We start from the raw sequence: 72,089 nt of genomic DNA on the forward strand, positions 1-72,089 counted from the left end.
TCCCCACAAGAGTTTCGAGAAACGTCGACTGTGACTCGGTTTTCGAAGCACGTACTTCAAACGTCCCAGATTAGGGATTCCGAATTAGGGTTCGATTTGAAGCACCCCGTTTCTTCGAAATTCTATTCTAGATCTTCAAGACTAATCATTCCCCACAAGAAATTTGGAAAACGTCGACCGTGACTCGGTTTTCGAAGAACGTACTTCAAACGTCCCAGATTATGGATTACGAATTAAGGTTCGATTTGAAGCACCCCGTTTCTTCGAAATTCTATTCTAGATCTTCAAGACTAATCATTCCCCACAAGAGTTTCGAGAAACGTCGACCGTGACTCGGTTTTCGAAGCACGTACTTCAAACGTCCCAGATTAGGGATTCCGAATTAGGGTTCGATTTGAAGCACCCGGTTTCTTCGAAATTCTATTCTAGATCTTCAAGACTAATCATTACCCACAAGAGTTTCGAGAAACGTCGACCGTGACTCGGTTTTCGAAGCACGTACTTCAAACGTCCCAGATTAGGGATTCCGAATTAGGGTTCGATTTGAAGCACCCCGTTTCTTCGAAATTCTATTCTAGATCTTCAAGACTAATCATTCCCCACAAGAGTTTCGAGAAACGTCGACCGTGACTCGGTTTTCGAAGCACGTACTTCAAACGTCCCAGATTTGGGATTCCGAATTAGGGTTCGATTTGAAGCACCCCGTTTATTCGAAATTCTATTCTAGATCTTCAAGACTAATCATTCCCCACAAGAGTTTCGAGAAACGTCGACTGTGGCTCGGTTTTCGAAGCACGTACTTCAAACGTCCCAGATTAGGGATTCCGAATTAGGGTTCGATTTGAAGCACCCCGTTTCTTCGAAATTCTATTCTAGATCTTCAAGACTAATCATTCCCCACAAGAGTTTCGAGAAACGTCGACCGTGACTCGGTTTTCGAAGCACGTACTTCAAACGTCCCAGATTAGGGATTCCGAATTAGGGTTCGATTTGAAGCACCCGGTTTCTTCGAAATTCTATTCTAGATCTTCAAGACTAATCATTCCCCACAAGAGTTTCGAGAAACGTCGACCGTGACTCGGTTTTCGAAGCACGTACTTCAAACGTCCCAGATTAGGGATTCCGAATTAAGGTTCGATTTGAAGCACCCGGTTTCTTCGAAATTCTATTCTAGATCTTCAAGACTAATAATTACCCACAAGAGTTTCGAGAAACGTCGACCGTGACTCGGTTTTCGAAGCACGTACTTCAAACGTCCCAGATTAGGGATTCCGAATTAGGGTTCGATTTGAAGCACCCCGTTTCTTCGAAATTCTATTCTAGATCTTCAAGACTAATCATTCCCCACAAGAGTTTCGAGAAACGTCGACTGTGACTCGGTTTTCGAAGCACGTACTTCAAACGTCCCAGATTAGGGATTCCGAATTAGGGTTCGATTTGAAGCACCCCGTTTCTTCGAAATTCTATTCTAGATCTTCAAGACTAATCATTCCCCACAAGAGTTTCGAGAAACGTCGACCGTGACTCGGTTTTCGAAGCACGTACTTCAAACGTCCCAGATTAGAGATTCCGAATTAGGGTTCGATTTGAAGCACCCCGTTTCTTCGAAATTCTATTCTAGATCTTCAAGTCTAATCATTCCCCACAAGAGTTTCGAGAAACGTCGACCGTGACTCGGTTTTCGAAGCACGTACTTCAAACGTCCCAGATTAGGGATTCCGAATTAGGGTTCGATTTGAAGCACCCCGTTTATTCGAAATTCTATTCTAGATCTTCAAGACTAATCATTCCCCACAAGAGTTTCGAGAAACGTCGACTGTGACTCGGTTTTCGAAGCACGTACTTCAAACGTCCCAGATTAGGGATTCCGAATTAGGGTTCGATTTGAAGCACCCCGTTTATTCGAAATTCTATTCTAGATCTTCAAGACTAATCATTCCCCACTAGAGTTTCGAGAAACGTCGACTGTGACTCGGTTTTCGAAGCACGTACTTCAAACGTCCCAGATTAGGGATTCCGAATTAGGGTTCGATTTGAAGCACCCGGTTTCTTCGAAATTCTATTCTAGATCTTCAAGACTAATCATTCCCCACAAGAGTTTCGAGAAACGTCGACCGTGACTCGGTTTTCGAAGCACGTACTTCAAACGTCCCAGATTAGGGATTCCGAATTAGGGTTCGATTTGAAGCACCCCGTTTATTCGAAATTCTATTCTAGATCTTCAAGACTAATCATTCCCCACAAGAGTTTCGAGAAACGTCGACTGTGGCTCGGTTTTCGAAGCACGTACTTCAAACGTCCCAGATTAGGGATTCCGAATTAGGGTTCGATTTGAAGCACCCCGTTTCTTCGAAATTCTATTCTAGATCTTCAAGACTAATCATTCCCCACAAGAGTTTCGAGAAACGTCGACCGTGACTCGGTTTTCGAAGCACGTACTTCAAACGTCCCAGATTAGGGATTCCGAATTAGGGTTCGATTTGAAGCACCCGGTTTCTTCGAAATTCTATTCTAGATCTTCAAGACTAATCATTCCCCACAAGAGTTTCGAGAAACGTCGACCGTGACTCGGTTTTCGAAGCACGTACTTCAAACGTCCCAGATTAGGGATTCCGAATTAGGGTTCGATTTGAAGCACCCCGTTTATTCGAAATTCTATTCTAGATCTTCAAGACTAATCATTCCCCACAAGAGTTTCGAGAAACGTCGACTGTGGCTCGGTTTTCGAAGCACGTACTTCAAACGTCCCAGATTAGGGATTCCGAATTAGGGTTCGATTTGAAGCACCCCGTTTCTTCGAAATTCTATTCTAGATCTTCAAGACTAATCATTCCCCACAAGAGTTTCGAGAAACGTCGACCGTGACTCGGTTTTCGAAGCACGTACTTCAAACGTCCCAGATTAGGGATTCCGAATTAGGGTTCGATTTGAAGCACCCGGTTTCTTCGAAATTCTATTCTAGATCTTCAAGACTAATCATTCCCCACAAGAGTTTCGAGAAACGTCGAACGTGACTCGGTTTTCGAAGCACGTACTTCAAACGACCCAGATTAGGGATTCCGAATTAGGGTTCGATTTGAAGCACCCGGTTTCTTCGAAATTCTATTCTAGATCTTTAAGACTAATCATTCCCCACAAGAGTTTCGAGAAACGTCGACCGTGACTCGGTTTTCGAAGCACGTACTTCAAACGTCCCAGATTAGGGATTCCGAATTAGGGTTCGATTTGAAGCACCCGGTTTCTTCGAAATTCTATTCTAGATCTTCAAGACTAATCATTCCCCACAAGAGTTTCGAGAAACGTCGATCGTGACTCGGTTTTCGAAGCACGTACTTCAAACGTCCCAGATTAGGGATTCCGAATTAGGGTTCGATTTGAAGCACCCCGTTTATTCGAAATTCTATTCTAGATCTTCAAGACTAATCATTCCCCACAAGAGTTTCGAGAAACGTCGACTGTGGCTCGGTTTTCGAAGCACGTACTTCAAACGTCCCAGATTAGGGATTCCGAATTAGGGTTCGATTTGAAGCACCCCGTTTCTTCGAAATTCTATTCTAGATCTTCAAGACTAATCATTCCCCACAAGAGTTTCGAGAAACGTCGACTGTGACTCGGTTTTCGAAGCACGTACTTCAAACGTCCCAGATTAGGGATTCCGAATTAGGGTTCGATTTGAAGCACCCCGTTTCTTCGAAATTCTATTCTAGATCTTCTAGACTAATCATTCCCCACAAGAGTTTCGAGAAACGTCGACCGTGACTCGGTTTTCGAAGCACGTACTTCAAACGTCCCAGATTAGGGATTCCGAATTAGGGTTCGATTTGAAGCACCCCGTTTATTCGAAATTCTATTCTAGATCTTCAAGACTAATCATTCCCCACAAGAGTTTCGAGAAACGTCGACTGTGGCTCGGTTTTCGAAGCACGTACTTCAAACGTCCCAGATTAGGGATTCCGAATTAGGGTTCGATTTGAAGCACCCCGTTTCTTCGAAATTCTATTCTAGATCTTCAAGACTAATCATTCCCCACAAGAGTTTCGAGAAACGTCGACCGTGACTCGGTTTTCGAAGCACGTACTTCAAACGTCCCAGATTAGGGATTCCGAATTAGGGTTCGATTTGAAGCACCCGGTTTCTTCGAAATTCTATTCTAGATCTTTAAGACTAATCATTCCCCACAAGAGTTTCGAGAAACGTCGACCGTGACTCGGTTTTCGAAGCACGTACTTCAAACGTCCCAGATTAGGGATTCCGAAATAAGGTTCGATTTGAAGCACCCCGTTTCTTCGAAATTCTATTCTAGATCTTCAAGACTAATCATTACCCACAAGAGTTTCGAGAAACGTCGACCGTGACTCGGTTTTCGAAGCACGTACTTCAAACGTCCCAGATTAGAGATTCCGAATTAGGGTTCGATTTGAAGCACCCCGTTTCTTCGAAATTCTATTCTAGATCTTCAAGTCTAATCATTCCCCACAAGAGTTTCGAGAAACGTCGACCGTGACTCGGTTTTCGAAGCACGTACTTCAAACGTCCCAGATTAGGGATTCCGAATTAGGGTTCGATTTGAAGCACCCCGTTTATTCGAAATTCTATTCTAGATCTTCGAGACTAATCATTCCCCACAAGAGTTTCGAGAAACGTCGACTGTGACTCGGTTTTCGAAGCACGTACTTCAAACGTCCCAGATTAGGGATTCCGAATTAGGGTTCGATTTGAAGCACCCCGTTTCTTCGAAATTCTATTCTAGATCTTCAAGACTAATCATTCCCCACAAGAGTTTCGAGAAACGTCGACCGTGACTCGGTTTTCGAAGCACGTACTTCAAACGTCCCAGATTAGGGATTCCGAATTAGGGTTCGATTTGAAGCACCCGGTTTCTTCGAAATTCTATTCTAGATCTTCAAGACTAATCATTCCCCACAAGAGTTTCGAGAAACGTCGACCGTGACTCGGTTTTCGAAGCACGTACTTCAAACGTCCCAGATTAGGGATTCCGAATTAGGGTTCGATTTGAAGCACCCCGTTTATTCGAAATTCTATTCTAGATCTTCAAGACTAATCATTCCCCACAAGAGTTTCGAGAAACGTCGACTGTGGCTCGGTTTTCGAAGCACGTACTTCAAACGTCCCAGATTAGGGATTCCGAATTAGGGTTCGATTTGAAGCACCCCGTTTCTTCGAAATTCTATTCTAGATCTTCAAGACTAATCATTCCCCACAAGAGTTTCGAGAAACGTCGACCGTGACTCGGTTTTCGAAGCACGTACTTCAAACGTCCCAGATTAGGGATTCCGAATTAGGGTTCGATTTGAAGCACCCGGTTTCTTCGAAATTCTATTCTAGATCTTTAAGACTAATCATTCCCCACAAGAGTTTCGAGAAACGTCGACCGTGACTCGGTTTTCGAAGCACGTACTTCAAACGTCCCAGATTAGGGATTCCGAAATAAGGTTCGATTTGAAGCACCTGGTTTCTTCGAAATTCTATTCTAGATCTTCAAGACTAATCATTACCCACAAGAGTTTCGAGAAACGTCGACCGTGACTCGGTTTTCGAAGCACGTACTTCAAACGTCCCAGATTAGGGATTCCGAATTAGGGTTCGATTTGAAGCACCCCGTTTCTTCGAAATTCTATTCTAGATCTTCAAGACTAATCATTCCCCACAAGAGTTTCGAGAAACGTCGACTGTGACTCGGTTTTCGAAGCACGTACTTCAAACGTCCCAGATTAGGGATTCCGAATTAGGGTTCGATTTGAAGCACCCCGTTTATTCGAAATTCTATTCTAGATCTTCGAGACTAATCATTCCCCACAAGAGTTTCGAGAAACGTCGACCGTGACTCGGTTTTCGAAGCACGTACTTCAAACGTCCCAGATTAGAGATTCCGAATTAGGGTTCGATTTGAAGCACCCCGTTTCTTCGAAATTCTATTCTAGATCTTCAAGACTAATCATTCCCCACAAGAGTTTCGAGAAACGTCGACCGTGACTCGGTTTTCGAAGCACGTACTTCAAACGTCCCAGATTAGGGATTCCGAATTAGGGTTCGATTTGAAGCACCCGGTTTCTTCGAAATTCTATTCTAGATCTTCAAGACTAATCATTCCCCACAAGAGTTTCGAGAAACGTCGACCGTGACTCGGTTTTCGAAGCACGTACTTCAAACGTCCCAGATTAGGGATTCCGAATTAAGGTTCGATTTGAAGCACCCCGTTTCTTCGAAATTCTATTCTAGATCTTCAAGACTAATCATTACCCACAAGAGTTTCGAGAAACGTCGACCGTGACTCGGTTTTCGAAGCACGTACTTCAAACGTCCCAGATTAGGGATTCCGAATTAGGGTTCGATTTGAAGCACCCCGTTTCTTCGAAATTCTATTCTAGATCTTCAAGACTAATCATTCCCCACAAGAGTTTCGAGAAACGTCGACCGTGACTCGGTTTTCGAAGAACGTACTTCAAACGTCCCAGATTAGGGATTCCGAATTAGGGTTCGATTTGAAGCACCCCGTTTCTTCGAAATTCTATTCTAGATCTTCAAGACTAATCATTCCCCACAAGAGTTTCGAGAAACGTCGACCGTGACTCGGTTTTCGAAATACGTACTTCAAACGTCCCAGATTATGGATTCCGAATTAGGGTTCGATTTGAAGCACCCCGTTTATTCGAAATTCTTTTCTAGATCTTCAAGACTAATCATTCCCCACAAGAAATTCGGAAAAAGTCGACCGTTACTCGGTTTTCGAAGCACGTACTTCAAACGTCCCAGATTAGGTATTCCGAATTAAGGTTTGATTTGAAGCACCCCGTTTCTTCGAAATTCTATTTTAGATCTTCAAGACTAATCATTCCCCACAAGAGTTTCGAGAAACGTCGACCGTGACTCGGTTTTCGAAGCACGTACTTCAAACGTCCCAGATTATGGATTCCGAATTAGGGTTCGATTTGAAGCACCCCGTTTCTTCGAAATTCTATTCTAGATCTTCAAGACTAATCATTCCCCACAAGAGTTTCGAGAAACGTCGACCGTGACTCGGTTTTCGAAGCACGTACTTCAAACGTCCCAGATTAGGGATTCCGAATTAGGGTTCTATTTGAAGCACCCCGTTTCTTCGAAATTCTATTCTAGATCTTCAAGACTAATCATTCCCCACAAGAGTTTTGAGAAACGTCGACCGTGACTCGGTTTTCGAAGCACGTACTTCAAACGTCCCAGATTAGGGATTCCGAATTAGGGTTCGATTTGAAGCACCCCGTTTCTTTGAAATTCTATTCTAGATCTTCAAGACTAATCATTCCCCACAAGAGTTTCGAGAAACGTCGACCGTGACTCGGTTTTTGAAGCACGTACTTCAAACGTCCCAGATTAGGGATTCCGAATTAGGGTTCGATTTGAAGCACCCCGTTTCTTCGAAATTCTATTCTAGATCTTCAAGACTAATCATTCCCCACAAGAGTTTCGAGAAACGTCGACTGTGACTCAGTTTTCGAAGCACGTACTTCAAACGTCCCAGATTAGGGATTCCGAATTAGGGTTCGATTTCAAGCACCCCGTTTCTTCGAAATTCTATTCTAGATCTTCGAGACTAATCATTCCCCACAAGAGTTTCTAGAAACGTCGACCGTGACTCGGTTTTCGAAGCACGTACTTCAAACGTCCCAGATTAGGGATTCCGAATTAGGGTTCGATTTGAAGCACCCCGTTTCTTCGAAATTCTATTCTAGATCTTCAAGACTAATCATTCCCCACAAGAGTTTCGAGAAACGTCGACCGTGACTCGGTTTTCGAAGCACGTACTTCAAACGTCCCAGATTAGGGATTCCGAATTAGGGTTCTATTTGAAGCACCACGTTTCTTCGAAATTCTATTCTAGATCTTCAAGACTAATCATTCCCCACAAGAGTTTCGAGAAACGTCGACCGTGACTCGGTTTTCGAAGCACGTACTTCAAACGTCCCAGATTAGGGATTCCGAATTAGGGTTCGATTTCAAGCACCCCGTTTCTTCGAAATTCTATTCTAGATCTTCAAGACTAATCATTCCGCACAAGAGTTTCGAGAAACGTCGACCGTGACTCGGTTTTCGAAATACGTACTTCAAACGTCCCAGATTATGGATTCCTAATTAGGGTTCGATTTCAAGCACCCCGTTTATTCGAAATTCTACTCTAGATCTTCAAGACTAATCATTCCCCCCAAGAGTTTCGAGAAACGTCGACCGTGACTCGGTTTTCGAAGCACGTACTTCAAACGTCCCAGATTAGGGATTCCGAATTAGGGTTCGATTTGAAGCACCCCGTTTCTTCGAAATTCTATTCTAGATCTTCAAGACTAATCATTCCCCACAAGAGTTTCGAGAAACATCGACTGTGACTCGGTTTTCGAAGCACGTACTTCAAACGTCCCAGATTAGGGATTCCGAATTAGGGTTCGATTTGAAGCACCCCGTTTCTTCGAAATTCTATTCTAGATCTTCAAGACTAATCATTCCCCACAAGAAATTCGGAAAACGTCGACCGTGACTCGGTTTTCGAAGCACGTACTTCAAACGTCACAGATTAGGGATTCCGAATTAAGGTTCGATTTGAAGCACCCCGTTTCTTCGAAATTCTATTCTAGATCTTCAAGACTAATCATTCCCCATAAGAGTTTCGAGAAACATCGACCGTGACTCGGTTTTCGAAGCACGTACTTCAAACGTCCCAGATTAGGGATTCCGAATTAGGGTTCGATTTGAAGCACCCCGTTTCTTCAAAATTCTATTCTAGATCTTCAAGACTAATCATTCCCCACAAGTGTTTCGAGAAACGTCGACCGTGACACGGTTTTCGAAGCACGTACTTCAAACGTCCCAGATTAGGGATTCCGAATTAGGGTTCGATTTGAAGCACCCGGTTTGTTCGAAATTCTATTCTAGATCTTCAAGACTAATCATTCCCCACAAGAGTTTCGAGAAACGTCGACCGTGACTCGGTTTTCGAAGCACGTACTTCAAACGTCCCAGATTAGGGATTCCGAATTAGGGTTCGATTTGAAGCACCACGTTTCTTCGAAATTCTATTATAGATCTTCAAGACTAATCATTCCCCCAAGAGTTTCGAGAAACGTCGACCGTGACTCGGTTTTCGAAGCACGTACTTCAAACGTCCCAGATTAGGGATTCCGAATTAGGGTTCGATTTGAAGCACCCCGTTTCTTCGAAATTCTATTCTAGATCTTCAAGACTAATCATTCCCCACAAGAGTTTCGAGAAACGTCGACCGTGACTCGGTTTTCGAAGCACGTACTTCAAACGTCCCAGATTAGGGATTCCGAATTAAGGTTCGATTTGAAGCACCCCGTTTCTTCGAAATTCTATTCTAGATCTTCAAGACTAATCATTCCCCACAAGAGTTTAGAGAAACGTCGACTGTGACTCAGTTTTCGAAGCACGTACTTCAAACGTCCCAGATTAGGGATTCCGAATTAGGGTTCGATTTCAAGCACCCCGTTTCTTCGAAATTCTATTCTAGATCTTCTAGACTAATCATTCCCCACAAGAGTTTCGAGAAACGTCGACCGTGACTCGGTTTTCGAAGCACGTACTTCAAACGTCCCAGATTATGGATTCCGAATTAGGGTTCGATTTGAAGCACCCCGTTTGTTCGAAATTCTATTCTAGATCTTCTAGACTAATCATTCCCCACAAGAGTTTCGAGAAACGTCGACCGTGACTCGATTTTCGAAGAACGTACTTCAAACGTCCCAGATTAGGGATTCCGAATTAGGGTTCGATTTCACGCACCCCGTTTCTTCGAAATTCTATTCTAGATCTTCAAGACTAATCATTCCCCACAAGAGTTTCGAGAAACATCGACCGTGACTCGGTTTTCGAAGCACGTACTTCAAACGTCCCAGATTAGGGATTCCGAATTAGGGTTCGATTTCAAGCACCCCGTTTCTTCGAAATTCTATTCTAGATCTTCGAGACTAAACATTCCCCACAAGAGTTTCTAGAAACGTCGACCGTGACTCGGTTTTCGAAGCACGTACTTCAAACGTCCCAGATTAGGGATTCCGAATTAGGGTTCGATTTGAAGCACCCCGTTTCTTCGAAATTCTATTCTAGATCTTCAAGACTAATCATTCCCCACAAGAGTTTCGAGAAACGTCGACCGTGACTCGGTTTTCGAAGCACGTACTTCAAACGTCCCAGATTAGGGATTCCGAATTAAGGTTCGATTTGAAGCACCCGGTTTCTTCGAAATTCTATTGTAGATCTTCAAGACTAATCATTCCCCACAAGAGTTTAGAGAAACGTCGACCGTGACTCGGTTTTCGAAGCACGTACTTCAAACGTCCCAGATTAGGGATTCCGAATTAGGGTTCGATTTGAAGCACCCCGTTTCTTCGAAATTTTATTCTAGATCTTCAAGACTAATCATACCCCACAAGAGTTTCGAGAAACGTCGACCGTGACTCGGTTTTCGAAGCACGTACTTTAAACGTCCCAGATTAGGGATTCCGAATTAAGGTTCGATTTGAAGCACCCGGTTTCTTCGAAATTCTATTCTAGATCTTCAAGACTAATCATTACCCACAAGAGTTTCGAGAAACGTCGACCGTGACTCGGTTTTCGAAGCACGTACTTCAAACGTCCCAGATTAGGGATTCGGAATTAGGGTTCGATTTGAAGCACCCCGTTTCTTCGAAATTCTATTCTAGATCTTCAAGACTAATCATTCCCCACAAGAGTTTCGAGAAACGTCGACTGTGACTCGGTTTTCGAAGCACGTACTTCAAACGTCCCAGATTAGGGATTCCGAATTAGGGTTCGATTTGAAGCACCCCGTTTCTTCGAAATTCTATTCTAGATCTTCAAGACTAATCATTCCCCACAAGAAATTCGGAAAACATCGACCGTGACTCGGTTTTCGAAGCACGTACTTCAAACGTCACAGATTAGGGATTCCGAATTAAGGTTCGATTTGAAGCACCCCGTTTCTTCGAAATTCTATTCTAGATCTTCAAGACTAATCATTCCCCATAAGAGTTTCGAGAAACATCGACCGTGACTCGGTTTTCGAAGCACGTACTTCAAACGTCCCAGATTAGGGATTCCGAATTAGGGTTCGATTTGAAGCACCCCGTTTCTTCAAAATTCTATTCTAGATCTTCAAGACTAATCATTCCCCACAAGTGTTTCGAGAAACGTCGACCGTGACACGGTTTTCGAAGCACGTACTTCAAACGTCCCAGATTAGGGATTCCGAATTAGGGTTCGATTTGAAGCACCCGGTTTCTTCGAAATTCTATTCTAGATCTTCAAGACTAATCATTCCCCACAAGAGTTTCGAGAAACGTCGACCGTGACTCGGTTTTCGAAGCACGTACTTCAAACGTCCCAGATTAGGGATTCCGAATTAGGGTTCGATTTGAAGCACCACGTTTATTCGAAATTCTATTATAGATCTTCAAGACTAATCATTCCCCCAAGAGTTTCGAGAAACGTCGACCGTGACTCGGTTTTCGAAGCACGTACTTCAAACGTCCCAGATTAGGGATTCCGAATTAGGGTTCGATTTGAAGCACCCCATTTATTCGAAATTCTATTCTAGATCTTCAAGACTAATCATTCCCCACAAGAGTTTCAAGAAACGTCGACCGTGACTCGGTTTTCGAAGCACGTACTTCAAACGTCCCAGATTAGGGATTCCGAATTAAGGTTCGATTTGAAGCACCCGGTTTCTTCGAAATTCTATTGTAGATCTTCAAGACTAATCATTCCCCACAAGAGTTTAGAGAAACGTCGACCGTGACTCGGTTTTCGAAGCACGTACTTCAAACGTCCCAGATTAGGGATTCCGAATTAGGGTTCGATTTGAAGCACCCCGTTTCTTCGAAATTTTATTCTAGATCTTCAAGACTAATCATACCCCACAAGAGTTTCGAGAAACGTCGACCGTGACTCGGTTTTCGAAGCACGTACTTTAAACGTCCCAGATTAGGGATTCCGAATTAAGGTTCGATTTGAAGCACCCGGTTTCTTCGAAATTCTATTCTAGATCTTCAAGACTAATCATTCCCCCCAAGAGTTTCGAGAAACGTCGACCGTGACTCGGTTTTCGAAGCACGTACTTCAAACGTCCCAGATTAGGGATTCCGAATTAGGGTTCGATTTGAAGCACCCCGTTTCTTCGAAATTCTATTCTAGATCTTCAAGACTAATCATTCCCCACAAGAGTTTCGAGAAACGTCGACTGTGACTCGGTTTTCGAAGCACGTACTTCAAACGTCCCAGATTAGGGATTCCGAATTAGGGTTCGATTTGAAGCACCCCGTTTCTTCGAAATTCTATTCTAAATCTTCAAGACTAATCATTCCCCACAAGAAATTCGGAAAACGTCGACCGTGACTCGGTTTTCGAAGCACGTACTTCAAACGTCACAGATTAGGGATTCCGAATTAAGGTTCGATTTGAAGCACCCCGTTTCTTCGAAATTCTATTCTAGATCTTCAAGACTAATCATTCCCCATAAGAGTTTCGAGAAACATCGACCGTGACTCGGTTTTCGAAGCACGTACTTCAAACGTCCCAGATTAGGGATTCCGAATTAGGGTTCGATTTGAAGCACCCCGTTTCTTCAAAATTCTATTCTAGATCTTCAAGACTAATCATTCCCCACAAGTGTTTCGAGAAACGTCGACCGTGACACGGTTTTCGAAGCACGTACTTCAAACGTCCCAGATTAGGGATTCCGAATTAGGGTTCGATTTGAAGCACCCGGTTTCTTCGAAATTCTATTCTAGATCTTCAAGACTAATCATTCCCCACAAGAGTTTCGAGAAACGTCGACCGTGACTCGGTTTTCGAAGCACGTACTTCAAACGTCCCAGATTAGGGATTCCGAATTAGGGTTCGATTTGAAGCACCACGTTTCTTCGAAATTCTATTATAGATCTTCAAGACTAATCATTCCCCCAAGAGTTTCGAGAAACGTCGACCGTGACTCGGTTTTCGAAGCACGTACTTCAAACGTCCCAGATTAGGGATTCCGAATTAGGGTTCGATTTGAAGCACCCCGTTTCTTCGAAATTCTATTCTAGATCTTCAAGACTAATCATTCCCCACAAGAGTTTCGAGAAACGTCGACCGTGACTCGGTTTTCGAAGCACGTACTTCAAACGTCCCAGATTAGGGATTCCGAATTAAGGTTCGATTTGAAGCACCCCGTTTCTTCGAAATTCTATTCTAGATCTTCAAGACTAATCATTCCCCACAAGAGTTTAGAGAAACGTCGACTGTGACTCAGTTTTCGAAGCACGTACTTCAAACGTCCCAGATTAGGGATTCCGAATTAGGGTTCGATTTCAAGCACCCCGTTTCTTCGAAATTCTATTCTAGATCTTCTAGACTAATCATTCCCCACAAGAGTTTCGAGAAACGTCGACCGTGACTCGGTTTTCGAAGCACGTACTTCAAACGTCCCAGATTATGGATTCCGAATTAGGGTTCGATTTGAAGCACCCCGTTTGTTCGAAATTCTATTCTAGATCTTCTAGACTAATCATTCCCCACAAGAGTTTCGAGAAACGTCGACCGTGACTCGATTTTCGAAGAACGTACTTCAAACGTCCCAGATTAGGGATTCCGAATTAGGGTTCGATTTCACGCACCCCGTTTCTTCGAAATTCTATTCTAGATCTTCAAGACTAATCATTCCCCACAAGAGTTTCGAGAAACGTCGACCGTGACTCGGTTTTCGAAGCACGTACTTCAAACGTCCCAGATTAGGGATTCCGAATTAGGGTTCGATTTGAAGCACCCCGTTTCTTCAAAATTCTATTCTAGATCTTCAAGACTAATCATTCCCCACAAGTGTTTCGAGAAACGTCGACCGTGACACGGTTTTCGAAGCACGTACTTCAAACGTCCCAGATTAGGGATTCTGAATTAGGGTTCGATTTGAAGCACCCGGTTTCTTCGAAATTCTATTCTAGATCTTCAAGACTAATCATTCCCCACAAGAGTTTCGAGAAACGTCGACCGTGACTCGGTTTTCGAAGCACGTACTTCAAACGTCCCAGATTAGGGATTCCGAATTAGGGTTCGATTTGAAGCACCCCGTTTCTTCAAAATTCTATTCTAGATCTTCAAGACTAATCATTCCCCACAAGAGTTTCGAGAAACGTCGACCGTGACTCGGTTTTCGAAGCACGTACTTCAAACGTCCCAGATTAGGGATTCCGAATTAAGGTTCGATTTGAAGCACCCCGTTTCTTCGAAATTCTATTCTAGATCTTCAAGACTAATCATTCCCCACAAGAGTTTCGAGAAACGTCGACTGTGACTCAGTTTTCGAAGCACGTACTTCAAACGTCCCAGATTAGGGATTCCGAATTAGGGTTCGATTTCAAGCACCCCGTTTCTTCGAAATTCTATTCTAGATCTTCGAGACTAAACATTCCCCACAAGAGTTTCTAGAAACGTCGACCGTGACTCGGTTTTCGAAGCACGTACTTCAAACGTCCCAGATTAGGGATTCCGAATTAGGGTTCGATTTGAAGCACCCCGTTTCTTCGAAATTCTATTCTAGATCTTCAAGACTAATCATTCCCCACAAGAGTTTCGAGAAACGTCGACCGTGACTCGGTTTTCGAAGCACGTACTTCAAACGTCCCAGATTAGGGATTCCGAATTAAGGTTCGATTTGAAGCACCCGGTTTCTTCGAAATTCTATTGTAGATCTTCAAGACTAATCATTCCCCACAAGAGTTTAGAGAAACGTCGACCGTGACTCGGTTTTCGAAGCACGTACTTCAAACGTCCCAGATTAGGGATTCCGAATTAGGGTTCGATTTGAAGCACCCCGTTTCTTCGAAATTTTATTCTAGATCTTCAAGACTAATCATACCCCACAAGAGTTTCGAGAAACGTCGACCGTGACTCGGTTTTCGAAGCACGTACTTTAAACGTCCCAGATTAGGGATTCCGAATTAAGGTTCGATTTGAAGCACCCGGTTTCTTCGAAATTCTATTCTAGATCTTCAAGACTAATCATTACCCACAAGAGTTTCGAGAAACGTCGACCGTGACTCGGTTTTCGAAGCACGTACTTCAAACGTCCCAGATTAGGGATTCGGAATTAGGGTTCGATTTGAAGCACCCCGTTTCTTCGAAATTCTATTCTAGATCTTCAAGACTAATCATTCCCCACAAGAGTTTCGAGAAACGTCGACTGTGACTCGGTTTTCGAAGCACGTACTTCAAACGTCCCAGATTAGGGATTCCGAATTAGGGTTCGATTTGAAGCACCCCGTTTCTTCGAAATTCTATTCTAGATCTTCAAGACTAATCATTCCCCACAAGAAATTCGGAAAACGTCGACCGTGACTCGGTTTTCGAAGCACGTACTTCAAACGTCACTGATATGAACCAAGAGACATCATTCATATAATATACTTCAATGAAGATGTGAAGAAAATGTTGTCAAAATTATCAAAAGAGGTTGCAATTCATGTCACATTGAAGAGGAATGAAGTTTGATGGTTATAAATTTTGGGTGGGTTGCAATATAGAGTAATTTAGAGTTATTGTATTTTAAGACTTGTTATTTAATTTCGGTTACATTTACATAATGGCTAATTATGGCCATAAAGTAGGAATGTTACAACTCTTGGAATACCTTGAGTAGTTTCATTTTTTAGGCTATATAAAGCCATGTATGTTGTATTTGTAAGGTAGACTTGGAAAATATAGAAAGAAGCATTTGTGCTTTTCTTTAGCCAATGGCTAAGTTTCTTTGCAATTCTATGTAGTTTAGATTGCATGTAGAATCATTCAAGCTCGACATGATCAATCTTGCTTGTGGAGTGATTCGAATCTCAAACAAGTGTTTGAGATATTTGATCAACAAGAATCATTGAAGCTAGACATGATCGATTTTGCTTCTGGAGTGATTCGAATCTCAAACAAAGTGTTCTTGGCTTGAGATATTCGATCAACAAGGTAATCCGAATCTTACTCCCCTTGTAGTGATTCCTTATCTTATCATTTGGTATCAGAGCTTCAGGCTCAAGATCGGATATATGTTTCCTTTGCATTTTTTTTTTCAATTTGATTTTTATTTACTTTCATGTTTTTAGATTTTAGTCGACCCAAAGTTCAAAATTCAATCTTTGCTCTATTCAAAATTTTGGGAGGTGAGATTGAGAGCTTCATTTGTGTAAATGAGTGCAAACAGAGTGGCCTAAAAAAAATCCTTGAGTGTATACACATGAGAGATTGTTGTGAGGGCCTTTGTATTTTCATATCTTATGTTTTGCAGCAAAGTTTCACAAATAGATTCGAGGACGAATCCTCTTGAAGAAGTGGAGAATGATATGAACCAAGAGACATCATTCATATAATATACTTCAATGAAGATGTGAAGAAAATGTTGTCAAAATTATCAAAAGAGGTTGCAATTCATGTCACATTGAAGAGGAATGAAGTTTGATGGTTATAAATTTTGGGTGGGTTGCAATATAGAGTAATTTAGAGTTATTGTATTTTAAGACTTGTTATTTAATTTCGGTTACATTTACATAATGGCTAATTATGGCCATAAAGTAGGAATGTTACAACTCTTGGAATACCTTGAGTAGTTTCATTTTTTAGGCTATATAAAGCCATGTATGTTGTATTTGTAAGGTAGACTTGGAAAATATAGAAAGAAGCATTTGTGCTTTTCTTTAGCCAATGGCTAAGTTTCTTTGCAATTCTATGTAGTTTAGATTGCATGTAGAATCATTCAAGCTCGACATGATCAATCTTGCTTGTGGAGTGATTCGAATCTCAAACAAGTGTTTGAGATATTTGATCAACAAGAATCATTGAAGCTAGACATGATCGATTTTGCTTCTGGAGTGATTCGAATCTCAAACAAAGTGTTCTTGGCTTGAGATATTCGATCAACAAGGTAATCCGAATCTTACTCCCCTTGTAGTGATTCCTTATCTTATCAGTCACAGATTAGGGATTCCGAATTAAGGTTCGATTTGAAGCACCCCGTTTCTTCGAAATTCTATTCTAGATCTTCAAGACTAATCATTCCCCATAAGAGTTTCGAGAAACATCGACCGTGACTCGGTTTTCGAAGCACGTACTTCAAACGTCCCAGATTAGGGATTCCGAATTAGGGTTCGATTTGAAGCACCCCGTTTCTTCAAAATTCTATTCTAGATCTTCAAGACTAATCATTCCCCACAAGTGTTTCGAGAAACGTCGACCGTGACACGGTTTTCGAAGCACGTACTTCAAACGTCCCAGATTAGGGATTCCGAATTAGGGTTCGATTTGAAGCACCCGGTTTCTTCGAAATTCTATTCTAGATCTTCAAGACTAATCATTCCCCACAAGAGTTTCGAGAAACGTCGACCGTGACTCGGTTTTCGAAGCACGTACTTCAAACGTCCCAGATTAGGGATTCCGAATTAGGGTTCGATTTGAAGCACCACGTTTATTCGAAATTCTATTATAGATCTTCAAGACTAATCATTCCCCCAAGAGTTTCGAGAAACGTCGACCGTGACTCGGTTTTCGAAGCACGTACTTCAAACGTCCCAGATTAGGGATTCCGAATTAGGGTTCGATTTGAAGCACCCCGTTTATTCGAAATTCTATTCTAGATCTTCAAGACTAATCATTCCCCACAAGAGTTTCGAGAAACGTCGACCGTGACTCGGTTTTCGAAGCACGTACTTCAAACGTCCCAGATTAGGGATTCCGAATTAAGGTTCGATTTGAAGCACCCCGTTTCTTCGAAATTCTATTCTAGATCTTCAAGACTAATCATTCCCCACAAGAGTTTAGAGAAACGTCGACTGTGACTCAGTTTTCGAAGCACGTACTTCAAACGTCCCAGATTAGGGATTCCGAATTAGGGTTCGATTTCAAGCACCCCGTTTCTTCGAAATTCTATTCTAGATCTTCGAGACTAATCATTCCCCACAAGAGTTTCGAGAAACGTCGACCGTGACTCGGTTTTCGAAGCACGTACTTCAAACGTCCCAGATTATGGATTCCGAATTAGGGTTCGATTTGAAGCACCCCGTTTGTTCGAAATTCTATTCTAGATCTTCTAGACTAATCATTCCCCACAAGAGTTTCGAGAAACGTCGACCGTGACTCGATTTTCGAAGAACGTACTTCAAACGTCCCAGATTAGGGATTCCGAATTAGGGTTCGATTTCACGCACCCCGTTTCTTCGAAATTCTATTCTAGATCTTCAAGACTAATCATTCCCCACAAGAGTTTCGAAAAACATCGACCGTGACTCGGTTTTCGAAGCACGTACTTCAAACGTCCCAGATTAGGGATTCCGAATTAGGGTTCGATTTGAAGCACCCCGTTTCTTCAAAATTCTATTCTAGATCTTCAAGACTAATCATTCCCCACAAGTGTTTCGAGAAACGTCGACCGTGACACGGTTTTCGAAGCACGTACTTCAAACGTCCCAGATTAGGGATTCTGAATTAGGGTTCGATTTGAAGCACCCGGTTTCTTCGAAATTCTATTCTAGATCTTCAAGACTAATCATTCCCCACAAGAGTTTCGAGAAACGTCGACCGTGACTCGGTTTTCGAAGCACGTACTTCAAACGTCCCAGATTAGGGATTCCGAATTAGGGTTCGATTTGAAGCACCCCGTTTCTTCAAAATTCTATTCTAGATCTTCAAGACTAATCATTCCCCACAAGAGTTTCGAGAAACGTCGACCGTGACTCGGTTTTCGAAGCACGTACTTCAAACGTCCCAGATTAGGGATTCCGAATTAAGGTTCGATTTGAAGCACCCCGTTTCTTCGAAATTCTATTCTAGATCTTCAAGACTAATCATTCCCCACAAGAGTTTCGAGAAACGTCGACTGTGACTCAGTTTTCGAAGCACGTACTTCAAACGTCCCAGATTAGGGATTCCGAATTAGGGTTCGATTTCAAGCACCCCGTTTCTTCGAAATTCTATTCTAGATCTTCGAGACTAATCATTCCCCACAAGAGTTTCTAGAAACGTCGACCGTGACTCGGTTTTCGAAGCACGTACTTCAAACGTCCCAGATTAGGGATTCCGAATTAGGGTTCGATTTGAAGCACCCCGTTTCTTCGAAATTCTATTCTAGATCTTCAAGACTAATCATTCCCCACAAGAGTTTCGAGAAACGTCGACCGTGACTCGGTTTTCGAAGCACGTACTTCAAACGTCCCAGATTAGGGATTCCGAATTAAGGTTCGATTTGAAGCACCCGGTTTCTTCGAAATTCTATTGTAGATCTTCAAGACTAATCATTCCCCACAAGAGTTTAGAGAAACGTCGACCGTGACTCGGTTTTCGAAGCACGTACTTCAAACGTCCCAGATTAGGGATTCCGAATTAGGGTTCGATTTGAAGCACCCCGTTTCTTCGAAATTTTATTCTAGATCTTCAAGACTAATCATACCCCACAAGAGTTTCGAGAAACGTCGACCGTGACTCGGTTTTCGAAGCACGTACTTTAAACGTCCCAGATTAGGGATTCCGAATTAAGGTTCGATTTGAAGCACCCGGTTTCTTCGAAATTCTATTCTAGATCTTCAAGACTAATCATTACCCACAAGAGTTTCGAGAAACGTCGACCGTGACTCGGTTTTCGAAGCACGTACTTCAAACGTCCCAGATTAGGGATTCGGAATTAGGGTTCGATTTGAAGCACCCCGTTTCTTCGAAATTCTATTCTAGATCTTCAAGACTAATCATTCCCCACAAGAGTTTCGAGAAACGTCGACTGTGACTCGGTTTTCGAAGCACGTACTTCAAACGTCCCAGATTAGGGATTCCGAATTAGGGTTCGATTTGAAGCACCCCGTTTCTTCGAAATTCTATTCTAGATCTTCAAGACTAATCATTCCCCACAAGAAATTCGGAAAACGTCGACCGTGACTCGGTTTTCGAAGCACGTACTTCAAACGTCCCAGATTAGGGATTCCGAATTAAGGTTCGATTTGAAGCACCCCGTTTCTTCGAAATTCTATTCTAGATCTTCAAGACTAATCATTCCCCACAAGAGTTTCGAGAAACGTCGACTGTGACTCAGTTTTCGAAGCACGTACTTCAAACGTCCCAGATTAGGGATTCCGAATTAGGGTTCGATTTCAAGCACCCCGTTTCTTCGAAATTCTATTCTAGATCTTCGAGACTAATCATTCCCCACAAGAGTTTCTAGAAACGTCGACCGTGACTCGGTTTTCGAAGCACGTACTTCAAACGTCCCAGATTAGGGATTCCGAATTAGGGTTCGATTTGAAGCACCCCGTTTCTTCGAAATTCTATTCTAGATCTTCAAGACTAATCATTCCCCACAAGAGTTTCGAGAAACGTCGACCGTGACTCGGTTTTCGAAGCACGTACTTCAAACGTCCCAGATTAGGGATTTTGAATTAAGGTTCGATTTGAAGCACCCGGTTTCTTCGAAATTCTATTGTAGATCTTCAAGACTAATCATTCCCCACAAGAGTTTAGAGAAACGTCGACCGTGACTCGGTTTTCGAAGCACGTACTTCAAACGTCCCAGATTAGGGATTCCGAATTAGGGTTCGATTTGAAGCACCCCGTTTATTCGAAATTTTATTCTAGATCTTCTAGACTAATCATACCCCACAAGTGTTTCGAGAAACGTCGACCGTGACTCGGTTTTCGAAGCACGTACTTTAAACGTCCCAGATTAGGGATTCCGAATTAAGGTTCGATTTGAAGCACCCGGTTTCTTCGAAATTCTATTCTAGATCTTCAAGACTAATCATTACCCACAAGAGTTTCGAGAAACGTCGACCGTGACTCGGTTTTCGAAGCACGTACTTCAAACGTCCCAGATTAGGGATTCGGAATTAGGGTTCGATTTGAAGCACCCCGTTTCTTCGAAATTCTATTCTAGATCTTCAAGACTAATCATTCCCCACAAGAGTTTCGAGAAACGTCGACTGTGACTCGGTTTTCGAAGCACGTACTTCAAACGTCCCAGATTAGGGATTCCGAATTAGGGTTCGATTTGAAGCACCCGGTTTCTTCGAAATTCTATTCTAGATCTTCAAGACTAATCATTCCCCACAAGAGTTTCGAGAAACGTCGACCGTGACTCGGTTTTCGAAGCACGTACTTCAAACGTCACAGATTAGGGATTCCGAATTAAGGTTCGATTTGAAGCACCCCGTTTCTTCGAAATTCTATTCTAGATCTTCAAGACTAATCATTCCCCATAAGAGTTTCGAGAAACATCGACCGTGACTCGGTTTTCGAAGCACGTACTTCAAACGTCCCAGATTAGGGATTCCGAATTAGGGTTCGATTTGAAGCACCCCGTTTCTTCAAAATTCTATTCTAGATCTTCAAGACTAATCATTCCCCACAAGTGTTTCGAGAAACGTCGACCGTGACACGGTTTTCGAAGCACGTACTTCAAACGTCCCAGATTAGGGATTCCGAATTAGGGTTCGATTTGAAGCACCCGGTTTCTTCGAAATTCTATTCTAGATCTTCAAGACTAATCATTCCCCACAAGAGTTTCGAGAAACGTCGACCGTGACTCGGTTTTCGAAGCACGTACTTCAAACGTCCCAGATTAGGGATTCCGAATTAGGGTTCGATTTGAAGCACCACGTTTATTCGAAATTCTATTATAGATCTTCAAGACTAATCATTCCCCCAAGAGTTTCGAGAAACGTCGACCGTGACTCGGTTTTCGAAGCACGTACTTCAAACGTCCCAGATTAGGGATTCCGAATTAGGGTTCGATTTGAAGCACCCCGTTTATTCGAAATTCTATTCTAGATCTTCAAGACTAATCATTCCCCACAAGAGTTTCGAGAAACGTCGACCGTGACTCGGTTTTCGAAGCACGTACTTCAAACGTCCCAGATTAGGGATTCCGAATTAAGGTTCGATTTGAAGCACCCCGTTTCTTCGAAATTCTATTCTAGATCTTCAAGACTAATCATTCCCCACAAGAGTTTAGAGAAACGTCGACTGTGACTCAGTTTTCGAAGCACGTACTTCAAACGTCCCAGATTAGGGATTCCGAATTAGGGTTCGATTTCAAGCACCCCGTTTCTTCGAAATTCTATTCTAGATCTTCGAGACTAATCATTCCCCACAAGAGTTTCGAGAAACGTCGACCGTGACTCGGTTTTCGAAGCACGTACTTCAAACGTCCCAGATTATGGATTCCGAATTAGGGTTCGATTTGAAGCACCCCGTTTGTTCGAAATTCTATTCTAGATCTTCTAGACTAATCATTCCCCACAAGAGTTTCGAGAAACGTCGACCGTGACTCGATTTTCGAAGAACGTACTTCAAACGTCCCAGATTAGGGATTCCGAATTAGGGTTCGATTTCACGCACCCCGTTTCTTCGAAATTCTATTCTAGATCTTCAAGACTAATCATTCCCCACAAGAGTTTCGAGAAACATCGACCGTGACTCGGTTTTCGAAGCACGTACTTCAAACGTCCCAGATTAGGGATTCCGAATTAGGGTTCGATTTGAAGCACCCCGTTTCTTCAAAATTCTATTCTAGATCTTCAAGACTAATCATTCCCCACAAGTGTTTCGAGAAACGTCGACCGTGACACGGTTTTCGAAGCACGTACTTCAAACGTCCCAGATTAGGGATTCTGAATTAGGGTTCGATTTGAAGCACCCGGTTTCTTCGAAATTCTATTCTAGATCTTCAAGACTAATCATTCCCCACAAGAGTTTCGAGAAACGTCGACCGTGACTCGGTTTTCGAAGCACGTACTTCAAACGTCCCAGATTAGGGATTCCGAATTAGGGTTCGATTTGAAGCACCCCGTTTCTTCAAAATTCTATTCTAGATCTTCAAGACTAATCATTCCCCACAAGAGTTTCGAGAAACGTCGACCGTGACTCGGTTTTCGAAGCACGTACTTCAAACCTCCCAGATTAGGGATTCCGAATTAAGGTTCGATTTGAAGCACCCCGTTTCTTCGAAATTCTATTCTAGATATTCAAGACTAATCATTCCCCACAAGAGTTTCGAGAAACGTCGACTGTGACTCAGTTTTCGAAGCACGTACTTCAAACGTCCCAGATTAGGGATTCCGAATTAGGGTTCGATTTCAAGCACCCCGTTTCTTCGAAATTCTATTCTAGATCTTCGAGACTAATCATTCCCCACAAGAGTTTCTAGAAACGTCGACCGTGACTCGGTTTTCGAAGCACGTACTTCAAACGTCCCAGATTAGGGATTCCGAATTAGGGTTCGATTTGAAGCACCTCGTTTCTTCGAAATTCTATTCTAGATCTTCAAGACTAATCATTCCCCACAAGAGTTTCGAGAAACGTCGACCGTGACTCGGTTTTCGAAGCACGTACTTCAAACGTCCCAGATTAGGGATTCCGAATTAAGGTTCGATTTGAAGCACCCGGTTTCTTCGAAATTCTATTGTAGATCTTCAAGACTAATCATTCCCCACAAGAGTTTAGAGAAACGTCGACCGTGACTCGGTTTTCGAAGCACGTACTTCAAACGTCCCAGATTAGGGATTCCGAATTAGGGTTCGATTTGAAGCACCCCGTTTCTTCGAAATTTTATTCTAGATCTTCAAGACTAATCATACCCCACAAGAGTTTCGAGAAACGTCGACCGTGACTCGGTTTTCGAAGCACGTACTTTAAACGTCCCAGATTAGGGATTCCGAATTAAGGTTCGATTTGAAGCACCCGGTTTCTTCGAAATTCTATTCTAGATCTTCAAGACTAATCATTACCCACAAGAGTTTCGAGAAACGTCGACCGTGACTCGGTTTTCGAAGCACGTACTTCAAACGTCCCAGATTAGGGATTCGGAATTAGGGTTCGATTTGAAGCACCCCGTTTCTTCGAAATTCTATTCTAGATCTTCAAGACTAATCATTCCCCACAAGAGTTTCGAGAAACGTCGACTGTGACTCGGTTTTCGAAGCACGTACTTCAAACGTCCCAGATTAGGGATTCCGAATTAGGGTTCGATTTGAAGCACCCCGTTTCTTCGAAATTCTATTCTAGATCTTCAAGACTAATCATTCCCCACAAGAAATTCGGAAAACGTCGACCGTGACTCGGTTTTCGAAACACGTACTTCAAACGTCCCAGATTAGGGATTCCGAATTAAGGTTCGATTTGAAGCACCCCGTTTCTTCGAAATTCTATTCTAGATCTTCAAGACTAATCATTCCCCACAAGAGTTTCGAGAAACGTCGACTGTGACTCAGTTTTCGAAGCACGTACTTCAAACGTCCCAGATTAGGGATTCCGAATTAGGGTTCGATTTCAAGCACCCCGTTTCTTCGAAATTCTATTCTAGATCTTCGAGACTAATCATTCCCCACAAGAGTTTCTAGAAACGTCGACCGTGACTCGGTTTTCGAAGCACGTACTTCAAACGTCCCAGATTAGGGATTCCGAATTAGGGTTCGATTTGAAGCACCCCGTTTCTTCGAAATTCTATTCTAGATCTTCAAGACTAATCATTCCCCACAAGAGTTTCGAGAAACGTCGACCGTGACTCGGTTTTCGAAGCACGTACTTCAAACGTCCCAGATTAGGGATTTTGAATTAAGGTTCGATTTGAAGCACCCGGTTTCTTCGAAATTCTATTGTAGATCTTCAAGACTAATCATTCCCCACAAGAGTTTAGAGAAACGTCGACCGTGACTCGGTTTTCGAAGCACGTACTTCAAACGTCCCAGATTAGGGATTCCGAATTAGGGTTCGATTTGAAGCACCCCGTTTATTCGAAATTTTATTCTAGATCTTCTAGACTAATCATACCCCACAAGAGTTTCGAGAAACGTCGACCGTGACTCGGTTTTCGAAGCACGTACTTTAAACGTCCCAGATTAGGGATTCCGAATTAAGGTTCGATTTGAAGCACCCGGTTTCTTCGAAATTCTATTCTAGATCTTCAAGACTAATCATTACCCACAAGAGTTTCGAGAAACGTCGACCGTGACTCGGTTTTCGAAGCACGTACTTCAAACGTCCCAGATTAGGGATTCGGAATTAGGGTTCGATTTGAAGCACCCCGTTTCTTCGAAATTCTATTCTAGATCTTCAAGACTAATCATTCCCCACAAGAGTTTCGAGAAACGTCGACTGTGACTCGGTTTTCGAAGCACGTACTTCAAACGTCCCAGATTAGGGATTCCGAATTAGGGTTCGATTTGAAGCACCCCGTTTCTTCGAAATTCTATTCTAGATCTTCAAGACTAATCATTCCCCACAAGAAATTCGGAAAACGTCGACCGTGACTCGGTTTTCGAAGCACGTACTTCAAACGTCCCAGATTAGGGATTCCGAATTAAGGTTCGATTTGAAGCACCCCGTTTCTTCGAAATTCTATTCTAGATCTTCAAGACTAATCATTCCCCACGAGAGTTTCGAGAAACGTCGACTGTGACTCAGTTTTCGAAGCACGTACTTCAAACGTCCCAGATTAGGGATTTCGAATTAGGGTTCTATTTCAAGCACCCCGTTTCTTCGAAATTCTATTCTAGATCTTCGAGACTAATCATTCCCCACAAGAGTTTCTAGAAACGTCGACCGTGACTCGGTTTTCGAAGCACGTACTTCAAACGTCCCAGATTAGGGATTCGGAATTAGAGTTCGATTTGAAGCACCCCGTTTCTTCGAAATTCTATTCTAGATCTTCAAGACTAATCATTCCCCACAAGAGTTTCGAGAAACGTCGACTGTGACTCGGTTTTCGAAGCACGTACTTCAAACGTCCCAGATTAGGGATTCCGAATTAGGGTTCGATTTGAAGCACCCCGTTTCTTCGAAATTCTATTCTAGATCTTCAAGACTAATCATTCCCCACAAGAAATTCGGAAAACGTCGACCGTGACTCGGTTTTCGAAGCACGTACTTCAAACGTCACAGATTAGGGATTCCGAATTAAGGTTCGATTTGAAGCACCCCGTTTCTTCGAAATTCTATTCTAGATCTTCAAGACTAATCATTCCCCATAAGAGTTTCGAGAAACATCGACCGTGACTCGGTTTTCGAAGCACGTACTTCAAACGTCCCAGATTAGGGATTCCGAATTAGGGTTCGATTTGAAGCACCCCGTTTCTTCAAAATTCTATTCTAGATCATCAAGACTAATCATTCCCCACAAGTGTTTCGAGAAACGTCGACCGTGACACGGTTTTCGAAGCACGTACTTCAAACGTCCCAGATTAGGGATTCCGAATTAGGGTTCGATTTGAAGCACCCGGTTTCTTCGAAATTCTATTCTAGATCTTCAAGACTAATCATTCCCCACAAGAGTTTCGAGAAACGTCGACCGTGACTCGGTTTTCGAAGCACGTACTTCAAACGTCCCAGATTAGGGATTCCGAATTAGGGTTCGATTTGAAGCACCACGTTTCTTCGAAATTCTATTATAGATCTTCAAGACTAATCATTCCCCCAAGAGTTTTGAGAAACGTCGACCGTGACTCGGTTTTCGAAGCACGTACTTCAAACGTCTCAGATTAGGGATTCCGAATTAGGGTTCGATTTGAAGCACCCCGTTTCTTCGAAATTCTATTCTAGATCTTCAAGACTAATCATTCCCCACAAGAGTTTCGAGAAACGTCGACCGTGACTCGGTTTTCGAAGCACGTACTTCAAACGTCCCAGATTAGGGATTCCGAATTAAGGTTCGATTTGAAGCACCCCGTTTCTTCGAAATTCTATTCTAGATCTTCAAGACTAATCATTCCCCACAAGAGTTTAGAGAAACGTCGACTGTGACTCAGTTTTCGAAGCACGTACTTCAAACGTCCCAGATTAGGGATTCCGAATTAGGGTTCGATTTCAAGCACCCCGTTTCTTCGAAATTCTATTCTAGATCTTCGAGACTAATCATTCCCCACAAGAGTTTCGAGAAACGTCGACCGTGACTCGGTTTTCGAAGCACGTACTTCAAACGTCCCAGATTATGGATTCCGAATTAGGGTTCGATTTGAAGCACCCCGTTTGTTCGAAATTCTATTCTAGATCTTCTAGACTAATCATTCCCCACAAGAGTTTCGAGAAACGTCGACCGTGACTCGATTTTCGAAGAACGTACTTCAAACGTCCCAGATTAGGGATTCCGAATTAGGGTTCGATTTCACGCACCCCGTTTCTTCGAAATTCTATTCTAGATCTTCAAGACTAATCATTCCCCACAAGAGTTTCGAGAAACATCGACCGTGACTCGGTTTTCGAAGCACGTACTTCAAACGTCCCAGATTAGGGATTCCGAATTAGGGTTCGATTTGAAGCACCCCGTTTCTTCAAAATTCTATTCTAGATCTTCAAGACTAATCATTCCCCACAAGTGTTTCGAGAAACGTCGACCGTGACACGGTTTTCGAAGCACGTACTTCAAACGTCCCAGATTAGGGATTCTGAATTAGGGTTCGATTTGAAGCACCCGGTTTCTTCGAAATTCTATTCTAGATCTTCAAGACTAATCATTCCCCACAAGAGTTTCGAGAAACGTCGACCGTGACTCGGTTTTCGAAGCACGTACTTCAAACGTCCCAGATTAGGGATTCCGAATTAGGGTTCGATTTGAAGCACCCCGTTTCTTCAAAATTCTATTCTAGATCTTCAAGACTAATCATTCCCCACAAGAGTTTCTAGAAACGTCGACCGTTACTCGGTTTTCGAAGCACGTACTTCAAACGTCCCAGATTAGGGATTCCGAATTAAGGTTCGATTTGAAGCACCCCGTTTCTTCGAAATTCTATTCTAGATCTTCAAGACTAATCATTCCCCACAAGAGTTTCGAGAAACGTCGACTGTGACTCAGTTTTCGAAGCACGTACTTCAAACGTCCCAGATTAGGGATTCCAAATTAGGGTTCGATTTCAAGCACCCCGTTTCTTCGAAATTCTATTCTAGATCTTCGAGACTAATCATTCCCCACAAGAGTTTCTAGAAACGTCGACCGTGACTCGGTTTTCGAAGCACGTACTTCAAACGTCCCAGATTAGGGATTCCGAATTAGGGTTCGATTTGAAGCACCCCGTTTCTTCGAAATTCTATTCTAGATCTTCAAGACTAATCATTCCCCACAAGAGTTTCGAGAAACGTCGACCGTGACTCGGTTTTCGAAGCACGTACTTCAAACGTCCCAGATTAGGGATTCCGAATTAAGGTTCGATTTGAAGCACCCGGTTTCTTCGAAATTCTATTGTAGATCTTCAAGACTAATCATTCCCCACAAGAGTTTAGAGAAACGTCGACCGTGACTCGGTTTTCGAAGCACGTACTTCAAACGTCCCAGATTAGGGATTCCGAATTAGGGTTCGATTTGAAGCACCCCGTTTCTTCGAAATTTTATTCTAGATCTTCAAGACTAATCATACCCCACAAGAGTTTCGAGAAACGTCGACCGTGACTCGGTTTTCGAAGCACGTACTTTAAACGTCCCAGATTAGGGATTCCGAATTAGAGTTCGATTTGAAGCACCCCGTTTCTTCAAAATTCTATTCTAGATCTTCAAGACTAATCATTACCCACAAGAGTTTCGAGAAACGTCGACCGTGACTCGGTTTTCGAAGCACGTACTTCAAACGTCCCAGATTAGGGATTCGGAATTAGGGTTCGATTTGAAGCACCCCGTTTCTTCGAAATTCTATTCTAGATCTTCAAGACTAATCATTCCCCACAAGAGTTTCGAGAAACGTCGACTGTGACTCGGTTTTCGAAGCACGTACTTCAAACGTCCCAGATTAGGGATTCCGAATTAGGGTTCGATTTGAAGCACCCCGTTTCTTCGAAATTCTATTCTAGATCTTCAAGACTAATCATTCCCCACAAGAAATTCGGAAAACGTCGACCGTGACTCGGTTTTCGAAGCACGTACTTCAAACGTCCCAGATTAGGGATTCCGAATTAAGGTTCGATTTGAAGCACCCCGTTTCTTCGAAATTCTATTCTAGATCTTCAAGACTAATCATTCCCCACAAGAGTTTCGAGAAACGTCGACTGTGACTCAGTTTTCGAAGCACGTACTTCAAACGTCCCAGATTAGGGATTCCGAATTAGGGTTCGATTTCAAGCACCCCGTTTCTTCGAAATTCTATTCTAGATCTTCGAGACTAATCATTCCCCACAAGAGTTTCTAGAAACGTCGACCGTGACTCGGTTTTCGAAGCACGTACTTCAAACGTCCCAGATTAGGGATTCCGAATTAGGGTTCGATTTGAAGCACCCCGTTTCTTCGAAATTCTATTCTAGATCTTCAAGACTAATCATTCCCCACAAGAGTTTCGAGAAACGTCGACCGTGACTCGTTTTCGAAGCACGTACTTTAAACGTCCCAGATTAGGGATTCCGAATTAAGGTTCGATTTGAAGCACCCCGTTTCTTCGAAATTCTATTTTAGATCTTCAAGACTAATCATTCCCCACAAGAGTTTCGAGAAACGTCGACCGTGACTCGTTTTTCGAAGCACGTACTTCAAACGTCCCAGATTATGGATTTCGAATTAGGGTTCGATTTGAAGAACCCGGTTTCTTCGAAATTCTATTCTAGATCTTCAAGACTAATCATTCCCCACAAGAGTTTCGAGAAACGTCGACCGTGACTCGGTTTTCGAAGCACGTACTTCAAACGTCCCAGATTAGGGATTCCGAATTAGGGTTCGATTTGAAGCACCCCGTTTCTTCGAAATTCTATTCTAGATCTTCAAGACTAATCATTCCCCACAAGAGTTTCGAGAAACGTCGACCGTGACTCGGTTTTCGAAGCACGTACTTCAAACGTCCCAGATTAGGGATTCCGAATTAGGGTTCGATTTGAAGCAGCCCGTTTCTTCGATATTCTATTCTAGATCTTCGAGACTAATCATTCCCCACAAGAGTTTCGAGAAACATCGACCGTGACTCGGTTTTCGAAGCACGTACTTCAAACGTCCCAGATTAGGGATTCCGAATTAAGGTTCGATTTGAAGCACCCCGTTTCTTCGAAATTCTATTCTAGATCTTCAAGACTAATCATTCCCCACAAGAGTTTCGAGAAACGTCGACTGTGACTCAGTTTTCGAAGCACGTACTTCAAACGTCCCAGATTAGGGATTCCGAATTAGGGTTCGATTTGAAGCACCCCGTTTCTTCGAAATTCTATTCTAGATCTTCGAGACTAATCATTCCCCACAAGAGTTTCGAGAAACGTCGACCGTGACTCGTTTTTCGAAGCACGTACTTCAAACGTCCCAGATTATGGATTCCGAAGTAGGGTTCGATTTGAAGCACCCCGTTTGTTCGAAATTCTATTCTAGATCTTCTAGACTAATCATTCCCCACAAGAGTTTCGAGAAACGTCGACTGTGACTCGATTTTCGAAGAACGTACTTCAAACGTCCCAGATTAGGGATTCCGAATTAGGGTTCGATTTCTAGCACCCCGTTTCTTCGAAATTCTATTCTAGATCTTCAAGACTAATCATTCCGCACAAGAGTTTCGAGAAACGTCGACCGTGACTCGGTTTTCGAAATACGTACTTCAAACGTCCCAGATTATGGATTCCTAATTAGGGTTCGATTTGAAGCACCCCGTTTGATATGAACCAAGAGACATCAATCATACAATATACTTCAATGAAGATGTGAAGAAAAGGTTGTCAAAAATTATCAAAAGAGGTTGCAATTCATGTCACATTGAAGAGGAATGAAGTTTGATGGTTATAAATTTTGGGTGGGTTGCAATATAGAGTAATTTAGAGTTATTGTATTTTAAGACTTGTTATTTAATTTCGGTTACATTTACATAATGGCTAATTATGGCCATAAAGTAGGAATGTTACAACTCTTGGAATACCTTGAGTAGTTTCATTTTTTAGGCTATATAAAGCCAAAATTCCTTGAGCGTATACTCGTGAGAGAGTGTTGTGAGGTCCTTCGTATTTCCATAACTTATTTTTTGCAGCAAAGTTACACAAATAGATTCGAGGACGAATCCTCTTGAAGAAGTGGAGAATGATATGAACCAAGAGACATCAATCATACAATATACTTCAATGAAGATGTGAAGAAAAGGTTGTCAAAATTATCAAAAGATGTTTCAACTCATGCTACAATGAAGAAGAATGAAGTTTGATTGTTGTAAATTTTGGGTGGGTTATAATTTAGAGTAATTTAGAGTTATTGTATTTTAAGATTTTTTAGGTTACATTTACATAATGACTAATTATGGTCATTAAGTATGAATGTTACAACTTCTGGAATGCCTTTAATAGTTTTATTTTGAGGCTATATATAAAGCCATGTATGTTGTATTTGTAAGGTAGACTTGGAAAATATAGAAAGAAGCATTTGTGCTTTTCTTTAGCCAATGGCTAAGTTTCTTTGCAATTCTATGTAGTTTAGATTGCATGTAGAATCATTCAAGCTCGACATGATCAATCTTGCTTGTGGAGTGATTCGAATCTCAAACAAGTGTTTGAGATATTTGATCAACAAGAATCATTGAAGCTAGACATGATCGATTTTGCTTCTGGAGTGATTCGAATCTCAAACAAAGTGTTCTTGGCTTGAGATATTCGATCAACAAGGTAATCCGAATCTTACTCCCCTTGTAGTGATTCCTTATCTTATCACCGTTTCTTCGAAATTCTATTCTAGATCTTCAAGACTAATCATTCCCCACAAGAGTTTCGAGAAACGTCGACCGTGACTCGATTTTCGAAGCACGTACGTCAAACGTCCCAGATTAGGGATTCCGAATTAGGGTTCGATTTCAAGCACACCGTTTCTTCGAAATTCTATTTTAGATCTTCTAGACTAATCATTCCGCACAAGAGTTTCGAGAAACGTCGACCGTGACTCGGTTTTCGAAATACGTACTTCAAACGTCCCAGATTATGGATTCCGAATTAGGGTTCGATTTCAAGCACCCCGTTTATTCGAAATTCTACTCTAGAACTTCAAGACTAATCATTCCCCTCAAGAGTTTCGAGAAACGTCGACCGTGACTCGGTTTTCGAAATACGTACTTCAAACGTCCCAGATTATGGATTCCTAATTAGGGTTCGATTTCAAGCACCCCGTTTATTCGAAATTCTACTCTAGATCTTCAAGACTAATCATTCCCCCCAAGAGTTTCGAGAAACGTCGACCGTGACTCGGTTTTCGAAGCACGTACTTCAAACGTCCCAGATTAGGGATTCCGAATTAGGGTTCGATTTGAAGCACCCCGTTTCTTCGAAATTCTATTCTAGATCTTCAAGACTAATTATTCCCCACAAGAGTTTCGAGAAACGTCGACCGTGACTCGATTTTCGAAGCACGTACGTCAAACGTCCCAGATTAGGGATTCCGAATTAGGGTTCGATTTCAAGCACACCGTTTCTTCGAAATTCTATTTTAGATCTTCTAGACTAATCATTCCGCACAAGAGTTTCGAGAAACGTCGACCGTGACTCGGTTTTCGAAATACGTACTTCAAACGTCCCAGATTATGGATTCCGAATTAGGGTTCGATTTCAAGCACCCCGTTTATTCGAAATTCTACTCTAGAACTTCAAGACTAATCATTCCCCCCAAGAGTTTCGAGAAACGTCGACCGTGACTCGGTTTTCGAAGCACGTACTTCAAACGTCCCAGATTAGGGATTCCGAATTAGGGTTCGATTTGAAGCACCCCGTTTCTTCGAAATTCTATTCTAGATTTTCAAGACTAATCATTCCCCACAAGAGTTTCGAGAAACGTCGACCGTGACTCGGTTTTCGAAGAACGTACTTCAAACGTCGCAGATTAGGGATTCCGAATTAGGGTTCGATTTGAAGCACCCGGTTTCTTCGAAATTCTATTCTAGATCTTCAAGACTAATCATTCCCCACAAGAGTTTCGAGAAACGTCGACCGTGACTCGGTTTTCGAAATACGTACTTCAAACGTCCCAGATTATGGATTCCGAATTAGGGTTCGATTTGAAGCACCCCGTTTCTTCGAAATTCTATTCTAGATCTTCAAGACTAATCATTCCCCACAAGAAATTCGGAAAACGTCGACCGTTACTCGATTTTCGAAGCACGTACTTCAAACGTCCCAGATTAGGGATTCCGAATTAGGGTTCGATTTCAAGCACCCCGTTTCTTCGAAATTCTATTCTAGATCTTCAAGACTAATCATTCCCCACAAGAAATTCGGAAAACGTCGACCGTGACTCGGTTTTCGAAGAACGTACTTCAAACGTCCCAGATTAGGGATTCCGAATTAGGGTTCGATTTCAAGCACACCGTTTCTTCGAAATTCTATTTTAGATCTTCAAGACTAATCATTCCCCACCAGAGTTTCGAGAAACGTCGACCGTGACTCGGTTTTCGAAGAACGTACTTCAAACGTCCCAGATTAGGGATTCCGAATTTGGGTTCGATTTCAAGCACCCCGTTTCTTCGAAGTTCTATTCTGGATCTTCAAGACTAATCATTCCCCACAAGAGTTTCGAGAAACGTCGACCGTGACTCGGTTTTCAAACCACGTACTTCAAACGTCCCAGATTAGGGATTCCGAACTAAGGTTCGATTTGAAGCACCCCGTTTCTTCGAAATTCTATTCTAGATCTTCAAGACTAATCATTCCCCACAAGAGTTTCGAGAAACGTCGACCGTGACTCGGTTTTCGAAGAACGTACTTCAAACGTCCCAGATTAGGGATTCCGAATTAGGGTTCGATTTCAAGCACCCCTGTTTCTTCGAAATTCTATTTTAGATCTTCAAGACTAATCATTCCCCACAAGAGTTTCGAGAAACGTCGACCGTGACTCGGTTTTCGAAGAACGTACTTCAAACGTCCCAGATTAGGGATTCCGAATTAGGGTTCGATTTCAAGCACCCCGTTTCTTCGAAATTCTATTCTAGATCTTCAAGACTAATCATTACCCACAATTGTTTCGAGAAACGTCGACCGTGACTCGGTTTTCGAAGCAAGTACTTCAAACGTCCCAGATTAGGGATTCCGAATTAAGGTTCCATTTGAAGCACCCCGTTTCTTCGAAATTCTATTCTAGATCTTCAAGACTAATCATTCCCCACAAGAGTTTCGAGAAACATCGACCATGACTCGGTTTTCGAAGCACGTACTTCAAACGTCCCAGATTAGGGATTCCGAATTAGGGTTCGATTTGAAGCACCCCGTTTCTTCGAAATTCTATTCTAGATCTTCAAGACTAATCATTCCCCACAAGAGTTTCGAGAAACGTCGACCGTGACTCGGTTTTCGAAGAACGTACTTCAAACGTCCCAGATTAGGGATTCCGAATTAGAGTTCGATTTGAAGCACCCCGTTTCTTCGAAATTCTATTCTAGATCTTCAAGACTAATCATTCCCCACAAGAGTTTCGAGAAACGTCGACCGTGACTCGGTTTTCGAAATACGTACTTCAAACGTCCCAGATTATGGATTCCGAATTAGGGTTCGATTTGAAGCACCCCGTTTCTTTGAAATTCTATTCTAGATCTTCAAGACTAATCATTCCCCACAAGAAATTCGGAAAACGTCGACCGTTACTCGGTTTTCGAAGCACGTACTTCAAACGTCCCAGATTAGGGATTCCGAATTAAGGTTCGATTTGAAGCACCCCGTTTCTTCGAAATTCTATTTTAGATCTTCAAGACTAATCATTCCCCACAAGAGTTTCGAGAAACGTCGACCGTGACTCGGTTTTCGAAGCACGTACTTCAAACGTCCCAGATTAGGGATTCCGAATTAGGGTTCGATTTGAAGCACCCCGTTTCTTCGAAATTCTATTCTAGATCTTCAAGACTAATCATTCCCCACAAGAGTTTCGAGAAACGTCGACCGTGACTCGGTTTTCGAAGCACGTACTTCAAACGTCCCAGATTAGGGATTCCGAATTAGGGTTCGATTTGAAGCACCCCGTTTCTTCGAAATTCTATTCTAGATCTTCAAGACTAATCATTCCCCACAAGAGTTTCGAGAAACGTCGACCGTGACTCGGTTTTCGAAGAACGTACTTCAAACGTCCCAGATTAGGGATTCCGAATTAGGGTTCGATTTCAAGCACCCCGTTTCTTCGAAATTCTATTCTAGATCTTCAAGACTAATCATTCCCCACAAGAGTTTCGAGAAACGTCGACCGTGACTCGGTTTTCGAAATACGTACTTCAAACGTCCCAGATTATGGATTCCGAATTAGGGTTCGATTTGAAGCACCCCGTTTATTCGAAATACTACTCTAGATCTTCAAGACTAATCATTCCCCCCGAGAGTTTCGAGAAACGTCGATCGTGACTCGGTTTTTGAAGCACGTACTTCAAACGTCCCAGATTAGGGATTCCGAATTAGGGTTCTATTTGAAGCACCCTGTTTATTCGAAATACTACTCTAGATCTTCAAGACTAATCATTCCCCACCAGAGTTTCGAGAAACGTCGACCGTGACTCGGTTTTTGAAGCACGTACTTCAAACGTCCCAGATTATGGATTCAGAATTAGGGTTCGATTTGAAGAACCCTGTTTATTCGAAATTCTATTCTAGATCCTCAAGACTAATCATTCCCCACAAGAGTTTCGAGAAACGTCGACCGTGACTCGGTTTTCGAAGCACGTACTTCAAACGTCCCAGATTATGGATTCAGAATTAGGGTTCGATTTGAAGAACCCCGTTTATTCGAAATTCTATTCTAGATCTTCAAGACTAATCATTCCCCACAAGAGTTTCGAGAAACGTCGACTGAGACTCGGTTTTCGAAGCACGTACTTCAAACGTCCCAGATTAGGGATTCCGAATTAGGGTTCGATTTGAAGCACCCCGTTTCTTCGAAATTCTATTCTAGATCTTCAAGACTAATCATTCCCCACAAGAAATTCGAAAAACGTCGACCGTGACTCGGTTTTCGAAGCACGTACTTCAAACGTCCCAGATTAGGGATTCCGAATTAAGGTTCGATTTGAAGCACCCCGTTTCTTCGAAATTCTATTCTAGATCTTCAAGACTAATCATTCCCCACAAGAGTTTCGAGAAACGTCGACCGTGACTCGGTTTTCGAAGCACGTACTTCAAACGTCCCAGATTAAAGATTCCGAATTAGGGTTCGATTTGAAGCACCCCGTTTCTTCGAAATTCTATTCTAGATCTTCAAGACTAATCATTCCCCACAAGAGTTTCGAGAAACGTCGACCGTGACTCGGTTTTTGAAGCACGTACTTCAAACGTCCCAGATTATGGATTCCGAATTAGGGTTCTATTTGAAGCACCCTGTTTATTCGAAATTCTATTCTAGATCTTCAAGACTAATCATTCCCAACAAGAGTTTCGAGAAACGTCGACCGTGACTCGGTTTTCGAAGCACGTACTTCAAACGTCCCAGATTAGGGATTCCGAATTAGGGTTCTATTTGAAGAACCCCGTTTATTCGAAATTCTATTCTAGATCTTCAAGACTAATCATTCCCCACAAGAGTTTCGAGAAACGTCGACTGAGACTCGGTTTTCGAAGCACGTACTTCAAACGTCCCAGATTATGGATTCAGAATTAGGGTTCGATTTGAAGCACCCCGTTTCTTCGAAATTCTATTCTAGATCTTCAAGACTAATCATTCCCCACAAGAGTTTCGAGAAACGTCGACTGAGACTCGGTTTTCGAAGCACGTACTTCAAACGTCCCAGATTAGGGATTCCGAATTAGGGTTCGATTTGAAGCACCCCGTTTCTTCGAAATTCTATTCTAGATCTTCAAGACTAATCATTCCCCACAAGAAATTCGAAAAACGTCGACCGTGACTCGGTTTTCGAAGCACGTACTTCAAACGTCCCAGATTAGGGATTCCGAATTAAGGTTCGATTTGAAGCACCCCGTTTCTTCGAAATTCTATTCTAGATCTTCAAGACTAATCATTCCCCACAAGAGTTTCGAGAAACGTCGACCGTGACTCGGTTTTCGAAGCACGTACTTCAAACGTCCCAGATTAAGGATTTCGAATTAGGGTTCGATTTGAAGCACCCCGTTTCTTCGAAATTCTATTCTAGATCTTCAAGACTAATCATTCCCCACAAGAGTTTCGAGAAACGTCGACCGTGACTCGGTTTTTGAAGCACGTACTTCAAACGTCCCAGATTAGGGATTCCGAATTAGGGTTCTATTTGAAGCACCCTGTTTATTCGAAATTCTATTCTAGATCTTCAAGACTAATCATTCCCAACAAGAGTTTCGAGAAACGTCGACCGTGACTCGGTTTTCGAAGCACGTACTTCAAACGTCCCAGATTATGGATTCAGAATTAGGGTTCGATTTGAAGCACCCCGTTTATTCGAAATTCTATTCTAGATCTTCAAGACTAATCATTCCCCACAAGAGTTTCGAGAAACGTCGACTGAGACTCGATTTTCGAAGCACGTACTTCAAACGTCCCAGATTAGGGATTCCGAATTAGGGTTCGATTTGAAGCACCCCGTTTCTTCGAAATTCTATTCTAGATCTTCAAGACTAATCATTCCCCACAAGAGTTTTGAGAAACGTCGACCGTGACTCGGTTTTCGAAGCACGTACTTCAAACGTCCCAGATTAGGGATTCCGAATTAGGGTTCGATTTGAAGCACCCCGTTTCTTCGAAATTCTATTCTAGATCTTCAAGACTAATCATTCCCCACAAGAGTTTCGAGAAACGTCGACCGTGACTCGGTTTTCGAAGAACGTACTTCAAACGTCCCAGATTAGGGATTCCGAATTAGGGTTCGATTTGAAGCACCCCGTTTCTTCGAAATTCTATTCTAGATCTTCAAGACTAATCATTCCCCTCAAGAGTTTCGAGAAACGTCGACCGTGACTCGGTTTTCGAAGAACGTACTTCAAACGTCCCAGATTAGGGATTCCGAATTAGGGTTCGATTTCAAGCACCCCGTTTCTTCGAAATTCTATTCTAGATCTTCAAGACTAATCATTCCCCACAAGAGTTTCGAGAAACGTCGACCGTGACTCGGTTTTCGAAATACGTACTTCAAACGTCCCAGATTATGGATTCCGAATTAGGGTTCGATTTGAAGCACCCCGTTTATTCGAAATACTACTCTAGATCTTCAAGACTAATCATTCCCCCCGAGAGTTTCGAGAAACGTCGATCGTGACTCGGTTTTTGAAGCACGTACTTCAAACGTCCCAGATTAGGGATTCCGAATTAGGGTTCTATTTGAAGCACCCTGTTTATTCGAAATACTACTCTAGATCTTCAAGACTAATCATTCCCCACAAGAGTTTCGAGAAACGTCGACCGTGACTCGGTTTTTGAAGAACGTACTTCAAACGTCCCAGATTATGGATTCAGAATTAGGGTTCGATTTGAAGAACCCTGTTTATTCGAAATTCTATTCTAGATCTTCAAGACTAATCATTCCCCACAAGAGTTTCGAGAAACGTCGACCGTGACTCGGTTTTCGAAGCACGTACTTCAAACGTCCCAGATTATGGATTCAGAATTAGGGTTCGATTTGAAGAACCCCGTTTATTCGAAATTCTATTCTAGATCTTCAAGACTAATCATTCCCCACAAGAGTTTCGAGAAACGTCGACTGAGACTCGGTTTTCGAAGCACGTACTTCAAACGTCCCAGATTAGGGATTCCGAATTAGGGTTCGATTTGAAGCACCCCGTTTCTTCGAAATTCTATTCTAGATCTTCAAGACTAATCATTCCCCACAAGAAATTCGAAAAACGTCGACCGTGACTCGGTTTTCGAAGCACGTACTTCAAACGTCCCAGATTAGGGATTCCGAATTAAGGTTCGATTTGAAGCACCCCGTTTCTTCGAAATTCTATTCTAGATCTTCAAGACTAATCATTCCCCACAAGAGTTTCGAGAAACGTCGACCGTGACTCGGTTTTCGAAGCACGTACTTCAAACGTCCCAGATTAAAGATTCCGAATTAGGGTTCGATTTGAAGCACCCCGTTTCTTCGAAATTCTATTCTAGATCTTCAAGACTAATCATTCCCCACAAGAGTTTCGAGAAACGTCGACCGTGACTCGGTTTTCGAAGCACGTACATCAAACGTCCCAGATTATGGATTCTGAATTATGGTTCGATTTGAAGCACCCCGTTTATTCGAAATTCTATTCTAGATCTACAAGACTAATCATTCCCCACAAGAGTTTCGAGAAACGTCGACCGTGACTCGGTTTTCGAAGCACGTACTTCAAACGTCCCAGATTATGGATTCAGAATTAGGGTTCAATTTGAAGCACCCCGTTTCTTCGAAATTCTATTCTAGATCTTCAAGACTAATCATTCCCAACAAGAGTTTCGAGAAACGTCGACCGTGACTCGGTTTTCGAAGCACGTACTTCAAACGTCCCAGATTAGGGATTCCGAATTAGGGTTCTATTTGAAGAACCCCGTTTATTCGAAATTCTATTCTAGATCTTCAAGACTAATCATTCCCCACAAGAGTTTCGAGAAACGTCGACTGAGACTCGGTTTTCGAAGCACGTACTTCAAACGTCCCAGATTATGGATTCAGAATTAGGGTTCGATTTGAAGCACCCCGTTTCTTCGAAATTCTATTCTAGATCTTCAAGACTAATCATTCCCCACAAGAGTTTCGAGAAACGTCGACTGAGACTCGGTTTTCGAAGCACGTACTTCAAACGTCCCAGATTAGGGATTCCGAATTAGGGTTCGATTTGAAGCACCCCGTTTCTTCGAAATTCTATTCTAGATCTTCAAGACTAATCATTCCCCACAAGAAATTCGAAAAACGTCGACCGTGACTCGGTTTTCGAAGCACGTACTTCAAACGTCCCAGATTAGGAATTCCGAATTAAGGTTCGATTTGAAGCACCCCGTTTCTTCGAAATTCTATTCTAGATCTTCAAGACTAATCATTCCCCACAAGAGTTTCGAGAAACGTCGACCGTGACTCGGTTTTCGAAGCACGTACTTCAAACGTCCCAGATTAAGGATTTCGAATTAGGGTTCGATTTGAAGCACCCCGTTTCTTCGAAATTCTATTCTAGATCTTCAAGACTAATCATTCCCCACAAGAGTTTTGAGAAACGTCGACCGTGACTCGGTTTTCGAAGCACGTACTTCAAACGTCCCAGATTAGGGATTCCGAATTAGGGTTCGATTTGAAGCACCCCGTTTCTTCGAAATTCTATTCTAGATCTTCAAGACTAATCATTCCCCACAAGAGTTTCGAGAAACGTCGACCGTGACTCGGTTTTCGAAGAACGTACTTCAAACGTCCCAGATTAGGGATTCCGAATTAGGGTTCGATTTGAAGCACCCCGTTTCTTCGAAATTCTATTCTAGATCTTCAAGACTAATCATTCCCCACAAGAGTTTCGAGAAACGTCGACCGTGACTCGGTTTTCGAAGAACGTACTTCAAACGTCCCAGATTAGGGATTCCGAATTAGGGTTCGATTTCAAGCACCCCGTTTCTTCGAAATTCTATTCTAGATCTTCAAGACTAATCATTCCCCACAAGAGTTTCGAGAAACGTCGACCGTGACTCGGTTTTCGAAATACGTACTTCAAACGTCCCAGATTATGGATTCCGAATTAGGGTTCGATTTGAAGCACCCCGTTTATTCGAAATACTACTCTAGATCTTCAAGACTAATCATTCCCCCCGAGAGTTTCGAGAAACGTCGATCGTGACTCGGTTTTTGAAGCACGTACTTCAAACGTCCCAGATTAGGGATTCCGAATTAGGGTTCTATTTGAAGCACCCTGTTTATTCGAAATACTACTCTAGATCTTCAAGACTAATCATTCCCCACAAGAGTTTCGAGAAACGTCGACCGTGACTCGGTTTTTGAAGAACGTACTTCAAACGTCCCAGATTATGGATTCAGAATTAGGGTTCGATTTGAAGAACCCTGTTTATTCGAAATTCTATTCTAGATCTTCAAGACTAATCATTCCCCACAAGAGTTTCGAGAAACGTCGACCGTGACTCGGTTTTCGAAGCACGTACTTCAAACGTCCCAGATTATGGATTCAGAATTAGGGTTCGATTTGAAGAACCCCGTTTATTCGAAATTCTATTCTAGATCTTCAAGACTAATCATTCCCCACAAGAGTTTCGAGAAACGTCGACTGAGACTCGGTTTTCGAAGCACGTACTTCAAACGTCCCAGATTAGGGATTCCGAATTAGGGTTCGATTTGAAGCACCCCGTTTCTTCGAAATTCTATTCTAGATCTTCAAGACTAATCATTCCCCACAAGAAATTCGAAAAACGTCGACCGTGACTCGGTTTTCGAAGCACGTACTTCAAACGTCCCAGATTAGGGATTCCGAATTAAGGTTCGATTTGAAGCACCCCGTTTCTTCGAAATTCTATTCTAGATCTTCAAGACTAATCATTCCCCACAAGAGTTTCGAGAAACGTCGACCGTGACTCGGTTTTCGAAGCACGTACTTCAAACGTCCCAGATTAAAGATTCCGAATTAGGGTTCGATTTGAAGCACCCCGTTTCTTCGAAATTCTATTCTAGATCTTCAAGACTAATCATTCCCCACAAGAGTTTCGAGAAACGTCGACCGTGACTCGGTTTTTGAAGCACGTACTTCAAACGTCCCAGATTATGGATTCCGAATTAGGGTTCTATTTGAAGCACCCTGTTTATTCGAAATTCTATTCTAGATCTTCAAGACTAATCATTCCCAACAAGAGTTTCGAGAAACGTCGACCGTGACTCGGTTTTCGAAGCACGTACTTCAAACGTCCCAGATTAGGGATTCCGAATTAGGGTTCTATTTGAAGAACCCCGTTTATTCGAAATTCTATTCTAGATCTTCAAGACTAATCATTCCCCACAAGAGTTTCGAGAAACGTCGACTGAGACTCGGTTTTCGAAGCACGTACTTCAAACGTCCCAGATTATGGATTCAGAATTAGGGTTCGATTTGAAGCACCCCGTTTCTTCGAAATTCTATTCTAGATCTTCAAGACTAATCATTCCCCACAAGAGTTTCGAGAAACGTCGACTGAGACTCGGTTTTCGAAGCACGTACTTCAAACGTCCCAGATTAGGGATTCCGAATTAGGGTTCGATTTGAAGCACCCCGTTTCTTCGAAATTCTATTCTAGATCTTCAAGACTAATCATTCCCCACAAGAAATTCGAAAAACGTCGACCGTGACTCGGTTTTCGAAGCACGTACTTCAAACGTCCCAGATTAGGAATTCCGAATTAAGGTTCGATTTGAAGCACCCCGTTTCTTCGAAATTCTATTCTAGATCTTCAAGACTAATCATTCCCCACAAGAGTTTCGAGAAACGTCGACCGTGACTCGGTTTTCGAAGCACGTACTTCAAACGTCCCAGATTAAGGATTTCGAATTAGGGTTCGATTTGAAGCACCCCGTTTCTTCGAAATTCTATTCTAGATCTTCAAGACTAATCATTCCCCACAAGAGTTTCGAGAAACGTCGACCGTGACTCGGTTTTTGAAGCACGTACTTCAAACGTCCCAGATTAGGGATTCCGAATTAGGGTTCTATTTGAAGCACCCTGTTTATTCGAAATTCTATTCTAGATCTTCAAGACTAATCATTCCCAACAAGAGTTTCGAGAAACGTCGACCGTGACTCGGTTTTCGAAGCACGTACTTCAAACGTCCCAGATTATGGATTCAGAATTAGGGTTCGATTTGAAGAACCCCGTTTATTCGAAATTCTATTCTAGATCTTCAAGACTAATCATTCCCCACAAGAGTTTCGAGAAACGTCGACTGAGACTCGATTTTCGAAGCACGTACTTCAAACGTCCCAGATTAGGGATTCCGAATTAGGGTTCGATTTGAAGCACCCCGTTTCTTCGAAATTCTATTCTAGATCTTCAAGACTAATCATTCCCCACAAGAGTTTTGAGAAACGTCGACCGTGACTCGGTTTTCGAAGCACGTACTTCAAACGTCCCAGATTAGGGATTCCGAATTAGGGTTCGATTTGAAGCACCCCGTTTCTTCGAAATTCTATTCTAGATCTTCAAGACTAATCATTCCCCACAAGAGTTTCGAGAAACGTCGACCGTGACTGGGTTTTTGAAGCACGTACTTCAAACGTCCCAGATTAGGGATTCCGAATTAGGGTTCTATTTGAAGCACCCTGTTTATTCGAAATTCTATTCTAGATCTTCAAGACTAATCATTCCCCACAAGAGTTTCGAGAAACGTCGACCGTGACTCGGTTTTCGAAGCACGTACTTCAAACGTCCCAGATTATGGATTCAGAATTAGGGTTCAATTTGAAGCACCCCGTTTCTTCGAAATTCTATTCTAGATCTTCAAGACTAATCATTCCCAACAAGAGTTTCGAGAAACGTCGACCGTGACTCGGTTTTCGAAGCACGTACTTCAAACGTCCCAGATTAGGGATTCCGAATTAAGGTTCGATTTGAAGCACCCCGTTTCTTCGAAATTCTATTCTAGATCTTCAAGACTAATCATTCCCCACAAGAGTTTCGAGAAACGTCGACCGTGACTCGGTTTTCGAAGCACGTACTTCAAACGTCCCAGATTAGGGATTCCGAATTAGGGTTCGATTTGAAGCACCCCGTTTCTTCGAAATTCTATTCTAGATCTTCAAGACTAATCATTGCCCACAAGAGTTTCGAGAAACGTCGACCGTGACTCGTTTTTTGAAGCACGTACTTCAAACGTCCCAGATTAGGGATTCCGAATTAGGGTTCTATTTGAAGCAACCTGTTTATTCGAAATTCTATTCTAGATCTTCAAGACTAATCATTCCCCACAAGAGTTTCGAGAAACGTCGACCGTGACTCGGTTTTCAAAGCACGTACTTCAAACGTCTCAGATTCGGGATTCCTAATTAAGGTTCGATTTGAAGCACACCGTTTCTTCGAAATTCTATTCTAGATCTTCAAGACTAATCATTCCACACAAGAGTTTCGAGAAACGTCGACCGTGACTCGGTTTTCGAAGCACGTACATCAAACGTCCCAGATTATGGATTCTGAATTATGGTTCGATTTGAAGCACCCCGTTTATTCGAAATTCTATTCTAGATCTACAAGACTAATCATTCCCCACAAGAGTTTCGAGAAACGTCGACCGTGACTCGGTTTTCGAAGCACGTAATTCAAACATCCCAGATTATGGATTCCGAATTAGGGTTCGATTTCAAGCACCCCGTTTATTCGAAATTCTATTCTAGATCTTCAAGACTAATCATTCCCCACAAGAGTTTGGAGAAACGTCGACCGTGACTCGGTTTTGGAAGCACGTACTTCAAACGTCCCAGATTATGGATTCAGAATTAGGGTTCGATTTGAAGAACCCCGTTTATTCGAAATTCTATTCTATATCTTCAAGACTAATCATTCCCGACAAGAGTTTCGAGAAACGTCGACCGTGACTCAGTTTTCGAAGAACGTACTTCAAACGTCCCAGATTAGGGATTCCGAATTAGGGTTCGATTTGAAGCACCCCGTTTCTTCGAAATTCTATTCTAGATCTTCAAGACTAATCATTCCCCACACGAGTTTCGAGAAGCGTCGACCGTGACTCGGTTTTCGAAGCACGTACTTCAAACGTCCCAGATTAGTGATTCCGAATTAGGGTTCGATTTGAAGCACCCCGTTTCTTCGAAATTCTATTCTAGATCTTCAAGACTAATCATTCCCCACAAGAGTTTCGAGAAACGTCGACCGTGACTCGGTTTTCGAAGAACGTACTTCAAACGTCCCAGATTAGGGATTCCGAATTATGGTTCGATTTGAAGCATCCCCGTTTCTACGAAATTCTATTCTAGATCTTCAAGACTAATCATTCCCCACAAGTGTGTCGAGAAACGTCGACCGTGACTCGGTTTTCGAAGCACGTACTTCAAACGTCTCAGATTATGGATTCCGAATTAGGGTTCGATTTCAAGCACCCCGTTTACTCGAAATTCTACTCTAGATCTTCTAGACTAATCATTCCCCACAAGAGTTTCGAGAAACGTCGACTGTGAATCGGTTTTCGAAGCACGTACTTCAAACGTCCCAGATTAGGGATTCCGAATTAGGGTTCGATTTGAAGCACCCCGTTTCTTCGAAATTCTATTCTAGATCTTCAAGACTAATCATTCCCCACAAGAGTTTCGAGAAACGTCGACCGTGACTCGGTTTTCGAAGCACGTACTTCAAACGTCCCAGATTAGGGATTCCGAATTAGGGTTCGATTTGAAGCACCCCGTTTCTTAGAAATTCTATTCTAGATCTTCAAGACTAATCATTCCCCACAAGAGTTTCGAGAAACGTCGACCGTGACTCTGTTTTCGAAGCACGTACTTCAAACGTCGCAGATTAGGGATTCCGAATTAGGGTTCGATTTGAAGCACCCCGTTTCTTCGAAATTCTATTCTAGATCTTCAAGACTAATCATTCCCCACAAGAGTTTCGAGAAACGTCGACCGTGACTCGGTTTTCGAAATACGTACTTCAAACGTCCCAGATTATGGATTTCGAATTGGGGTTCGATTTGAAGCACCCCGTTTCTTCGAAATTCTATTCTAGATCTTCAAGACTAATCATTCCCCACAAGAGTTTCGAGAAACGTCGACCGTGACTCGGTTTTCGAAGCACGTACTCCAAACGTCCCAGATTAGGGATTCCGAATTAGGGTTTGATTTGAAGCACCCCGTTTCTACGAAATTCTATTCTAGATCTTCAAGACTAATCATTCCACACAAGAGTTTCGAGAAACGTCGACCGTGACTCGGTTTTCGAAGCACGTACTTCAAACGTCCCAGATTATGGATTCCGAATTAGGGTTCGATTTCAAGCACCCCGTTTACTCGAAATTCTACTCTAGATCTTCTAGACTAATCATTCCCCCCAAGAGTTTCGAGAAACGTCGACCGTGACTCGGTTTTCAAAGCACATACTTCAAACGTCCCAGATTAGGGATTCCGAATTAGGGTTCGATTTGAAGCACCCCGTTTCTTCGAAATTCTATTCTAGATCTTCAAGACTAATCATTCCCCACAAGAGTTTCGAGAAACGTCGACCGTGACTGGGTTTTTGAAGCACGTACTTCAAACGTCCCAGATTAGGGATTCCGAATTAGGGTTCTATTTGAAGCACCCTGTTTATTCGAAATTCTATTCTAGATCTTCAAGACTAATCATTCCCCACAAGAGTTTCGAGAAACGTCGACCGTGACTCGGTTTTCGAAGCACGTACTTCAAACGTCCCAGATTATGGATTCAGAATTAGGGTTCAATTTGAAGCACCCCGTTTCTTCGAAATTCTATTCTAGATCTTCAAGACTAATCATTCCCAACAAGAGTTTCGAGAAACGTCGACCGTGACTCGGTTTTCGAAGCACGTACTTCAAACGTCCCAGATTAGGGATTCCGAATTAAGGTTCGATTTGAAGCACCCCGTTTCTTCGAAATTCTATTCTAGATCTTCAAGACTAATCATTCCCCACAAGAGTTTCGAGAAACGTCGACCGTGACTCGGTTTTCGAAGCACGTACTTCAAACGTCCCAGATTAGGGATTCCGAATTAGGGTTCGATTTGAAGCACCCCGTTTCTTCGAAATTCTATTCTAGATCTTCAAGACTAATCATTGCCCACAAGAGTTTCGAGAAACGTCGACCGTGACTCGTTTTTTGAAGCACGTACTTCAAACGTCCCAGATTAGGGATTCCGAATTAGGGTTCTATTTGAAGCACCCTGTTTATTCGAAATTCTATTCTAGATCTTCAAGACTAATCATTCCCCACAAGAGTTTCGAGAAACGTCGACCGTGACTCGGTTTTCAAAGCACGTACTTCAAACGTCTCAGATTCGGGATTCCTAATTAAGGTTCGATTTGAAGCACACCGTTTCTTCGAAATTCTATTCTAGATCTTCAAGACTAATCATTCCACACAAGAGTTTCGAGAAACGTCGACCGTGACTCGGTTTTCGAAGCACGTACATCAAACGTCCCAGATTATGGATTCTGAATTATGGTTCGATTTGAAGCACCCCGTTTATTCGAAATTCTATTCTAGATCTACAAGACTAATCATTCCCCACAAGAGTTTCGAGAAACGTCGACCGTGACTCGGTTTTCGAAGCACGTAATTCAAACATCCCAGATTATGGATTCCGAATTAGGGTTCGATTTCAAGCACCCCGTTTATTCGAAATTCTATTCTAGATCTTCAAGACTAATCATTCCCCACAAGAGTTTGGAGAAACGTCGACCGTGACTCGGTTTTGGAAGCACGTACTTCAAACGTCCCAGATTATGGATTCAGAATTAGGGTTCGATTTGAAGAACCCCGTTTATTCGAAATTCTATTCTATATCTTCAAGACTAATCATTCCCGACAAGAGTTTCGAGAAACGTCGACCGTGACTCAGTTTTCGAAGAACGTACTTCAAACGTCCCAGATTAGGGATTCCGAATTAGGGTTCGATTTGAAGCACCCCGTTTCTTCGAAATTCTATTCTAGATCTTCAAGACTAATCATTCCCCACACGAGTTTCGAGAAGCGTCGACCGTGACTCGGTTTTCGAAGCACGTACTTCAAACGTCCCAGATTAGGGATTCCGAATTAGGGTTCGATTTGAAGCACCCCGTTTATTCGAAATTCTATTCTAGATCTTCAATACTAATCATTCCCCACAAGAGTTTCGAGAAACGTCGACCGTGACTCTGTTTTCGAAGCACGTACTTCAAACGTCCCAGATTAGGGATTCCGAATTAGGGTTCGATTTGAAGCACCCCGTTTCTTCGAAATTCTATTCTAGATCTTCAAGACTAATCATTCCCCACAAGAGTTTCGAGAAACGTCGACCGTGATTCGGTTTTCGAAGCACGTAATTCAAACGTCCCAGATTAGGGATTCCGAATTAGGGTTCGATTTGAAGCACCCCGTTTATTCGAAATTCTATTCTAGATCTTCAATACTAATCATTCCCCACAAGAGTTTCGAGAAACGTCGACCGTGACTCGGTTTTCGAACAACGTACTTCAAACGTCCCAGATTAGGGATTCCGAATTAGGGTTCGATTTGAAGCACCCCGTTTCTTCGAAATTCTATTCTAGATCTTCAAGACTAATCATTCCCCACAAGAGTTTCGAGAAACGTCGACCGTGACTCGGTTTTCGAAGAACGTACTTCAAACGTCCCAGATTAGGGATTCCGAATTAGGGTTCGATTTGAAGCACCCCGTTTATTCGAAATTCTATTCTAGATCTTCAATACTAATCATTCCCCACAAGAGTTTCGAGAAACGTCGACCGTGACTCGGTTTTCGAACAACGTACTTCAAACGTCCCAGATTAGGGATTCCGAATTAGGGTTCGATTTGAAGCACCCCGTTTCTACGAAATTCTATTCTAGATCTTCAAGACTAATCATTCCACACAAGAGTTTCGAGAAACGTCGACCGTGACTCGGTTTTCGAAGCACGTACTTCAAACGTCCCAGATTATGGATTCCGAATTAGGGTTCGATTTCAAGCACCCCGTTTACTCGAAATTCTACTCTAGATCTTCTAGACTAATCATTCCCCCCAAGAGTTTCGAGAAACGTCGACCGTGACTCGGTTTTCAAAGCACATACTTCAAACGTCCCAGATTAGGGATTCCGAATTAGGGTTCGATTTGAAGCACCCCGTTTCTTCGAAATTCTATTCTAGATCTTCAAGACTAATCATTCCCCACAAGAGTTTCGAGAAACGTCGACCGTGACTCTGTTTTCGAAGCACGTACTTCAAACGTCCAAGATTAGGGATTCCGAATTAGGGTTCGATTTGAAGCACCCCGTTTCTTCGAAATTCTATTCTAGATCTTCAAGACTAATCATTCCCCACAAGAGTTTCGAGAAACGTCGACCGTGACTCGGTTTTCGAAGCACGTACTTCAAACGTCCCAGATTAGGGATTCCGAATTAGGGTTCGATTTGAAGCACCCCGTTTCTACGAAATTCTATTCTAGATCTTCAAGACTAATCATTCCACACAAGAGTTTCGAGAAACGTCGACCGTGACTCGGTTTTCGAAGCACGTACTTCAAACGTCCCAGATTATGGATTCCGAATTAGGGTTCGATTTCAAGCACCCCGTTTACTCGAAATTCTACTCTAGATCTTCTAGACTAATCATTCCCCCCAAGAGTTTCGAGAAACGTCGACCGTGACTCGGTTTTCAAAGCACATACTTCAAACGTCCCAGATTAGGGATTCCGAATTAGGGTTCGATTTGAAGCACCCCGTTTCTTCGAAATTCTATTCTAGATCTTCAAGACTAATCATTCCCCACAAGAGTTTCGAGAAACGTCGACCGTGACTCTGTTTTCGAAGCACGTACTTCAAACGTCCCAGATTAGGGATTCCGAATTAGGGTTCGATTTGAAGCACCCCGTTTCTTCGAAATTCTATTCTAGATCTTCAAGACTAATCATTCCCCACAAGAGTTTCGAGAAACGTTGACCGTGACTCGGTTTTCGAAATACGTACTTCAAACGTCCCAGATTATGGATTCCGAATTAGGGTTCGATTTGAAGCACCCCGTTTATTCGAAATTCTATTCTAGATCTTCAAGACTAATCATTCCCCACAAGAGTTTCGAGAAACGTCGACTGTGAATCGGTTTTCGAAGCACGTACTTCAAACGTCCCAGATTAGGGATTCCGAATTAGGGTTCGATTTGAAGCACCCCGTTTCTTCGAAATTCTATTCTAGATCTTCAAGACTAATCATTCCCCACAAGAGTTTCGAGAAACGTCGACCGTGACTCGGTTTTCGAAGCACGTAATTCAAACGTCCCAGATTAGGGATTCCGAATTAGGGTTCGATTTGAAGCACCCCGTTTCTTTTCGAAATTCTATTCTAGATCTTCAAGACTAATCATTCCCCACAAGAGTTTCGAGAAACGTCGACCGTGACTCGGTTTTCGAAGAACGTACTTCAAACGTCCCAGATTAGGGATTCCGAATTAGGGTTCGATTTGAAGCACCCCGTTTCTTCGAAATTCTATTCTAGATCTTCAAGACTAATCATTCCCCACAAGAGTTTCGAGAAACGTCGACCGTGACTCGGTTTTCGAAGCACGTAATTCAAACGTCCCAGATTAGGGATTCCGAATTAGGGTTCGATTTGAAGCACCCCGTTTATTCGAAATTCTATTCTAGATCTTCAATACTAATCATTCCCCACAAGAGTTTCGAGAAACGTCGACCGTGACTCGGTTTTCGAACAACGTACTTCAAACGTCCCAGATTAGGGATTCCGAATTAGGGTTCGATTTGAAGCACCCCGTTTCTTCGAAATTCTATTCTAGATCTTCAAGACTAATCATTCCCCACAAGAGTTTCGAGAAACGTCGACCGTGACTCGGTTTTCGAAGAACGTACTTCAAACGTCCCAGATTAGGGATTCCGAATTAGGGTTCGATTTGAAGCACCCCGTTTATTCGAAATTCTATTCTAGATCTTCAATACTAATCATTCCCCACAAGAGTTTCGAGAAACGTCGACCGTGACTCTGTTTTCGAAGCACGTACTTCAAACGTCCCAGATTAGGGATTCCGAATTAGGGTTCGATTTGAAGCACCCCGTTTCTTCGAAATTCTATTCTAGATCTTCAAGACTAATCATTCCCCACAAGAGTTTCGAGAAACGTCGACCGTGATTCGGTTTTCGAAGCACGTAATTCAAACGTCCCAGATTAGGGATTCCGAATTAGGGTTCGATTTGAAGCACCCCGTTTATTCGAAATTCTATTCTAGATCTTCAATACTAATCATTCCCCACAAGAGTTTCGAGAAACGTCGACCGTGACTCGGTTTTCGAACAACGTACTTCAAACGTCCCAGATTAGGGATTCCGAATTAGGGTTCGATTTGAAGCACCCCGTTTCTTCGAAATTCTATTCTAGATCTTCAAGACTAATCATTCCCCACAAGAGTTTCGAGAAACGTCGACCGTGACTCGGTTTTCGAAGAACGTACTTCAAACGTCCCAGATTAGGGATTCCGAATTAGGGTTCGATTTCAAGCACCCCGTTTATTCGAAATTCTATTCTAGATCTTCAAGACTAATCATTCCCCACAAGAGTTTGGAGAAACGTCGACCGTGACTCGGTTTTGGAAGCACGTACTTCAAACGTCCCAGATTATGGATTCAGAATTAGGGTTCGATTTGAAGAACCCCGTTTATTCGAAATTCTATTCTATATCTTCAAGACTAATCATTCCCGACAAGAGTTTCGAGAAACGTCGACCGTGACTCAGTTTTCGAAGAACGTACTTCAAACGTCCCAGATTAGGGATTCCGAATTAGGGTTCGATTTGAAGCACCCCGTTTCTTCGAAATTCTATTCTAGATCTTCAAGACTAATCATTCCCCACACGAGTTTCGAGAAGCGTCGACCGTGACTCGGTTTTCGAAGCACGTACTTCAAACGTCCCAGATTAGGGATTCCGAATTAGGGTTCGATTTGAAGCACCCCGTTTATTCGAAATTCTATTCTAGATCTTCAATACTAATCATTCCCCACAAGAGTTTCGAGAAACGTCGACCGTGACTCTGTTTTCGAAGCACGTACTTCAAACGTCCCAGATTAGGGATTCCGAATTAGGGTTCGATTTGAAGCACCCCGTTTCTTCGAAATTCTATTCTAGATCTTCAAGACTAATCATTCCCCACAAGAGTTTCGAGAAACGTCGACCGTGATTCGGTTTTCGAAGCACGTAATTCAAACGTCCCAGATTAGGGATTCCGAATTAGGGTTCGATTTGAAGCACCCCGTTTATTCGAAATTCTATTCTAGATCTTCAATACTAATCATTCCCCACAAGAGTTTCGAGAAACGTCGACCGTGACTCGGTTTTCGAACAACGTACTTCAAACGTCCCAGATTAGGGATTCCGAATTAGGGTTCGATTTGAAGCACCCCGTTTCTTCGAAATTCTATTCTAGATCTTCAAGACTAATCATTCCCCACAAGAGTTTCGAGAAACGTCGACCGTGACTCGGTTTTCGAAGAACGTACTTCAAACGTCCCAGATTAGGGATTCCGAATTAGGGTTCGATTTGAAGCACCCCGTTTATTCGAAATTCTATTCTAGATCTTCAATACTAATCATTCCCCACAAGAGTTTCGAGAAACGTCGACCGTGACTCGGTTTTCGAACAACGTACTTCAAACGTCCCAGATTAGGGATTCCGAATTAGGGTTCGATTTGAAGCACCCCGTTTCTACGAAATTCTATTCTAGATCTTCAAGACTAATCATTCCACACAAGAGTTTCGAGAAACGTCGACCGTGACTCGGTTTTCGAAGCACGTACTTCAAACGTCCCAGATTATGGATTCCGAATTAGGGTTCGATTTCAAGCACCCCGTTTACTCGAAATTCTACTCTAGATCTTCTAGACTAATCATTCCCCCCAAGAGTTTCGAGAAACGTCGACCGTGACTCGGTTTTCAAAGCACATACTTCAAACGTCCCAGATTAGGGATTCCGAATTAGGGTTCGATTTGAAGCACCCCGTTTCTTCGAAATTCTATTCTAGATCTTCAAGACTAATCATTCCCCACAAGAGTTTCGAGAAACGTCGACCGTGACTCTGTTTTCGAAGCACGTACTTCAAACGTCCCAGATTAGGGATTCCGAATTAGGGTTCGATTTGAAGCACCCCGTTTCTTCGAAATTCTATTCTAGATCTTCAAGACTAATCATTCCCCACAAGAGTTTCGAGAAACGTTGACCGTGACTCGGTTTTCGAAATACGTACTTCAAACGTCCCAGATTATGGATTCCGAATTAGGGTTCGATTTGAAGCACCCCGTTTATTCGAAATTCTATTCTAGATCTTCAAGACTAATCATTCCCCACAAGAGTTTCGAGAAACGTCGACTGTGAATCGGTTTTCGAAGCACGTACTTCAAACGTCCCAGATTAGGGATTCCGAATTAGGGTTCGATTTGAAGCACCCCGTTTCTTCGAAATTCTATTCTAGATCTTCAAGACTAATCATTCCCCACAAGAGTTTCGAGAAACGTCGACCGTGACTCGGTTTTCGAAGCACGTAATTCAAACGTCCCAGATTAGGGATTCCGAATTAGGGTTCGATTTGAAGCACCCCGTTTCTTTTCGAAATTCTATTCTAGATCTTCAAGACTAATCATTCCCCACAAGAGTTTCGAGAAACGTCGACCGTGACTCGGTTTTCGAAGAACGTACTTCAAACGTCCCAGATTAGGGATTCCGAATTAGGGTTCGATTTGAAGCACCCCGTTTCTTCGAAATTCTATTCTAGATCTTCAAGACTAATCATTCCCCACAAGAGTTTCGAGAAACGTCGACCGTGACTCGGTTTTCGAAGCACGTACTTGAAACGTCCCAGATTAGGGATTCCGAATTAGGGTTCGATTTGAAGCACCCCGTTTCTTCGAAATTCTATTCTAGATCTTCAAGACTAATCATTCCCCACAAGAGTTTCGAGAAACGTCGACTGTGAATCGGTTTTCGAAGCACGTACTTCAAACGTCCCAGATTAGGGATTCCGAATTAGGGTTCGATTTGAAGCACCCCGTTTCTTCGAAATTCTATTCTAGATCTTCAAGACTAATCATTCCCCACAAGAGTTTCGAGAAACGTCGACCGTGACTCGGTTTTCGAAGCACGTACTTCAAACGTCCCAGATTAGGGATTCCGAATTAGGGTTCGATTTGAAGCACCCCGTTTCTTAGAAATTCTATTCTAGATCTTCAAGACTAATCATTCCCCACAAGAGTTTCGAGAAACGTCGACCGTGACTCTGTTTTCGAAGCACGTACTTCAAACGTCGCAGATTAGGGATTCCGAATTAGGGTTCGATTTGAAGCACCCCGTTTCTTCGAAATTCTATTCTAGATCTTCAAGACTAATCATTCCCCACAAGAGTTTCGAGAAACGTCGACCGTGACTCGGTTTTCGAAATACGTACTTCAAACGTCCCAGATTATGGATTTCGAATTGGGGTTCGATTTGAAGCACCCCGTTTCTTCGAAATTCTATTCTAGATCTTCAAGACTAATCATTCCCCACAAGAGTTTCGAGAAACGTCGACCGTGACTCGGTTTTCGAAGCACGTACTCCAAACGTCCCAGATTAGGGATTCCGAATTAGGGTTTGATTTGAAGCACCCCGTTTCTACGAAATTCTATTCTAGATCTTCAAGACTAATCATTCCACACAAGAGTTTCGAGAAACGTCGACCGTGACTCGGTTTTCGAAGCACGTACTTCAAACGTCCCAGATTATGGATTCCGAATTAGGGTTCGATTTCAAGCACCCCGTTTCTTCGAAATTCTACTCTAGATCTTCTAGACTAATCATTCCCCCCAAGAGTTTCGAGAAACGTCGACCGTGACTCGGTTTTCAAAGCACATACTTCAAACGTCCCAGATTAGGGATTCCGAATTAGGGTTCGATTTGAAGCACCCCATTTCTTCGAAATTCTATTCTAGATCTTCAAGACTAATCATTACCCACAAGAGTTTCGAGAAACGTCGACCGTGACTCTGTTTTCGAAGCACGTACTTCAAACGTCCCAGATTAGGGATTCCGAATTAGGGTTCGATTTCAAGCACCCCGTTTCTTCGAAATTCTATTCTAGATCTTCAAGACTAATCATTCCCCACAAGAGTTTCGAGAAACGTCGACCGTGACTCGGTTTTCGAAGCACGTAATTCAAACGTCCCAGATTAGGGATTCCGAATTAGGGTTCGATTTGAAGCACCCCGTTTCTTCGAAATTCTATTCTAGATCTTCAATACTAATCATTCCCCACAAGAGTTTCGAGAAACGTCGACCGTGACTCGGTTTTCGAACAACGTACTTCAAACGTCCCAGATTATGGATTCCGAATTAGGGTTCGATTTGAAGCACCCCGTTTCTTCGAAATTCTATTCTAGATCTTCAAGACTAATCATTCCCCACAAGAGTTTCGAGAAACGTCGACCGTGACTCGGTTTTCGAAGAACGTTCTTCAAACGTCCCAGATTAGGGATTCCAAATTAGGGTTCGATTTCAAGCACCCCGTTTCTTCGAAATTCTATTCTAGATCTTCAAGACTAATCATTCCCCACAAGAGTTTCGAGAAACGTCGACCGTGACTCGGTTTTCGAAGCACGTACTTCAAACGTCCCAGATTATGGATTCAGAATTAGGGTTCGATTTGAAGAACCCCGTTTATTCGAAATTCTATTCTAGATCTTCAAGGCTAATCATTCCCCACAAGAGTTTCGAGAAACGTCGACCGTGACTCGGTTTTCGAAGAACGTACTTCAAACGTCCCAGATTAGGGATTCCGAATTAGGGTTCGATTTCAAGCACCACGTTTCTTCGAAATTCTATTCTAGATCTTCAAGACTAATCATTCCCCACAAGAGTTTCGAGAAACGTCGACCGTGACTCGGTTTTCGAAGCACGTACTTCAAACGTCCCAGATTAGGGATTCTGAATTAGGGTTCGATTTGAAGCACCCCGTTTCTTCGAAATTCTATTCTAGATCTTCAAGACTAATCATTCCCCACTAGAGTTTCGAGAAACGTCGACCGTGACTCGGTTTTCGAAGCACGTACTTCAAACGTCCCAGATTATGGATTCAGAATTAGGGTTCGATTTGAAGCACCCCGTTTCTTCGAAATTATATACTAGATCTTCAAGACTAATCAGTCCCCACAAGAGTTTCGAGAAACGTCGACCGTGACTCGATTTTCGAAGCACGTACTTCAAACGTCCCAGATTAGGGATTCCGAATTAGGGTTCGATTTGAAGCACCCCGTTTCTTCGAAATTCTATTCTAGATCTTCAAGACTAATCATTCCCCACAAGAGTTTCGAGAAACGTCGACCGTGACTCGGTTTTCGAAGCACGTACTTCAAACGTCCCAGATTAGGAATTCTGAATTAGAGTTCTATTTGAAGCACCCCGTTTATTCGAAATTCTATTCTAGATTTTCAAGACTAATCATTCCCCACAAGAGTTTCGAGAAACGTCGACCGTGACTCGGTTTTCGAAGCACGTACTTCAAACGTCCCAGATTAGGGATTCCGAATTAGGGTTCGATTTGAAGCACCCCGTTTCTTCGAAATTATATTCTAGATCTTCAAGACTAATCATTCCCCACAAGAGTTTCGAGAAACGTCGACCGTGACTCGGTTTTCGAAGCACGTACTTCAAACGTCCCAGATTATGGATTCCGAATTAGGGTTTGATTTGAAGCACCCCGTTTCTTCGAAATTCTATTCTAGATCTTCAAGACTAATCATTCCCCACAAGAGTTTCGAGAAACGTCGACCGTGACTCGGTTTTCGAAGCACGTACTTCAAACGTCCCAGATTAGGGATTCCGAATTAGGGTTCTATTTGAAGCACCCCGTTTCTTCGAAATTCTATTCTAGATCTTCAAGACTAATCATTCCCCACAAGAGTTTCGAGAAACGTCGACCGTGACTCGGTTTTCGAAGCACGTACTTCAAACGTCCCAGATTAGGGATTCCGAATTAGGGTTCGATTTGAAGCACCCCGTTTCTTCGAAATTATATTCTAGATCTTCAAGACTAATCAGTCCCCACAAGAGTTTCGAGAAACGTCGACCGTGACTCGGTTTTCGAAGCACGTACTTCAAACGTACCAGATTAGGGATTCCGAATTAGGGTTCGATTTGAAGCACCCCGTTTCTTCGAAATTCTATTCTAGATCTTCAAGACTAATCATTCCCCACAAGAGTTTCGAGAAACGTCGACCGTGACTCGGTTTTCGAAGAACGTTCTTCAAACGTCCCAGATTAGGGATTCCAAATTAGGGTTCGATTTCAAGCACCCCGTTTCTTCGAAATTCTATTCTAGATCTTCAAGTCTAATCATTCCCCACAAGAGTTTCGAGAAACGTCGACCGTGACTCGGTTTTTGAAGCACGTACTTCAAACGTCCCAGATTATGGATTCCGAATTAGGGTTCGATTTGAAGCACCCCGTTTCTTCGAAATTCTATTCTAGATCTTCAAGACTAATCATTCCCCACAAGAGTTTCGAGAAACGTCGACCGTGACTCGGTTTTCGAAATACGTACTTCAAACGTCCCAGATTATGGATTCCGAATTAGGGTTCGATTTGAAGCACCCCGTTTCTTCGAAATTCTATTCTAGATCTTCAAGACTAATCATTCCCCACAAGAGTTTCGAGAAACGTCGACCGTGACTCGGTTTTCGAAATACGTACTTCAAACGTCCCAGATTATGGATTCCGAATTAGGGTTCGATTTGAAGCACCCCGTTTATTCGAAATTCTATTCTAGATCTTCAAGACTAATCATTCCCCACAAGAGTATCGAGAAACGTCGATCGTGACTCGGTTTTCGAAGCACGTACTTCAAACGTCCCAGATTAGGGATTCCGAACTAAGGTTCGATTTGAAGCACCCGTTTCTTCGAAAATCTATTCTAGATCTTCAAGACTAATCATTCCCCACAAGAATTTCGAGAAACGTCGACTTTGACTCGGTTTTCGAAGCACGTACTTCAAACGTCCCAGATTATGGATTCCGAATTAGGGTTCGATTTGAAGCACCCCGTTTCTTCGAAATTCTATTCTAGATCTTCAAGACTAATCATTCCCCACAAGAGTTTCGAGAAACGTCGATCGTGACTTGGTTTTCGAAGCACGTACTTCAAACGTCCCAGATTAGGGATTCCGAACTAAGGTTCGATTTGAAGCACCCGTTTCTTCGAAAATCTATTCTAGATCTTCAAGACTAATCATTCCCCACAAGAGTTTCGAGAAACGTCTACCGTGACTCGGTTTTCGAAGCACGTACTTCAAACGTCCAAGATTATGGATTCCGAATTAGGGTTCGATTTGAAGCACCCCGTTTCTTCGAAATTCTATTCTAGATCTTCAAGACTAATCATTCCCCACAAGAGTTTCGAGAAACGTCGACCATGACTCGGTTTTCGAAGCACGTACTTCAAAGGTCCCAGATTAGGGATTCCGAATTAGGGTTCGATTTGAAGCACCCCGTTTCTTCGAAATTCTATTCTAGATCTTCAAGACTAATCATTCCCCACAAGAGTTTCGAGAAACGTCGACCGTGACTCGGTTTTCGAAGCACGTAATTCAAACGTCCCAGATTAGGGATTCCGAATTAGGGTTCTATTTGAAGCACCCCGTTTATTCGAAATTCTATTCTAGATCTTCAAGACTAATCATTCCCCACAAGAGTTTCGAGAAACGTCGACCGTGACTCAGTTTTCGAAGCACGTACTTCAAACGTCCCAGATTAGGAATTCTGAATTAGAGTTCTATTTGAAGCACCCCGTTTATTCGAAATTCTATTCTAGATTTTCAAGACTAATCATTCCCCACAAGAGTTTCGAGAAACGTCGATCGTGACTCGGTTTTCGAAGCACGTACTTCAAACGTCCCTGATTAGGGATTCCGAACTAAGGTTCGATTTGAAGCACCCGTTTCTTCGAAAATCTATTCTAGATTTTCAAGACTAATCATTCCCCACAAGGGTTTCGAGAAACGTCGACCGTGACTCGGTTTTCGAAGCACGTACTTCAAACGTCCCAGATTAGGGATTCCGAATTAGGGTTCTATTTGAAGCACCCCGTTTCTTCGAAATTCTATTCTAGATCTTCAAGATTAATCATTCCCCACAAGAGTTTCGAGAAACGTCGACCGTGACTCGGTTTTCGAAACACGTACTTCAAACGTCCCAGATTAGGGATTCCGAATTAGGGTTCGATTTGAAGCACCCCGTTTCTTCGAAATTCTATTCTAGATCTTCAAGACTAATCATTCCCCCCAAGAGTTTCGAGAAACGTCGACCGTGACTCGGTTTTCGAAGCACGTACTTCAAACGTCCCAGATTAGGGATTCCGAATTAGGGTTCGATTTGAAGCACCCCGTTTCTTCGAAATTCTATTCTAGATCTTCAAGACTAATCATTCCCCACAAGAGTTTCGAGAAACGTCGACCGTGACTCGGTTTTCGAAGCACGTACTTCAAACGTCCCAGATTATGGATTCCGAATTAGGGTTCGATTTGAAGCACCCCGTTTCTTCGAAATTCTATTCTAGATCTTCAAGACTAATCATTCCCCACAAGAGTTTCGAGAAACGTCGATCGTGACTCGGTTTTCGAAGCACGTACTTCAAACGTCCCAGATTAGGGATTCCGAACTAAGGTTCGATTTGAAGCACCCGTTTCTTCGAAAATCTATTCTAGATCTTCAAGACTAATCATTCCCCACAAGAGTTTCGAGAAACGTCGACCGTGACTCGGTTTTCGAAGCACGTACTTCAAACGTCCCAGATTAGGGATTCCGAATTAGGGTTCTATTTGAAGCACCCCGTTTCTTCGAAATTCTATTCTAGATCTTCAAGATTAATCATTCCCCACAAGAGTTTCGAGAAACGTCGACCGTGACTCGGTTTTCGAAGCACGTACTTCAAACGTCCCAGATTAGGGATTCCGAATTAGGGTTCGATTTGAAGCACCCCGTTTCTTCGAAATTCTATTCTAGATCTTCAAGACTAATCATTCCCCCCAAGAGTTTCGAGAAACGTCGACCGTGACTCGGTTTTCGAAGCACGTACTTCAAACGTCCCAGATTAGGGATTCCGAATTAGGGTTCGATTTGAAGCACCCCGTTTCTTCGAAATTCTATTCTAGATCTTCAAGACTAATCATTCCCCCCAAGAGTTTCGAGAAACGTCGACCGTGACTCGGTTTTCGAAGCACGTACTTCAAACGTCCCAGATTAGGGATTCCGAATTAGGGTTCGATTTGAAGCACCCCGTTTCTTCGAAATTCTATTCTAGATCTTCAAGACTAATCATTCCCCACAAGAGTTTCGAGAAACGTCGACCGTGACTCGGTTTTCGAAATACGTACTTCAAACGTCCCAGATTATGGATTCCGAATTAGGGTTCGATTTGAAGCACCCCGTTTATTCGAAATTCTATTCTAGATCTTCAAGACTAATCATTCCCCACAAGAGTATCGAGAAACGTCGATCGTGACTCGGTTTTCGAAGCACGTACTTCAAACGTCCCAGATTAGGGATTCCGAACTAAGGTTCGATTTGAAGCACCCGTTTCTTCGAAAATCTATTCTAGATCTTCAAGACTAATCATTCCCCACAAGAATTTCGAGAAACGTCGACTTTGACTCGGTTTTCGAAGCACGTACTTCAAACGTCCCAGATTAGGGATTCCGAATTAGGGTTCGATTTGAAGCACCCCGTTTCTTCGAAATTCTATTCTAGATCTTCAAGACTAATCATTCCTCACAAGAGTTTCGAGAAACGTCGACCGTGACTCGGTTTTCGAAGCACGTACTTCAAACGTCCCAGATTAGGGATTCCGAATTAGGGTTCTATTTGAAGCACCCCGTTTATTCGAAATTCTATTCTAGATCTTCAAGACTAATCATTCCCCACAAGAGTTTCGAGAAACGTCGACCGTGACTCGGTTTTCGAAGCACGTACTTCAAACGTCCAAGATTTGGGATTCCGAATTAGGGTTCGATTTGAAGCACCCCGTTTCTTCGAAAATCTATTCTAGATCTTCAAGACTAATCATTCCCCACAAGAGTTTCGAGAAACGTCGACCGTGACTCGGTTTTCGAAGCACGTACTTCAAACGTCCCGGATTATGGATTCCGAATTAGGGTTCGATTTGAAGCACCCCGTTTATTCGAAATTCTATTCTAGATCTTCAAGACTAATCATTCCCCACAAGAGTTTCGAGAAACAACGACCGTTACTCGGTTTTCGAAGAACGTACTTCAAACGTCCCAGATTAGGGATTCCGAATTAGGGTTCGATTTCAAGCACCCCGTTTCTTCGAAATTCTATTCTAGATCTTCAAGACTAATCATTCCCCACAAGAGTTTCGAGAAACGTCGACCGTGACTCGGTTTTCGAAGAACGTACTTCAAACGTCCCAGATTAGGGATTCCGAATCAGGGTTCGATTTCAAGAACCCCGTTTCTTCGTAATTCTATTCTAGATCTTCAAGACTAATCATTCCCCACAAGAGTTTCGAGAAACGTCGACCGTGACTCGGTTTTCGAAGAACGTACTTCAAACGTCCCAGATTAGGGATTCCGAATTAGGGTTCGATTTGAAGCACCCCGTTTATTCGAAATTTTATTCTAGATCTTTAAGACTAATCATTCCCCACAAGAGTTTTGAGAAACGTCGACCGTGACTCGGTTTTCGAAGAACGTACTTCAAACGTCCCAGATTATGGATTCCGAATTAGGGTTCGATTTGAAGCACCCCGTTTCTTCGAAATTCTATTCTAGATCTTCGAGACTAATCATTCCCCATAAGAGTTTCGAGAAACGTCGACCGTGACTCGATTTTCGAAGCACGTACTTCAAACGTCCCAGATTATGGATTCCGAATTAGGGTTCGATTTGAAGCACCCCGTTTATTCGAAATTCTATTCTAGATCTTCAAGACTAATCATTCCCCACAAGAGTTTCGAGAAACGTCGACCGTGACTCGGTTTTCGATATACGTACTTCAAACGTCCCAGATTATGGATTCAGAATTAGGGTTCGATTTGAAGAACCCCGTTTATTCGAAATTCTATTCTAGATCTTCAAGACTAATCATTCCCCACAAGAGTTTCGAGAAACGTCGACCGTGACTCGGTTTTCGAAATACGTACTTCAAACTTCCCAGATTAGGGATTCCGAATTAGGGTTCGATTTCAAGCACCCCGTTTGTTCGAAATTCTATTCTAGATCTTCAAGACTAATCATTCCCCACAAGAGTTTCGAGAAACGTCGACCGTGACTCGGTTTTCGAAATACGTACTTCAAACTTCCCAGATTAGGGATTCCAAATTAGGGTTCGATTTCAAGCACCCCGTTTGTTCGAAATTCTATTCTAGATCTTCAAGACTAATCATTCCCCACAAGAGTTTCGAGAAACGTCGACCGTGACTCGGTTTTCGAAATACGTACTTCAAACGTCCCAGATTATGGATTCCGAATTAGGGTTCGATTTCAAGCACCCCTTTTATTCGAAATTCTACTCTAGATCTTCAAGACTAATCATTCCCCCCAAGAGTTTCGAGAAACGTCGACCGTGACTCGGTTTTCGAAGCACGTACTTCAAACGTCCCAGATTAGGGATTCCGAATTAGGGTTCGATTTGAAGCACCCCGTTTCTTCGAAATTCTATTCTAGATCTTCAAGACCAATCATTCCCCACAAGAGTTTCGAGAAACGTCGACCGTGACTCAGTTTTCGAAGCACGTACTTCAAACGTCCCAGATTAGGGATTCCGAATTAGGGTTCGATTTGAAGCACACCGTTTCTTCGAAATTCTATTCTAGATCTTCAAGACTAATCATTCCCCACAAGAGTTTCGAGAAACGTCGAACGTGACTCGGTTTTCGAAGAACGTACTTCAAACGTCCCAGATTAGGGATTCCGAATTAGGGTTCGATTTGAAGCACCCCGTTTCTTCCAAATTCTATTCTAGATCTTCGAGACTAATCATTCCCCACAAGAGTTTCGAGAAACGTCGACCGTGACTCGGTTTTCGAAATACGTACTTCAAACGTCCCAGATTATGGATTCCGAATTAGGGTTCGATTTCAAGCACCCCGTTTATTCGAAATTCTACTCTAGATCTTCAAGACTAATCATTCCCCCCAAGAGTTTCGAGAAACGTCGACCGTGACTCGGTTTTCGAAGCACGTACTTCAAACGTCCCAGATTAGGGATTCCGAATTGGGGTTCGATTTGAAGCACCCCATTTCTTCGAAATTCTATTATAGATCTTCAAGACTATTCATTCCCCACAAGAGTTTCGAGAAACGTCGACCGTGACTCGGTTTTCGATATACGTACTTCAAACGTCCCAGATTATGGATTCAGAATTAGGGTTCGATTTGAAGAACCCCGTTTATTGGAAATTCTATTCTAGATCTTCAAGACTAATCATTCCCCACAAGAGTTTCGAGAAACGTCGAACGTGACTCGGTTTTCGAAGAACGTACTTCAAACGTCCCAGATTAGGGATTCCGAATTAGGGTTCGATTTGAAGCACCCCGTTTCTTCCAAATTCTATTCTAGATCTTCGAGACTAATCATTCCCCACAAGAGTTTCGAGAAACGTCGACCGTGACTCGGTTTTCGAAGCACGTACTTCAAACGTCCCGGATTATGGATTCCGAATTAGGGTTCGATTTGAAGCACCCCGTTTATTCGAAATTCTATTCTAGATCTTCAAGACTAATCATTCCCCACAAGAGTTTCGAGAAACAACGACCGTTACTCGGTTTTCGAAGAACGTACTTCAAACGTCCCAGATTAGGGATTCCGAATTAGGGTTCGATTTCAAGCACCCCGTTTCTTCGAAATTCTATTCTAGATCTTCAAGACTAATCATTTTCCACAAGAGTTTCGAGAAACGTCGACCGTGACTCGGTTTTCGAAATACGTACTTCAAACGTCCCAGATTAGGGATTCCGAAGAAGGGTTCGATTTCAAGAACCCCGTTTCTTCGAAATTCTATTCTAGATGTTCAAGACTAATCATTCCCCACAAGAGTTTCGAGAAACGTCGACCGTGACTCGGTTTTCGAAGAACGTACTTCAAACGTCCTAGATTAGGGATTCCGAATTAGGGTTCGATTTGAAGCACCCCGTTTATTCGAAATTTTATTCTAGATCTTCAAGACTAATCATTCCCCACAAGAGTTTTGAGAAACGTCGACCGTGACTCGGTTTTCGAAGAACGTACTTCAAACGTCCCAGATTAGGGATTCCGAATTAGGGTTCGATTTGAAGCACCCCATTTCTTCGAAATTCTATTCTAGATCTTCGAGACTAATCATTCCCCGTAAGAGTTTCGAGAAACGTCGACCGTGACTCGATTTTTTTAGCACGTACTTCAAACGTCCCAGATTATGGATTCCGAATTAGGGTTCGATTTGAAGCACCCCGTTTATTCGAAATTCTAATCTAGATCTTCAAGACTAATCATTCCCCACAAGAGTTTCGAGAAACGTCGACCGTGACTCGGTTTTCGATATACGTACTTCAAACGTCCCAGATTATGGATTCAGAATTAGGGTTCGATTTGAAGAACCCCGTTTATTCGAAATTCTATTCTAGATCTTCAAGACTAATCATTCCCCACAAGAGTTTCGAGAAACGTCGACCGTGACTCGATTTTCGAAATACGTACTTCGAACGTCCCAGATTAGGGATTCCGAATTAGGGTTCGATTTGAAGCACCCCGTTTGTTCGAAATTCTATTCTAGATCTTCAAGACTAATCATTCCCCACCAGAGTTTCAAGAAACGTCGACCGTGACTCGGTTTTCGAAATACGTACTTCAAACGTCCCAGATTATGGATTCCGAATTAGGGTTCGATTTCAAGCACCCCGTTTGTTCGAAATTCTATTCTAGATCTTCAAGACTAATCATTCCCCACAAGAGTTTCGAGAAACGTCGACCGTGACTCGGTTTTCGAAGAACGTACTTCAAACGTCCCAGATTAGGGATTCCGAATTAGGGTTCGATTTGAAGCACCCCGTTTCTTCGAAATTCTATTCTAGATCTTCAAGACCAATCATTCCCCACAAGAGTTTCGAGAAACGTCGACCGTGACTCAGTTTTCGAAGCACGTACTTCAAACGTCCCAGATTAGGGATTCCGAATTAGGGTTCGATTTGAAGCACACCGTTTCTTCGAAATTCTATTCTAGATCTTCAAGACTAATCATTCCCCACAAGAGTTTCGAGAAACGACGACCGTGACTCGGTTTTCGAAGAACGTACTTCAAACGTCCCAGAATAGGGATTCCGAATCAGGGTTCGATTTGAAGCACCCCGTTTATTCGAAATTCTATTCTAGATCTTCAAGACTAATCATTCCCCACAAGAGTTTCGAAAAACGTCGACCGTGACTCGGTTTTCGAAGAACGTACTTCAAACTTCCCACATTAGGGATTCCGAATTAGGGTTCGATTTCATGCACCCCGTTTCTTCGAAATTCTATTCTAGATCTTCAAGACTAATCATTCTTCACAAGAGTTTCGAGAAACGTCGACCGTGACTCGGTTTTCAAAGCACGTACTTCAAACGTCCCAGATTAGGGATTCCGAATTAAGGTTCGATTTGTAGCACCCCGTTTCTTCGAAATTCTATTCTAGATCTTCAAGACTAATCATTCCCCCCAAGAGTTTTGAGAAACGTCGACCGTGACTCGGTTTTCGAAGCACGTACTTCAAACGTCCCAGATTAGGGATTCCGAATTAGGGTTCGATTTGAAGCACCCCGTTTCTTCGAAATTCTATTCTAGATCTTCAAGACTAATCATTCCCTACTAGAGTTTCGAGAAACGTCGACCGTGACTCGGTTTTCGAAATTCGTACTTCAAACGTCCCAGATTATGGATTCCGAATTAGGGTTCGATTTCAAGCACCCTGATAAGCGCCAACAATGCTGGAATTTGCAAAGCTAGAGGTCCTTCTAGAATCCTTGCAAAACACTCATAGAGAAAGCTAACTTAACGGATTGATTCCAACCAAGAGCTGGTTAGAAGATGAATGACTCTTAGATCGAACTTGGAATCTATGATGGTCACTCTTAGATACCAAGACAATTCACTCCAGAATTAGCTTGATCAAAACTAATTCAATGAATCGGTTTAAACATCAAACCTAAAGCAAGGTTTGAAAAAGAATAACACCAAAAGGTTATCAAGAAAACACAAAGGTTTTTTCTGTATTCAACCAAAATCTCTCAAACATGAGTATTACATGCCTTTAAATAGGTCTAAAAGGTAACCCTAACATAATAAAGTTCAGCCACCAACTACAAATGCTATTAAATAAAAATTGAAGCAAATAAGGCATTAATAAATTTCCTTAATTGGTAATTCAACTACCAAAGGAAAGTCTTCTAATTACTTTCCATCCTTAATTGGTAATTCAACTACCAAAGGCAAGTCTTCTAATTACTTTCCATCCTTAATTGGTAATTCAGCTACCAAAGGCAAGTCTTCTAATTACTTTCCAATATCAGCCACTCCATTATCTTCTTGATTTGATATGCTAATGCTATAAAGATTTTTGGGCTCAAAAGATTTTGTTTCAACCTGTACACTAGCTAGCTTTTGAAGATGCAATGTATAGGCCTCTTGAATCTTCTTAACCTTGCTTCTTGTAATCGGTCCTTCGGGTACATGCAAAGGGTCAGCAGTTGAATTCATATCATCCTCCCTTTCTTTAAAAGGATTTGTCCTCAAATCAAGGTCTTCATTCCCTACATCAAATGGAGTCAAATCAGCCACATTAAAAGTTGAACTTACATTGTACTCACCTCTGAGATCTAGCTTGTATGCATTGTCATTGATCCGCTCTAGTACTTGAAAAGGACCATCTTCTCTTGGTTGAAGTTTTGACTTTCTCTGACTTGGAAACCTTTCCTTTCGTAGATGGACCCAAACCCAGTCACCTTGTTTAAAAATCAATTTCTTTCTTCCTTGGTTCTTGCGCGTGACTAGTTTTTGATTTTTGTTTTCAATTCTTTCTTTTATGTCTTTGTGAATTTTTTTTATCTAGTCGGCTCTTGAAGAAGCTGCATCATTAGCAAACATATTAGGTGGCAAAGGCGATAAATCTAGAGGAGTTAAAGGATTAAATCCATATACAACCTCAAACGGTGAACACTGAGTGGTACTATGTAATGCTCTATTGTATGCAAATTCCACAAAAGGTAGAGTCTCTTCCCAAGACTTAAGATTTTTAGAAATTAGTGACCTAAGTAAGGCTCCTAATGTTCTATTAACGACCTCAGTTTGTCCATCGGTTTGGGGGTGACATGTAGAAAATAGAAGCTTAGTTCCCAACTTTCCCCACAAAACCTTCCAAAAATGGCTTAAAAATTTTACATCCCTGTCACTAACAATGGTTTTGGGAATACCATGCAATCTAACCACTTCCTTAAAGAATAGATTAGCTATATTGGTAGCATCATCTGTTTTGTTACATGGAATGAAATGTGCCATCTTACTAAACCTATCAACCACCACAAAAATGCTATCATGGTGTCTTCTAGTCTTTGGTAATCCTAGAACAAAATCCATGCTAATGTCAACCCATGGTTCACTAGGAACATCTAAAGGTGTGTAAAGGCCATGTGGTTGTGTCTTAGACTTAGCCTCCTTACATTTAAAACATTGCTTGCATATTTTGTTCACATCTTTCCTCATTTTCAACCAATAGAAATGTTCACACAACATGCTATATGTTTTAAATTCTCCAAAATGTCCCATAAGTCCTCCCCCATGAGCCTCCTTCACAAGTAACTCTCGAATAGAACATCTAGGGATACAAAGTTTACCCTTCCTAAAAAGCATATCATCGAACACCATATGATCTTGCACATGTTTCCCTTCTAAACATTGCATATACACATCATAAAATTCAGATTTTTCAACTTTGTACAATTCAATCATGTGTTTAAAACCAAGAATTTTTGCAGTAAGGGAAGAAAATAAGGCATACCTTCTTGATAATGCATCTGCGACCACATTATCCTTCCCCTTTTTGTAATGGATTACATAAGGAAACGTCTCAATGAATTCCACCCATTTAGCATGTCTCCTATTTAGCTTTGTTTGGCTTTTGAGGTGCTTCAAACTTTCATGGTCCGTATGAATAACAAACTCTTTTGGCCACAAATAATGTTGCCAAACTTGCAAAGCCCTCACAAGTGCATATAACTCTTTGTCATAAGTCGGATAGTTGAGTTGTGCTCCATTAAGCTTTTCACTAAAGAACATGATTGGCCTTTTTTCCTGCATTAAAACAGCCCCTATGCCTATCCCACTTGCATCACATTCAATTTCAAAAGATTTATCAAAGTTAGGTAAAGCAAGACAAGGTGCATTGGTTAATTTATCTTTCAGTTCATTGAATGCATTCTCTTGTTTTTCCTTCCATTCAAATTTCACATGCTTTTTAACAAGTTCATTCAATGGTGATGCTATACTACTGAAATCCTTAATGAATCTCCTATAGAAACTAGCCAAACCATGAAAAGATCTTACCTCGGTTGCATTTGTGGGTGTTGGCCATTCTCTAATAGCTTTTACCTTTTCTTCATCAACTTGTACTCCCTTCTTTCCAACTAAGAACCCTAGGAAGTTGACTTGGTCTAGACAAAAACTGCACTTTTTGAAGTTGGCATAAAGCTTCTCTTCTCTAAGTATAAACAAAATTTTCTTAACGTGCAAAATATGATCATTCAAGCTTTTTGAGTAAACAAGGATATCATCAAAGTATACAACAACAAATTTTCCAATATAGTCTCTCAAAACATGATTCATTAGCCTCATAAAAGTACTTGGTGCATTTGTAAGGCCAAATGGCATAACGAGCCACTCATAAAGCCCAAACTTTGTTTTGAAAGCCGTTTTCCACTCATCTCCCACATTCATTCGAATTTGATGATAACCACTTTTAAGATCTATTTTTGAAAACAGATTAGCACCATATAATTCATCCAACATGTCATCCAATCTAGGAATAGGGTGTCGATACTTTACCGTGATCTTGTTGATGGCTCGACAATCAACACATATCCTCCACGTGCCATCTTTCTTGGGTACCAAAATCACAGGAACTGAACAAGGACTCATGCTTTCTCTAACATATCCTTTATCCATGAGTTCTTCCACTTGTCTCTGAATCTCCTTAGTCTCGGTGGGATTGGTCCTATAGGCAGCCATATTTGGAAGAGTTGCCCCAGGTACGAAGTCAATTTGGTGTTCAATCCCTCTTAGAGGGGGTAACCCCGTACATGCATCTTCATGTGGAAATATGTCATTGAATTCCTGCAAAAGAGACTTAAAAGCACTTGGCAAAGCATCATCAGTTTTTGGTTCCATTGCTAAACACATTCCTTTGCACATAAGTACAAATTTTGGTTCTTGGGCTAACATATTCCTCATTTTTCCCATTCTTATAACCAAACTCACATTTTCTCTCTTTTCTTCAAAATCATTTTTTTTTCTCTCTTGGTTTTCACTCATCCTTTGCCCCTCACTTTTCTCTTTTTTTTCACTCTTATCTCTCTCTTTTACCTTAGTTTCTTCTCTCCACTGTTGTTCTTCATATTCTTTTCTTTTCTCCTCTAATTTCAATTGGTCACAATGTACTTCATATGGAGACAATGGAAGTAAAGTAAATTTCTTCCCACACAAAGTAAAACCATCAAATGTTACCTTTCTATCATATTGCCAAGGTCGGCCGAATAAGATGTCCCCCGCATGCATTGGTACGACATCACAAAGAACTTCATCTTTATATCTTCCAAGAGTAAAAGAAACAAGAGCTTGGGAGTTCACCTTAATTTCTTCTTTGTTTGTTAACCAATGAAGTTTGTATGGTTTTGGATGGGGATGGACAGAAAGTTGAAGTCTTTTTACAAGGAAGCTGCTTACCACATTTGTGCAACTTCCACTATCAATCACCAAGCTGCATGGGTTTCCTTTGACCAAACATCTTGTGTGGAACAAGTTTTCCCTTTGATCTTCAAATTTCTCTTCCTTGATTTGAACATTGAGTACCCTTCTTGTGATCAAAGATATGGAATTACCTTCTTCAACATACTCATCATCATATGCTGCGATTTCTTCCACAAGCTGTGAGTCATGATCCTCACATTCATCATCTGAATCAAGTATACCATTCCTTATCACCATAACTTTTTTATTAACACACTCTTTGCTCATGTGTCCAAACCCTTTGCACTTCCAACATTGAATAGAACTAGACTTCTCCTTTACCGTCTTTGAAGCTTCATTCTTTTTACCAATGGAACTCTCAGCCTCCACTCTTTTAGCAGCCACAAACTTTTCTTTTGGTGACATTGATTCATTTCTATTCACAAAACTATCCTTGTTCCAAGTTTTAGAATTTGAAAAGGTGTTAGTTCGTGATGTGTACCTTTTTGAATGCTCTTTTTCTTCCTTCAATTGGTCTTCAATTTTGAGAGCATAATGATACATGTCTTCCAGATATGGTGGTGGATTTCTGTCAACAAGATGAGCAATTTCTCGATTCAAACCTCCAAGGAATCTAGACATGGTATCTTCTTCTTCTTCTCTAACATTTGCTCTTTCCATCATAGTTTCCATCTCTTGATAATATTCCGCCACACTTTTTGTTCCTTGCCTCAAACCTTGCAATTTAGTTTTCAAATTTCTTTCATAATGTTTTGGAACATACCTTTTTCTCATGGCTTCTTTAAGTTCTTCCCATGTCTCTATTGGATCCTCCTCTTTTCTTCTTCTCTCAGATTTGAGATGTTGGTACCAATCACCAGCATGATTGGTAAATTCGGCAATAGCAAGTCTCATCTTCTTATTTTCACTATAGGTGTTGCAATCAAACACATGCTCTATCTTTCTTTCCCACTGCAAGTATGCCTCAGAATCGGCCGTTCCACAAAAGGGCGGGATTTTGAGTTTAACTCCCCCATCTCTATCTTCATGTACTCTTTCCATCCTTCTAGGTTGCATAATAGTTGCATGGTTATTTCTTCCTCTCCATCTACCATCAACTTGTCTTTCTTGTACTACTATACCTTCATCTTCTTGTAATGTTCGTTCTTGTCTTTGTTGTTGCGCCCTTCTTTCTTGTCTATCTTCCATCATCAATTCCATCATACCTTGAATTGCTTGAAGAATGGTTGTATTAAGATCTGGTACTGGTGGTACTGCTTCTCCATTATGTGACATTTTGTTATCAAGGGACCTCACCACACTTCTCACAAAAATTTCACTCAGGGACACTCGTGTTTAACACTCAAAGGTAGGCTTTTGGTACTAGGTCAAGAATGTAAAGGCTGGCTTTTTTTTTTTTTTTTTTGGGTGCAATCTTGCTCTAAGCTTGATTATAACCAATTCAACGATCAATTCTAACAAGCTAAGACTAGTATCTCAAGGATCAAGAGCTTGAAAATAAAGGATAAGAACTGAATATATATATATTTTTTCTCTCAGAACTGATTTTTTTTTCTACTGATTTTTTTTTTCTTTTTTTTTTTTTCGATAATCTGAGAGAGAGAAAAAAAATTGATACAAAAAAAATAACAATAAAAATATTTCACCTCTAGAGCGGCCAAAGAACGTCGACCAAATGCTCTGATACCAAATGATAAGCGCCAACAATGCTGGAATTTGCAAAGCTAGAGGTCCTTCTAGAATCCTTGCAAAACACTCACAGAGAAAGCTAACTTAACGGATTGATTCCAACCAAGAGCTGGTTAGAAGATGAATGACTCTTAGATCGAACTTGGAATCTATGATGGTCACTCTTAGATACCAAGACAATTCACTCCAGAATTAGCTTGATCAAAACTAATTCAATGAATCGGTTTAAACATCAAACCTAAAGCAAGGTTTGAAAAAGAATAACACCAAAAGGTTATCAAGAAAACACAAAGGTTTTTTCTGTATTCAACCAAAATCTTTCAAACATGAGTATTACATGCCTTTAAATAGGTCTAAAAGGTAACCCTAACATAATAAAGTTCAGCCACCAACTACAAATGCTATTAAATAAAAATTGAAGCAAATAAGGCATTAATAAATTTCCTTAATTGGTAATTCAACTACCAAAGGAAAGTCTTCTAATTACTTTCCATCCTTAATTGGTAATTCAACTACCAAAGGCAAGTCTTCTAATTACTTTCCATCCTTAATTGGTAATTCAGCTACCAAAGGCAAGTCTTCTAATTACTTTCCAATATCAGCCACTCCATTATCTTCTTGATTTGATATGCTAATGCTATAAAGATTTTTGGGCTCAAAAGATTTTGTAGCAACCTGTACACTAGCTAGCTTTTGAAGATGCAATGTATAGGCCTCTTGAATCTTCTTAACCTTGCTTCTTGTAATCGGTCCTTCGGGTACATGCAAAGGGTCAGCAGTTGAATTCATATCACCCCCCGTTTATTCGAAACTCTACTCTAGATCTTCAAGACTAATCATTCCCCCCAAGAGTTTTGAGAAACGTCGATCGTGACTCGGTTTTCGAAGCACGTAC

This window comes from Cucurbita pepo, chromosome 11 (assembly GCF_057944985.1).
Source record: "Cucurbita pepo subsp. pepo isolate OVF chromosome 11, ASM5794498v1, whole genome shotgun sequence".
Lineage (NCBI taxonomy): Eukaryota > Viridiplantae > Streptophyta > Magnoliopsida > Cucurbitales > Cucurbitaceae > Cucurbita > Cucurbita pepo.